This window comes from Pseudoliparis swirei, chromosome 18 (genome assembly GCF_029220125.1).
Source record: "Pseudoliparis swirei isolate HS2019 ecotype Mariana Trench chromosome 18, NWPU_hadal_v1, whole genome shotgun sequence".
Classification (NCBI taxonomy): Eukaryota; Metazoa; Chordata; class Actinopteri; order Perciformes; family Liparidae; genus Pseudoliparis; species Pseudoliparis swirei.
Window position 1 is genome coordinate 11819580 of NC_079405.1, and position 63154 is coordinate 11882733.

The window sequence follows — 63154 nt, forward strand, 5'->3', positions numbered from 1 at the left end:
CTTCACGGTCCACTGGTTTAAAATCCAAAAGAGGTTCCCAAATAATGCTGTATCTTACTGTATTGTATACAGTTTCCCTGTATATTAAGGTCTGATTGGATTTTAAGGCACCCGCTTGCATATATTTCCAGATACATACAAGTAATGTTTTTTTATGTTATTACTCCGAATAATGTCTATTTGTAATTTCCAGCGGCTCTGTAAATATAGACGTTTTATACTACTTCCGCTTAACAGACAAATCGGACTTTTATTTTGAAAGGTAACAAGGAAGCGCACTTTTTTTAGGTTAAAATGCGAACTTTATGGTATAGATTACGGACAGATGCGCATTTTATAACAAGTTTAATAGTTGATTTGACCCGTATGGGACTGACTCTGTTAAGGTGGTGATGAGGTGGTGATAGTTTACGAGTTTTAATTAATGTATTGTCACCTAAAAAAAGAAAATAAAGGAGAGTCACCAGCAGCAAGTCTTCACGCCAATTCATATGATCCGACAACGCTTATTGCTGTCAGAATACGCAGGCGAAACAACATATATAACATAATAATAAATAAGACTAGAGGACGCTTTTTCAATTCATAACAGCATTGTAGAAAAAAGAGATAACAAACGGCAAAGATACGTTGATCAGAGACTTATGTGTAATTATAATACGTCAGATACAAACGTAATCACAATATTCTAATTTTCTCTGATCCAGTATATATATTATATATATATATTTATATATTATATTTAATATAATATGAAAATAAATCTTGATCTTGAAAGGGGAAAGGATCTTGAGAGAACAATTTTTTTAAATAACTTTTGGCTTGATTTCAGAATTGTAATCTCATCTGAGATCTTGTTTGATGAAGGCGAGTGATGGCACATTTATTTATTTAAGTCATCCAAACGTTTCTTCTTTTTCAACGAACACACCACACACACACAAATAATATGATCTTAAATCAGAAAATGCACATGTATAAGATATGTTTCATACATAAGCTCATACTGCATATATTCATGTCTGTGTGTCAGAGCTGGGACTTATTAAATATTACAGCTCGCATAGCAGGGATTGTCACAGGTTCAGAGAAAATATGCTGTTAAAAAAACAACAGCTCTTAGACAGTCAAGATGAAGGGAAGTAATAAATAATAATCAATAAACTGAATTGAAAGTGCTTCTGGAAATCGATAGGTGAGCAGTATCATTGACCATGTGGGTCCTTCACGTTGAATGACGTTCTGGTGTGTTTAGGGAGCTGTGTGCACTGAATGTGCTAAAGATTTCTGTGAAAAAACAAAAGTCTCTAGGAGTGTAGAAGAAGAAGGGAGGGGGTGGCAGTTGGAAGGGGATTGAGTTATAATATCACATCATAAACAAGAACCTTTTGAAGTTAACACCAAAGCAGAGTTATTTTTCAGCCCACGCAATCTGTGAAGACGGAAACACAATAAAGAAACAGAGAGCCCTCTTGGGTTCATATGCAAGACACATAAACAGACTTAATAAACCGCCGCAAACCAAAAATATTAAACATCAATATATTGCGGGACAGATATACTCTTATAACCTCATATTGTTGAGGGCCTTTCCAGCAGCCTCAGCAGTCATATGACAGTTTGTCTAAAGGTCCTAAAGGATTTCGTGATTTTGGAGTGTATGTTTTAGAATATTAGATTTTGGGAATACTAGGACCTCAATAGTTATCATCTGAAGGGAGAATGGCCCATAAAGTATGTATTAGAGGTGTCATAGTTATTAAGTGATTATAAGCACAAATATACTTGATTTTTCCTCTTACATGTCTGCATGTGTGTTGAATTATTTAAGGACGTGTGAAACTATTTCAGTGTCGCTTTGAGCTTAAAGTTATTTGCAAAAAGTCAGAGTTGTAATTGTGCCTCTAAGCCCATTTCAGCTTTTTTAACATGTGAGTGTGAAAGTATAGTGGTTCGTGAATTTGAAGATAATGTTATTTTTGCAGAAGCGTGGGTATAGTTCATGGTGGTTTTATTGTTCTTTTTTTCATTAAGGCTCTGCGTGTCTGGGTTAAATTCTGTAGACGGGCCAGACCGTGTAGGCTGATAGGACTGAGTTATCTTTCATTATGGTCCATTCTTTATTACATAGCTAACATCCCAGATGGCAATAAAGACTGTTTAAAAAAAAAAAAATTAGACAGTCAGAAGACCTCAGGGACGACAATATACAGCAGAATGAGAAAGAAGATGATGAAAGCCTCCAAATATTGCTAGGCTAATTGTAAAAGAATCCTTTTGAGGCTGAGGAGAAACTGGCTCGTCTCCCACCATCTTTCCCACATCTCGTCCTTGGCCCCAGTCACAGCTAGCGTCAGCCTCCTCTCCTCACGCAGGTGGACACGTCCTCGCCAGCCAATGGAAATGCACCCCACAGATGGGAAAAGCAGCTCCTCACAAAGTCACATCCCTGGCACTTGTCTTCTTCAGTTTTAAAACACTCCTCATCCCCACAAAGTGCTTCTCTGGGATAAATAGGGACTGTGTAAATCAGTGAACTCTCAAAAAAAGTCCCACCACGGGATCCTGGACGCTCTCACGGCTCGGCTCATTAAAGCGCCCAGGAAGTGGAGGGCGCTAACAAAGAGGCTGTTGAGCAAAGTGACAGTAGAGGTATGTATTCAAATTCATACAAAAACACTCAAAAGCAGTGACTGTGTGGGGCTCATTCAGAGTGAGACACACACACACACACACACACACACACACACACACAGTCCTTTTCATGGCTCTTAAAAACATACTGTTCTTTTATCAAAGTCTTGAAACTACCGTTACAGGAGGAGATCTATATGATCCACTTCTTTCTAAGTGAAGAAGCCCTTGTTGTCTCTGAATGTGATCTCCATTCAGCGTCAGCACGCTGACAGGAAGCACTCATTACTGTCACATCGCTGGCAAACTTCTCAAAGGTTGGATCATATTCTGGCATTAACAAGGGAACCACTGTCAAAGAGGCTGCATCATGTACCTTATTAAACAATCATATAACTTACGGTGTGGTATTAGAAATTAAATTCAAATATCATTGTCATGATGCCATTGTTGTGTTGTGACAGTTCTAAAAAAACCAGTATCCCTGAAAAGAGTTAGCTTTTCCAAAGGGTTAGTTGGGGAGAATATACTATTATATCTGTTCGTTAATGTCTATTAACTTAGATACATAGCTAGCTGTGCTAGTTCAGTGCATGACACCCTATAACGACAATAATAAGTAGTGTTTCCCTGAGGCTTTTCTATGAATTAAACAAACTTAAACATGTATGATTATTGTTATTTAGTGTTGTTCTTTTTACTTCAGGACAGAGCTGGTTGTTTCCCAATTATAGCTTGTTATTGCTCTGTTATCATATGTTATTTTTTAACTAAAATACATTAATTCGTCAACCAGAACTCAACCCTCCTCCTTGTGATTAGTTAGTCAATACATACGTCATCTCCAGCTCTCGGTTGGGAAACACTGGAATCCATACATCAGCATCATTATATCTTTACAATCACCCCCGATAACCCCGAGTGATTTGATATCTATTCATTTCCTAAGCATCTCTAACATCTATTACAAGGCCATCTTCATGAAGTGGCATGTAAACTGAATAGGCTGCATAAACACGGCAACAAATTAGTAAGCAGTGACTTAGTCATCGGGAGTTCCAGGTTTAATATTAAATATTTATGTAATGCTTAATTGATGTCATGTGTGAACATGTCCAACATTAGTAATGCTGTGTGATTAATTGTTGCACGAAGCACATGTTTTAATCAGCTCTCACCTTTTCAATAGATGCATTTCAGGGAAGTGTTGCCCATCATGTATGCCAAAAACAACATGATATCCTCCGTGTTCTAAAAAGGGTTATTGTGGAAGAGAACGATTGGCTAGATCTGTTGTGTATTTTAACGTTTGGATATTATTTAAGTGCGGCTTAAACATGCAGCTGTAAGCTTTACTCTTTCACGAAGCTTTTAATGTGACAAAATGATAGCAATTGAACAAGCCACTCTGAATTGTCCCTCAGTGTGATAGCAGTCAACCCCAGGAGTATACAAATCTTTGGTGGAAAAGATGTCACCATTGTTCAATATAACAATTAAAACCAAATCATAGTGGTCATGAACTTTGAGAAGTGACCCAAAAAACTGAGATCGCAATGAGCTTCCCCCATGAGGTGTCTGTGCTCAGCTTGGAGATGGGGGAAGGATCCTAGACATTCGGGGGGAGCTCACATTAGAGGGGCCAGTTGAGGTAGTTGGGGCATCTGATCAGCATTAGCCTCACATCTTTTCAGACAAGACTTAATAATGTGTTGTATACAGCGAATTCCAATTTGCTATAATAAGAAACAACTTGTCAACCAATTACTACATGCATGGAAATCCTGGTAGGTCCCCAGAGTCATGTGAAGTGCCACTATGTGAAAGCAAATGAAGTCAGATTGACGAAAGCATGAAGTACACTAGGCCACATACACTGCTCATACAAATTATCTCTACATGTGCATAGGTTATTGTTCCATAGTTTTGTTCCAAATTAAAAGATAGAGCTCAATCTGTGTGTGTCTGTTTATAATGAATACGTTAATGAAACTGAATAATATCTACACACTATGTCTCACCAACAGTCAGTGCATCAAGTTAATTATGGCATGTGGGGCAATCAGAATAAATTAATTATGCTCAGATGCATCGCCTTTGGCAACCTTTTATACGTGTGTGTGTGTGTGTGTGTGTGTGTGTGTGTGTGTGTGTGTGTGTGTGTGTGTGTGTGTGTGCGTGTGTGTGTGTGTTAAAGGTCAGTTTCCTTTGCCAGGCGTAAATGAAGTCGCTGACAAAGTGATGGGACGTCTCATGTGAATGTTGATGCTTCAAACAGAATCCTCTCAGGTAGATGCACGGCAATAAGGCCGTCGTCTATATTAGTGGAAGAGTGAGGTATGAGGAAGTGAGATTGCAATTCAAGTATGCACATTTGTATATTCATCCCCAAGTGTCAGAATGAAACGAGATGAATTAAGAGTGGGAATAAGTTCAAGCTGCAAAATATTAGTAAAATACCTCAAATTGAAAATGTATTGAAATATGTGCGTGATTACACATTACATTACAGTCCCGAAAAAGTAATTTAAGAGTAGAAGTAAATATTCAGATGAACCATTGTGACATATAAAACAGCAATGTGACGCTTAGCTATGAAGCTCAAATCAAAACAAAGAAAGTCCAGCTTTATTGACCAGCCTGGTCCCACCAAATGGTGTAATTACAGAACATGTGTAAGTCATTTAGCATGCTCAATGGATTCTGCAAATGTCCAATGACAAGGTTATTCAAAGTCTTTCTTTACGCATAATCTCTGCATTTGCAACTATGGTTAAGGTGAGTGAAATGTTGTGGATATTTCTTGAGAGATGAATTAATTTGATAATTTACCTGAATGGAAACGTCACTGTATGATCCTCCAATGACCCCAGAGATGACAAGTGGAACCTCATTTTGAACGGGTCTGGAGCCATCAGGGCAGATGAAGCCTGGATCGTGTACCTTGGTGAGGGAGGCCCTGACAAATTCTAGGGACTGCTCCAGTGCATATGTGTCCTTCGAGCAAGTGTCCAGAATGTGGGCCCCCAGCTGGAGGCCGGGAAGGATGCGGTCGCTCGCGTTAATCTCATCAAGTGCCAGCAGCATGGCTTCCAGTCTCTGGATCCCTCTCTCCTTGTTGATCTTACCACAGTCCTCCATCCCCTCACCTTTATGGTGTACCGGGAACAAGCCTCCAATCACCAAGTCCCCGTCCATGATGATCTCACGTTTGGTCGCCGGTGGTAATCTGGAGATGTTGGGCAGGACTCCCGGTATCAGCAGCTGCAGCAGGAGCATGAGTAAAGGCCAATAATGGGCATAGTTAGCCGAGAACCTGGGGCAGAGCACTCCACCCAGCATGGCAGGATCAGGTATCAGGCTTCAGCTGGCGGACGCCGAGACGAGCAGAGGTTCACAGAGTCTGGAGGTTGATTGCTGTCAAGTCTTCTCGAAGCGGGTGCAGCATGTTTGATATTTCCTGAGTGAATGAAAGGAAAACACTAATTACCCAGTTAATCAAGCATGAAGTGCATTTGAACAATATATCCATCCATGTCTCTAACTATCTCTTTTCAGGTTTAACAGGTTTTACATGGGCAAAAAAATAAATACATTAAATGAATGAAGAATGAAACAGAGCTAGAAAACACATTAATAACACGACTGTATGTCTCCAAATGCCCATTACTGACACCAACTTTTACAAATATTTTTGTCTCAAATTCTAATTAGTGCCATTGCCCTTTCAGAGTTTCGCCCGCAGGTTTATTCACACACATGAAACAGTCACCCGTAAGGGATAAAGAAGTTTAAAAGCAGACGGTTTATATTGAAACTTTCTTTTCAAGTTGATCATTGCTGTTTTCTTATAGATGTTGGCCTTTTTTTTCCCAGTCTAATGTGATTTATAGAAATGTTACAGGCGGATAATGCTATTACAGTATAGGACAGTATAAACCTGGGACTCCCACTGTGTTGTCGGGAGGCTGAAATTGGGCTTATGAGTTTCTTTTTTAAAGTGAAACCGTTCTATTGAGACAGTCCAGTGTGAAATATAATCACATCAGTTTTATCTGAAGGACAACGTCTGCCTAGTGACCACATCAAACATTTATAAATATGTGAGGCACTTCTCAAGTGAAGCGTAATTTCCAAGCTCACAACCGAGATATCACATAGATGGCGGTTCTCCTCAATGGCTGGGGTTGCCATGGAAACAGGGTGGGTAAAAAATAAGGGTTGGACTGGAGGGAAGTGGGCAGCGAGACATGTATGCTAATAAAGATCCTATCATGTGGAGGTTACAGGTGTAGGTCTCACCAGGAGCTGTTATGATGTCTGATTAGGGAGGTGGGCAGCTTCAATCACAGCGCTCACAGAGAGAGAAAAGCAATCCTGTTTCCTTCAAACACAATCATTCATCACATTCATCAAACTCACAAGTTCAGCAAACAGATTGATTTAAACTGTCTCTTGAGAGAATAGACTTTTAATAGCTCTTCACTTTAAGCATGTTCAGGACTATCATTAACGTCGCTTCCTCGTAGAATATATATACCGTACACTATTTGAAAGTCATAAGATGCAAAAATGACACAAAAATTCAGCAGAAATTGTCTTTTCAACTTTTTTATATCTAAGTTCAGATTTTAGAGAAGTCACGCTGGTAACAGAGCGTGGCTGAAGTTGGGACTTTGTGATCCCCGATTAATCAACAAACAGTGGGTAGTTTATTAGTGACTTCTTACATTGTGTGTCTATTAAGTGTTGCCACTGACATTGCAGCACAACATAAAAATGTGTCACTTTTAGACCCCCCCAACCCTTCCTTATAAATATTACATCAGGTTGTGGGTGGGAAACCTTATGGCGCAATGATGAATCCACTACACTCCATCCAGCAGAGAGGATTACATTTCGTAATGTGTGAACTCATAATGTAAAGTGTGTCTTAGACCCGATGTGCGTCGGACAGTCGGTGCAGGTGTTTAATAGTGCTACCCTACTTAATTGCCCTATTATTAGAAGCAAGGTGAGAAAGTAACTTGAAGAGTTTAAAATTAAGAGCCTAATTGTTCCTCTGTGCTGTTTGCTGGAGCCGATGGGAGCTTTCTTGTCGCAAAGACTAGGTCACAGTTTGAATTAATGGTGCAATAAGGAACAGCCAATGAGGGAAGGCTGTGCAGAGTGAAGCTGCAGCTCCAGGAGAATCTCTCAAGACCTTTAAGCATTTATCTTATTTCCTACCAATATTTGAAACAATTATTAAACGAGAGCAGTGATATCAACTCTGCTTAGTTGCGAAGTAGCTCCTATAAGAGCACATCATTAAAAGCATCTCCATGTAGAAACGGCTGTCACGCTCACACTCTGCAACTGAGAGAGCCACTCGCTCCCCAGATGTCTGAGCACGATATTCCCACTGAAAAGCAAGTTAAAAAAGAAAAAGCAGTCCGCTTTGAACCATCAGCTAACGGGACGGAGAGGGTTTCGCCAGCAAGATGCTTTGAGAATACCACTCCTTATTGTCTTATTCAAATATAACTAATGTGTAATGTATGACTCACTGCGGAGTGTCTTACAATGACGGTGATTGCCACATACAACTATCTTATGTTTACAATGAGTTGAAGAGATAATTCTAATAATTGTGTAGGATGGGACCCTAATCGCCCGTTTGTTATCGTTCACAAAATCCACTGTGATAATGCAGAAATCAATCTATTTGGTGTATTATGTATATGATGTACGATAACATGATTAATTATCCTGTCAGTAACATCACCTCAAGCATTTAGGCTTTTCCCTTTTGTTTGTTTGTCACACAGCCTTTCGTTGAATACTTGATTGTACACGGCATTTAATTTAGTGTCCAATCCACTGCACATGAATCACGAAGCCTGGTGAGTAGTAACAGCTTAAACACAGCACGTGTCCCATGAGATGCATCTAATAATGTTGCTTTCCAATGTTTACGAGACTAACACTGATAGGATGATACTTTATGGCTGTAGGATTTTTTGTGCTCATTAAGGCGAACTCCACTCGATGGATTATAGACAAAGTCTGATCCTTCTCCCCATGATTTTCTTCTTGTGTAATACGACACTACATATTTTCACATTATCCATTATGCAGTGAGAAGACCCTGGATAAATCACCTGTGCCATTTAATATTGTGACCATGAATGATCCTCTGAAGGAGTGGAACAAGAAGTTTAAAGGAAAAGACCTATATCACTGCTGATTAAATACAAACAGAAGAAACAGCAGTCACCATAATCGCACTAATTATTTTCAGCACTTTATCCTCTTCAGTGGGGACACAGTTTATCCCTCCACCTGGACTTGTCAGCTGAAGGAATTAGGATGCCTCTGTGGTGGCCAGCAGACGGTTAGATTGTAAATTTGAACAGAGATCAAGAGCATCATTTAATCACAATAGCACAGGGAAAATCAGTCAGCCTGTTTAGCTCTCTGAAATTACAGGATTTTATTGTGATAATATCTCACCTGGATGTTTATGAGGACTCAAACTGAGACAAAGTGCAGATGTGAGAGTGACACTGGCCACAACAGGTTGCTTCAGTCTATTGGCTGTTGGTGGCACCATCTAATATAACATGATAATCATATTCATGTGGACATGGTGGTGTTAGAGTAACCTATAATCAATCTATCACTGTTCTCCTGCATTTGAGTGAAATCCAGCGGAGCATCACCTCCCGTCTGATTCATTGGCAACTATTTGATTCCTGAGACCAAATGTGTCAAATGCCTAATCAGTCTTTACGAAATACTTTTTTATGGCTCTTGCAATATGAAATCAAAACATTTATTTGGACAGCAAGGAACAAATTACATTGTTTAGGAAGCCGTCTAAAAACAAAAATCTCTGATTAGTTTGAGAACATCAAGTGCGATATTAGACTATAAATGACATTTTTAGTGGAAACAAATTGTGACTGTGCTGAACAGTCTCTCGTGTGGAGAGCGAGACAACTTTACATATGTATCCCAACATTTACAGACACACTCAGGTGTTAGATGGTCTAATCATAAAGTGTTAGGCTCCACACTGAGGACAAGTTATAGCAAGTGATATAAAGTCATGGAGAAAATGTCATAAACTGATCTGAATGTAATGGCAGTTAAGATGGACTTGTGTTTAAATCAAATACTCAGGACAAAAACAGCACATCGGAGAATAAAATGAGTTATTATGACAGATTATAGGAGAGGTGGGAAAAACACACAACTGTGTTCAAATCAAAGATATCAGGGGCTCATTCCTTACCTGGTTGTAGCACTGGATGTCTCTCGGCAGATATATCTGCGGCTCTCTTCTCCACAAGCCGCGTGACAACTACCAGCCAGCGAGCAGAGCTTCATGTGACGAGCGCAGTCCAGATGTGGCTCACTTTGAGCATGTTGGCCAGGCGGCGGGTTGGACCTGTCGTTGGTTCTGAAGTCTTGTCACCGCTGGCAAGTCGGACAAACTCCGCTCGGTGCTCTCCAACTTGTGTCTGCCGGTCACCGCGCGTCCAGCAAGCCTACCGACCGCCGCAGCACAGCCCACCGCCCATGTGCTCGTGCGTCCACTCGCGTTATGATGCGCGGCGAGTTCCTCTGTGAGAGTCGAGCGAATCTAAACGACTCTGTGATTTACCCGTACGATAGATATCTATGCTCGTTTCTCTTCGGGAAGTGAATTCAATCAACTTCCAAACAATAAGTGTTGAGGAATCCTCGCGCTCGTGCGCCGCCTCTCTGCAGCGCCGCGGCTGTTATGACGTCTCTGTGCGCTTCGGCGCGTTTGTTTGCAGGGCAGCGAGCTCCAGTAGTGACAGTGGCACAACTCAATAAATAAACACATGCATGCGTGCTGTTGGGTATAGGACTATGCAGGGAAGAAGAATATCACAACAATGATGAAAGGGAAATGATAAGTCACAAATCCTGTTTCCAGCTTCTCACGTGGTCTTCTTCTTAATGTATTGTGGGACAAAGTGTATCTAACTTTTAATGATACATCTCCAGCTAAATTTGAAAAAGTTGAGAAAAGATAAATAAGCAACTTTTGGCCAGCTCCTCGTTCACCTCAATCTCATTAAAAAAGAATGTCATGCACTCCAGATGAGTGGCACAGCACTTAAAAAACTAAAGGCCTTGCAGTTTGTTTTCCAAAAGACTCCAGCGTCTCACACAAACATATAAACCTCCCAAAAGCAAATGAGTTCACATGTTTTATGCTGTTCAGTTCATATGATGAAGGCATACTTGAGCTCAAGGTCGAATCAAATACAGACAAGACATCCGTAAAAACATGTTGTTGTAAACAACCCTGAGCTAATCCAAACACACATGATGTTTTTCACCTTGCAAAAGAAATGACTCACTGAATTGATTTAGCCATTAACTATTTAAAAGCAGTGCCAGCAGCAGAAAACTTCAATGTCTCACAGGCAATTAAGATTGATGATGATACATGATGCTCTGTCGCTAAGCATTCTGCAAAAACAGCCTTTCATGCAGCAAAGTGTGCATCCCTACATTCCTGTGGCATAATTAGTGCAGAAAAGGTCTGTGGCACCAGTTTGGGTTGTTGAGTCCAACTCGGCACACTGTGCTCAACCAGAAACAATTCAATCTGGAAATATTCAGGAAGAAACGTGGTAATTAATTTAGTATGTATTCAGCTGCGTTGCTCACCCGTTTGTCATCTTCACAGCCTCTCCCCACCTCACCACCACCCTTCTCTCACCTACACACACATAACACATCTCCTCATTGTCAAATGTTTTATTTCTGCACTAACAGTAGACACACTCAGAGAAATGACTCATTGGATGAACTCAATTAAATTGTTGGCAGGTTTTCCATCCAATAATTATATGCAACTCCAACTCAAATTTAGCACATCAGTGCAATAAAATGTAATTAAGTTAGTCCAACTCATTTGTATCAAATACATCTAAAATAAAATAACGATATTCATTAAATTAATGTATGTTTGTCCAACTCAAAATATAAACTAACTAACAAAATATGCAAACTCCACACAGAAGGAATGCCCCGATTGGGAATTGAGCCCACGGCCCTCTGGCTTTGAGGCGACGGTGATAGCCACTACACCACCGTACAGCCCTGAAAGAGTTTTCACCTCATGTAAACAACTGATTTTCAGAAAGCGCATGCGCAAAGGGTAGTCCTCAATGAAACACATTTATTTTTAGTTGATATGCACACCATCTAACCTAAATAAATCTAAAAAATGAAAGTATTCATACATTTTGTGTTACACCCATTAAATATAAACATCTATTTTTGTAATTGATTTATTTAAATGTATCAAACAATATTTAAATGTGTCACCTCTAAGAAGGGCTTGAATTGTTTTTTTGAGTGCACTTTGCAGTTAGGGGTGGGGGAAAGAAAAACTGTTTCTGTGTACAGTGGCAATTAAAATGACGAGTGGGTCCTGCTTGTTGCATAATTCCTTCAGCACAAAGGGAGCAATTTCCTCCTAAAATAGAATTGCAGTTTACATTACAATAGTTGAGAGCATGTGGGTGGAATGTAGAGTTTAGATAGCAACATGCCAATTAATGTTGAGTGAAATGATAGAGGACAGAAGCAGAGCGTGTTCAGTGGTCAGTGCACATCAGTCTGACTGCATGCTCTTTGTGGGTTCGTAAAGATGTAATGTTAATAAACGGTGTTACTCAAATCAGTTTAAAATCATCAAATCAGTTTCTCTTTGAGTTGTTTCTGTTTTTCATTGATATTTACAAGAATGGAAACATACAGAAAACTAACCTTTTCATATAAAAAATACTGCTTTCTACCAAATAAATAGTCTAGCGTCAACGTCCCACCCCAACGGGTCATCCTTTAAGGATAAATTGTTTTTTTAAACATACATTGGTCCTTATTTTCATACATTGTTGTGAAAACACTGTACTCATTAAAGTTGTTGCTGGGAACACGTCCAAGTGATACACAGTGGCAAGAAAGTCGAGCAGTCAGAGTACCAGATACAAGCCACACATTTGGTCAGATCACTGAAACTCCTCTATCTGTGGCTGCACTTTCAATATCAGAAATGATATTTTATTTATTTATTACAGCAGAATAACTGTCCACAAAAAAACATGTACAGTTAGTCAAAGTTAAACCCTTCAATGTCACTGCAGCTCCAGAGTTCAGCTCCAGAGGACAGAGTGTATATTGTCAACAGCTACAGTGATCCTAAACTATGACAAGTTGCAGAAAAGTGGAATTACTAATATAAAAGTCAAGCCAACCAATAATAATAATAATAATCAACATGGCTGCAGCAAGTTATGTGTATGCATAAAGATAAGAGTCCACCCACTGCTCAGAAAGGTGCTTTAATTATACAAACAGGCAGCATCTCAGAGCCTCACTCTACGACGTAAGCACATTCATCCTGTTTAACTTTATTCTCTGGTGATTCAACCCTCTTTAGAGCTATCAGCATTTAGATTACAAATGTAAACACCCACTATAGATCATCTTTGAAGAACATTAGTCAGGTAACAGCTCAGCATTCAGACAATTAAGTATCTGCTGCAAGTCCAATCAGAGTAAAGTAATGAATGAATGATGCAATAACAGGCTTTTTTCACATTTCCATGTGGAATAAGAATATGCAACAGTAGTTTACCAAGGGATTGTCAAGAAATACACAAATAAGCAGTCATGGAGCAAAATATCTCCATTATTGGAATATCATTTTCCTCAGAGACTTAATCTGACTATTATATATTTAATGTCAATCATTACTTAAAACTGAATAGCACCGCTTTACAAGAGCTTTAGTTGAGATAAAAACCCTCTTCTGCAGGGTTTCTCTCGGCTTAAACAGTCCGATTGTGAAGCCGTTTTAGGATGATATTAATGTTCTGATTTATTTATAAATTTTACAAATTTATTATAAATGTTCAGATTTATTTGATTATAATAATTTAGGATAGGAATGTATAAGCATTTTTTGCTTCTACCTATACCTTTTCAGTCTTTCTGTTTTGTATATTATATAGAATTGTATTGCAATAATTGACTGAATAAAATACTCAAAGTAAAGGAAAGCCTTGTGTGGTGAGTTATATCAAGCACACAACAGTAAGGTGGCAGAAGCCTTTGTCACCATGTAACCGTCATCTCTGTCCAAGTGAAAATCTGTAGAATCTTAAATGGAAACAGTTTAGTAGAGAATATGCAACAGCTATTTACCTCACATTTGATCACATGCACATCCCTTTGAGCTGCCTGCTCCCTCCAAGTGAGCGCTGCTCTCTGCGACAAGCTCGGTGCGACCTTTTGCTCGTAGGAAAATATAGGATATATGTGTGTGGGTCATTAGGTGGTCTTTCAGGCTGCAGCTGCCATATTTGTTTCATAGAGAAAGAGAGAAAATAATGAAGAGAAAAACAAACAGAAACTAGAGGCCGTCCTGCAATGGAATCACACACGAACCAAAATGCCAAATCGGGCCAGCGGCATGACGTGAAAGGCCTTTTCCCCGCTTCCTGCCGCCTTTCTTGGATCATACCCATCTTTATATTCGGCCTCAACACATTTGAATCTACTACATAAACACCTGGCAAAGGCCTCTGTGGCAGTTCCTCTGCAGTTGGCGTCTCCAGGACCACATTGTGTCATGATGACACACACACACAAACACAAGGTAAAAACTATACCAGCGTCGCCGTTGCAGCCGGTAATTAGTCTGTGCAACGAGACAGCAGATGAGAGAAAGGCTGAGAAAGTCAAATAACAATATGACGGCTGCACCGAAAATAAAGACGCTGGGAATGGATGTGTGAAGACAATTTGACACAAAGGAGGTTATTATGCATTCATTCATATGTTCCTCTTTGGAAATTAAATGCATTTTATATCAAAATATGCGCATTAGCAACAGAGCTGTGTCAACTCACCGCCTTGTGAAAATACCCAAAACACTTCTTACAAAGCACACAAATATTCAGTCAAACACACGATTTAAACAAAAAAACAGGACAGCTCATTTTGTGAAGTCTATGTGCTTATAGTAATTACAATGCCTTGATGAATGAAACTAAGGCAATTAGTAATGTAACAAGTAAAAAACTAAAAACAGAATTTCATCTATGTTTGTCGAACAATCCTTGAACAAAAGTTGTTAGTAATACGCGTAATACTGAGTATGTTTTTAAAAAAAGAAGCATTTTACTTGAAATGCTTCTTTTTTTTAAAACATACTCAGTTCAGTCATCTTGTTTTCATCTTTTTGACAATCATTACTTCTGTAAAAATGTTTCAAGGAACTCAGGTTACCTGAATAAGTTCTGCAGATTTAGAGCAGTTTGTTTTCTTTCAGCAAAATCTCGCATTTTAATACTTTCACTTTAAAAAGGCAATTAAAAGAGTGTGGAATAAATCTGGTGATATTATTCAATTCATTCCTGTTCCTTCTTTACAATGCACCAGTTTATTTGGGGTTGGTCCTGCATACACCGTCATGCTGCATACTAAAACACTAAATGCGGATTAATCCACTATTTACTCTAAAAACTATAGTGATCAGCTGTTTTGAGGAAACTTTTTAAAAACAGTTTAATAATGACAGCTTATTCATGAGCGATTTTTAAAACATTCTTCTATACGGTAGAATGTGCTCTTTTGGCAGGGAAATCTGAAAGTATTGCGAAACACAGCGCTAGTTTTGGTCTTTTCATTGACATTGTTCACAATACCATGGAATATAGAATACGTCACCTTCATTTCATTTAGCCGACGCTTTTCTACAAAGCGACCTACAATCATACGCCGTAGACGCAGCTACAGGGACACATTCAGGGTAAAGTGTCTTTTGCTCAAGGCCACATCGACCAGGGCCGTGATCGGGGATCGAACCGCCGACCTGCTAACCAGTGACCCACAGTCGCCTTTAATTCTTCCCCATTTGGACATGAATCCATCCTGAAACTAACTTTTATAATTTGAATTTCTCAATATTCTCAATTCCAATCCTTTAATCTCTTTTTTTTTCTTCCAACCAATGGGTCTCACTGAACTTTTACTCCTCTCCTCCAACAGCACCCCACCACTGCTGAGCCGGCGGGCTCTTCTTGTTGGAGTCTCTAGGAAGCCGCTCGCCTCTCTCGGCCCGCCGTCCACCAGTCGGCTCTCGGTCCAGCTCTTCAAACGAGGCTCCCCTGGAGCTTCTCCCTCTGTGCTTTCTTCTATCCCCTTGATCCTGGAGAACCACTGAGCGGACAGAGGACCCCGCCAAGGACGTCTCTCTGCTGTCCGACAGGAGAACCCCACTCCCTGAGCTGCAGTCACTGTTTGAGTCTGCACCTGGAGCAGCGATGAAACAAAAAGGAGGGATGGACAGATGGTGAGAGGAGTTCTATCAACAAACACCGCATGAGAAACTCCAAGCTGCTCAAAAATCCAGTTGAATCGACTGCTGGGATTCAACTAAACTCTGCCGGGAGTTGAGCTGCACTATGAATTCAGCTCATAACTAGTATATCTTCCACAATTAGTGCTTAATTTTATAACAGACTCATCAATTATCATCATAGGCTTGGGTGGAAATGTATTCATAGATGTATGAATATATCTTTAAAATAATTGTCAGTATATCAAATTATTTCAAATATGCTTGAGAGATTGTTCAAATAATTTGAGACCACACAAAGTGTGACAAGCGACGCTTGTGACTAACATGCTACCAACGCCAATGTTAATATACTTACTGCATGTTCATGTTTCGTGAAGCATTTCAACTTACACACATTTGCTGATTAGCATTAAACACGACAGCTGGAGGCAGGAATGTCGTTATGTATGCACACATTGTGTGAAGAGCTGAATACATTAAAGCTTTGACCTGGTGATGGCACTGGATGAAACGACAGGGGCTCCACAAAGTTATTACAATTCACCCAAAAAGAGACAGTGTCCTAACTCTTATTTGATATAATCAATTTAGCAAACAGTTGATGCTACATTTCACTATAACACAATCTGTCGTGACGCGGCTCTGAAGCCATGACCAAAGAGAGCACTGGGTTACATGTCATTTGGCTGACGCTTTTATCCAAAGCGACTTACAATACTGTTACATTCATTCACCGTAGACACAGCTACAGGGAGCAACTCATGGTTAAGTGTCTTGCTCAAGGACACATCGACTAGGGCGGGGATTGAACCTCCAACCCCCTGATTGAAAGACGGACATGCTACCCACTGACCCATAGTCGCTGTTGTTAATTAGAACCTCCTGTAGGCTAAAGCTAAAGGTCTGCTGCTCTCTAATTGGAGGGGTTCACAGAGGCAGCTCGGCCACTTGACTCCTCGCTTTTTTACATTGTTCATACCTACTTTTTTGTCTTTGTGTGGCTATGAGTGTTCCCACATAACACTTGTCTCAAATCCTCTCAAATCAATATCTCCTGACACGAAGCCAGCCTGTCATGAAGAGCAGACCTGATGATGATACACATAAGACCTAATCCGTCATATGAAAGCGGTCAGAAGCCAGAAGGTGGTTAATCGGCATGTCCGGTGATATAATATATATAATTTCTGGTACAGGTAGCGGAGATCTGTGCAGTGAACGGACAGATTGACAAATTAAATCTTCTAATCGCTGAGCATATCAGTTGAGGGACAATTTATAAAACGCACAAAGCTTTAATCAAAGACTGCATTATACAATAACAAGTCATCACCGTTCAAAATCACCACCTGTCAACAAATGCATTTCCTCTGAAATCTCTTTAACATTCAATTATGGGCATTCAGGTGAACAGATTATTTAAAACCATTAGATTAGATTGAACGAGGTGATGGAAAAAAGAACAAATACAGTGAAAGCTGCTGACTTGGTCAGTAAGTCCGAGAAAAATTCTTGAGACAAAGAAATTAATTGTAATCCTCATTAAACGTCAAAGGTGGTAACCAGAACTAGAAGCATCAGAGACATGTGGAATGTCACACTTCTGATCTCACGTTCCAACAAGCAAAATACCAAAAGGGGGAATTGTGTTACAGAGCATCATGCAGATAACACAGAACATTAGTCTGCCATTTGAATCAGGAGCGTCTCTGATAGTTTATGAAGAAATACTTTTCGTGTATGTGTGCCAAGCCTGCTGCTGTGTGGGCTGTAATGCACTGAGTCGAAACAGAGAAGACCTAGAGGCTCATGTTGTCATGTCACGCATCAAAAAGATGAGAGCGATATTGCAGTGAAACTCAGTTCATGTTGACCGGAGATGAGACTGATGCCAGGTCGGAGCAAACAGGCGCTTAAACAAGAACTCATTTCATCTAATTGCATGTTAACTGCAAAGCATATTGAGATACATTATTTATTGCAGATTAAAACATTACAGCGGACTATGACAATGCCCACCTTTTGGAAGGGAAGTTGCATTCATGAGAAAAAATGCAAACCGTACAAGTCAGCGCTTACCAAATTGTTGAATTAATTCCTAAATATCTTTATATAATGCATTTCTAATTAAAATTAAATCATTGACTGAAGCCACAAGCTCTCACTGGTAATTATTCACCCATTCATTGTGCTTTTAATTAATGGAACCAAGAGATAAATTAAATAAAACATTAGAAATATGCATACTGAGCAATAAGTTTGGTCTTGTGTTGGAGGTACTCTGCTGGTTGAATGCCTAATGCAAGACTTAATCAGTCAGTGGGGAAGACAAATACCATTTGGATAGGAAGACACACTTTAGGAATAACGTCTTCATTTTGAAAAGGCAAAAACTGTCGCTGCATTCGATTGGAGGGGTTGAGTGGTGCCTTCAGGCACCGGCCTCTACATGCATCCGAGTGACGGTTCATCCTTTGCTGGAATGACAGAAAGATGCTGCAGAATTAAAGCAGGTTAAGGTTAAATGTGCAAAATAAAACTTATTTTAAAGAAGGATAATTAGCATATTAAGGCTTAAATCCACGAACTAAGATCACTTTTGAGAAATAGTTTGACATTTTGTCGGAAGCTTAGAGTATAAAGATCGCGAGTGGAAAAGTTGAAAAATCTGCCTACCAGCACTTTCAAAGCGCACTAATTGCAATGTTATCATCAATTGGTCAGTCTCTGCCTGTTGCCTGGCAACCTCGGCAAGTACAACACGAGTCACTGCACCAGGCAAAGACATATTAACAGCATGTTCTCTCCGCAAAACCACAAGTGGCCATTTCTATATTTCTGTTTGTGTGCAAATTAAATAAACTAAATATAACATGTCAATTAGTGAGCTGCAGAGGAACAGGCGGGTCAATGAGTCTGACAAGTCGTTATGCTCAGATGAGTTTATAGCTATTGGCTCTAGCTTGATACGCAGTAATGATAATCTCATCTAACTCAAAAAAAAACCGAACAAGTGCATTTCTCAATATATCAAACTATTCCACGATGGGAAAATGCTTGAATACTGCGTCCTACATTTTTTTTTTTTACAAAAAAGTAAATATTGCACTTCATCCACTCAAAGACCTGAGACTTCCCGAGAGTAAACAATGTGAGCGAATGACTGCTGTCTGACAGAGTGAAGAGGGTGCGGGTTGATCCGGTCACTGAGACGAGGTCGGTCGTGGAGCGGATGGGTGGGCTGAGGGAAACTGGACGCCTCCGATGTCCTAAATGCTCCACGGATGTGGTTGAGGTGATCCCAGTGTGACAGGAGCATGCCTTTCCCATTATCATTCACAGGCATGGACCCAAATGTCGTTCCTACTCTGCACTGCACCAATGACACGTGAAAAGCAGCGGAATTGTCAACAACTCTCAGTTTCAATCTGTTTTGGAGCCAAGAGAGCGGGTCCAAACGGAGATTTAGGGTGTGGTTTCCTGCGGAGATGTGACGCTAGGTGTGAAAGACATGGGGTCAGACATGTATATTACAATTAAGTCATTATTGTAACACCTCTTGAGGTAACTGAGTGGCTTTTTCGTACTTTGTCAATGAAAAATCATTTACTTTCAATTTAAAAAGCAGATTATTGAACTACTTTTGAAAGGGCAAATTAGAAGCAAAATAATCAGATGCAACCTTTTAAGACCCATTAATAATTGAGTTCATCAAACGAAATAAATTAACCTGCAAAGCCCAATGTGACATCTTACAGGATGCCAAACATTTGCAATACCAGTGAATATGTGGCATGTTTACTTGATAAATTAGCTATTAAATCTATTGATTTATTAAAATGGTCGCCAATTAATTTTCTTTTTATTAGTTGCAGAAAAATGAAGCAATTTTGTGCTATGAGGCTGTTATCGTTAATGAAGCTTACTTTCACACTCATTAGCCTCACTTCATCTTGCATCAACCAGGATTGTCTCTTGAAAAACGTTGCTCACAAGCTTTAATGTCTCGCCCTCCTCCTCTTGTGTGAGGATAAATCCGTGCATGTGGAATGTGCATCTTTAACATTGAACGTAAGTTTCCCATGTGGTGTCCGTCTCGCTGTGGACGGCCCCTTGGTGACTGTGTGTGGCAGCACACTTCCACTCAAAGCTGTTGTGTCGATGCTTTTCATTAACACCCAGGAAGGTGGCAATCACAGTTTGCTTCTGCAGAGCTGCTCGTAAACAAAACACCACGGAAACGAGGCTCAACTCCCCCGGGTCCCACCCGAGCGGCAACTCCCAAAGTCAAATGCAGAGTCGGAACACAGGTGCCGTAACACAGTCATCAAAAATAATAATATGTCAAAAGCTTCTTCTTTTTTTGTCTTTTTCAATAACAGATTTCACTTATCTGAATTGCGTATTGTGGCGATTAGAAGGCTTAAAGCAGCACTCATCATTAATGGGCATTTGCAATTGCTATCGGCACCATCTACGATTCACAAGATAATGGGCAAATGATATTACAGCGCGAACACACCTAACACATTTTGCAGCTTTCTTTTGCGTCTGGTTGCAATTATCCACGCCGCAAAGTATACAAGCACTTGTCGGTTGTGACGGGTAAGAGTCAGCCTGAGCTGAAGGTGTTTTCAAAAGTATCTCACGGCAATTAGGAGAGAGGAAAGGAGAAAATATAAGAGGGAAGAAATGATGTGTTTATCCCTATAAATAAAACCCGTATTTTGTATTGATCTTTTTCTTGTTTTTCTGTCTCTTGTATTTTCCAAAATAACATTTAAGGGAGCTTTATTCATTTGTTGTTCATGTCACGACTGTCATTGCGTCCTGTCACTGCTCCCAAAATAAATGAGTTTGAGCAGACGCCTCCTATGAATGTGCTTCAGTTACCACCAACTCTCTAAAGATGCCAATAGTTTCAGTGTGACAATGTGTGGCTAATAGCCCAGATCTTTGTGAATCAGACGGTTTTTGCACAGAAACAGGGACATTTTGTGGCGATTGGAGGCACATATTCTAATCCAAATACGTGCCAATAGCACAGTAGCGTCAAGACGTTATTTGCTTGGCAGCACATATAGGGGGGGTACCTTACAGACATTACATGGTCTCCTTGTGTGGTATTTGTGCCGGTTTAGTTGCCACAAAAGCCACGCATCCCTTTATGAATTTGCCCTGAAGTGTAATGTAACAGGGGTCACGCATTGTGACAAACCCACAGAAAATAATCACCTGACTAGTATATATATATATATATATATATATATATATATTTGTTTTTAATTCTATTTTTTGTATATATTGTGCATTATTTTAATATTTTATTGCGTAATCTGTATGTACAAATGCAACTGTAGCGAAGATCATCATCAGATTACCCATCAGTACGCAAACCTCTGGTCCTGTGTGGCTTAACAAGGTTCAGGTACCAACAACATGCCACTGCTTACCTGAGACTTCGGAGTCACTGTTTAGTTCCTCTTGTTCCAACAGCCTCCTTTCTGCCGGTCGGACTTCAGGCACGTAGAAATCTCCCTGGCGGGCCAAGGGGACCATGAACTGGATCAGCCCCTCTCTGTAGATCTCGAGGAATGGGTGAGCACACAGCCTCCTTTCCTTCAAGAGATCATTTAAGTTGGCGAGAATAAAAAGCATGTTCAGGACTCACAACAAATGTAGTACACAACATCATCAATGGTTGGGTGTTTAGTAACATGACCAGCCTGATGGTTTGTTACACAGACCCATCTGGGACTGCCGGTCAGGAGGAGGGCAAAAACACAGTTTCCATCAAGAAAAAAAAGCCTTCAGTGTCATTCTTCGCTCCGCTTTCAATCAAGAAATGCTCTCCAGTTCTGATCAAACGGATCCTTTTGCTGCAGCTGCTCTAACCTCTGTAGGAGTCACCATCGTTGCTGAAAACAACATAGCCGGTAGTTGCCAGCGGGTCCTCACAGGACCGGACACTGGTGGTCTGGAGACAATCGCACAAGTTGAATCCTGACTAGATCGATTTTTGTGTGATCTCCTAATCCTGTATTTCTCGTGTGATCTCGGGACAACTCGCTGAAGTAATTTAACAGCACAATTCAGTCAAATTAAAACACGTCCGTTCTAATCTGACTCCGAAGGCGCAAAGTACACTGGGAAATGTGCAAATCCACACATACATGTACATTCAGTGGAAAGACCATGGCAGGATACAAGCACAGACTCGCAAATCATCCCACAAGTGTGCTTCCTTTCAATGATGAGTGAAAATGACTTCATATGTGGGAACCTCGCCGCTCCACCCCCTGAACTACCATCCATCTCCCTTTCCTGTCTTCACATCAGACATGTGATGCAACACCTCTGTCTTCATGGATGTTCAGCCTCCATGCAAAATGCTGCCTCGGTTTAAAATGCTGCTCTTCCTGTTATTTGCCTCACTCTTCTAGAAGTGGGAAGTCTCACATGGCAGACCCCACTCCACTTCTCCGACTCGTTAACCTTTTATACGCCATGTGTTGTTATCCCAGTCACACACATCCGATGTCTGTTACTTTCACCCTTTCGGCATATGTTAAATGTCGAGCAACACAAGAAACACATTGCAGCATTTCAATGGGATCAATTAGGTTATTTGTTTATATTTGCAAAAATTGGTTATTATCCAATGTGATATTACATCAGACAAACAATATGATTTTCTGATAGTGAAGGAGTCATGACACGGCATTCGGTCTGGTTTAAGCTAACGCTACTGCTTTAAGGCTACAGATGGGCACTATTTTGACCAATAAAACAAACGCATATTATGTCCATTACTCTCACCCAGATCCGCTTTAGACTTGTATGTCTGGATTCATTCAGAGTATGCTAGTCATTCTATATTCATTTTCTGAACGATTTTCTGATCAATTACTTGAAATGTAGGCGATAAATTCTGTCAAGTTGAGTCCAAAAGCTTTTGGGATAAAATCACCCTCTTTAAAGTCATACAAGTGATATCAATATTCTATAACATCACAAACTTTCCCCGCTTAGCAACAAATAAAGAATAATCTCATCTTAAATTATTAAAACTGAAATGTGTTTGTTTATCACTATGAAACAGTCAGGTCTGAAGTATTTAAATTAAAACATTTTAGACAATTAGATTTAATGGCGTCTAATAGTTGAAATGCTTGGAGCATATGTTTAAGCGGTGGAACAATTGAGGAGGTTCTCCCCTGTAAGGGGTCCCTAGCCCCAAAAGGTCTGAGAACCCTTTGTTTCTTTTTTTAGACGGTAAGCTGTAGGAAAATTAAATTGCGCATAGTGGCTTGGTATTATGATTATGAAGACCTCTGTATTCACACATTGCAGTATGCCTTCATCTCCGAACCCTGTGTTTCATCACCGGCTTGAACTCGTCCTACGTGCACCATAAATCATTTCTTACACAATGGTAAATTCATGTCGTCTCTCCTGAGTTGAAACCGCTCAGATTATGTTCGTTTCTAGTCAGACCCCGGGAGTACGGAGTCCCTGTGCCCCTCGCTGGCGTTCCAGTTTCAGGCAAAGTGGAAGTGGTGACAGGTAGGTTACAGTTTAGAGGAACAACAGGAACGCTGCACACGGTGGATCTCCTAATCAGGCCTGCAGACGGAACCGACACACACACAAGACTCATTCTTTATCGGAGAGATCTGACTTCTCTTGAAACTCCAGCCTATCATTTCGTCTGTTTCTTCACCCAATCATGACAGCACTGACGTTCCTCTCGCTGTCGTTTGCAGGAACAAAGTTGTCAGTTTCTGGGATTTGAGCAGCTTCAATTCTTGGTGAACTTTTCCCACAGGAACATCCGTGTACCCTCATCGGGTTGCTTCATCAGCTGCTGCTACATATCGCTTGTTGATGCGCACGCATGCCGACATACACACACGTTTACATTCTGCAGTTCAGACCATAAATTAATGCTCAAATGTGAAAATGAAGCCCGCCGCTGACACACCGTCAGCACAACAATGACATAAAAGGGTTCCGCATTAACATTTAAATGGGAAATTTTGATTTGTCCGAATGTTTTTGCTTTTAATTTACTTAGTAAAATAGATGCAAAATAAGTTGTATTTTATTAGTTGGTTCTTAACGTTGCACAACAAAGGATTAAGTAATACGGTGGGCCTACTACAGAATAAGATGTGACAAATGGGAGTAGACTCAGTCTCATGACACACTTTAAAGTCAAATGCATTATGCAAAGGGTCGGCTTTTAACGCACTGCATTTACACTTAAAGACCAATAATAGCAATACCGTAGTCAAAATTCATAAGTACGGTACTTAAATTAACCCGTATATACAAATTCTGGACTCTTTGAAGGGGTGAACATCTGTTTGCTTGACAACAATCTTTGGATTAAACGTTTCACGAAGCCACATTTTTAAATGACATTCATAACAAGAATTGCGGATTTGCCTTGCAGTGTTTTTGAGATCCTGACTCGAGGTCTAATGTCATCAGGACATCATTGTTTACATTGTGGCAAATGGAAACATTGCGACACAATTGTGTTCATAAGGGAAATGAGCTTCGGGTCCTTCAAAAGGTCACCATGACCCTCAGCCATTATGTGACGGTGCAGATCAATGATGGGACTCAATGAAAATTGCAAGACACCAGCAAACTGATTCTGGCTTTCTCCAAATGTAAACAAAGCCTGGCTGTCGTGGGACAAAACAACTCATCAGACCTACTGCTCAGCCACCCTCGTCTTCTTCAATTACATTTATTTATCATTTACTTTTAGTTTCATTGACGTCTTATATTACTTTTTAGAAAGACAGATACAGTCTTATAGAAAACCTTTCAGGCTTCTGCTCGAAGCTGAATGAATCATCATCCTTGGATTTGGTTTTGTAACTGAACATTTCAAGGTTTTAATGTGTTTTTCCTGACAAATGAACACATTGAATGAATCCCACCTCAAATCATTAAGTCCTTGTAAAGACAGAAATGTAAGTTTTTAATATAATTTTCATGACAGGTAGTCATGACTACACTAATGTGCACGAGGAAAATAGTTGTTTGCTGCTATATTAATATTCACAATGTTAAATACAGCACCCTTAATGAAAAGGCAGAAATGCTCTTTTGTATTTTTTAGAACTCAAAGTGATTTCCAGATAAGTGGGCGAAGAATAAAGGATTGCTAAATAGAATAGAATAGAATAGAAATTGCTTATGAATGGATTCATATTCAGTGAAAGGGTTCACCTCCCAGAGGATGGATGCTCTTAGCATTAATTGTTTTAGAGCTTTAAGGAAGTTCTCCAGGAAGTTAATAAAAATGCAACTGTTTTATAAGAAGCTGCTTTTATTTAGCTTTAACTATGAATCAAGACATAACCAAGAAATATTTATTCTGTATTTAACAACCACAACATGACTGCTGCAGATATCCGATACCTATAATCATTGTTGTAAACATTATGTTGCTGAACTCAAAGTGTACAGGACACGATACGCATGTAGCCAACATGGTGACCACAGGATGAGCCCAGTATCATATCTCAGCTTCAAACATAGGCAGAAGAAATTAATGAGTCAAGTTCAAATAAGAGCGAGACGCAACATCCCAATTGGGTCATCATCAAGCACCCAATGTGCATTTTTGTTTTGAAATTATTATTCGGTTTCTCGATGTTCGAGTTAATTGGTCAGAGTTCAAACGTTTAGAAGTTGTCTTGTTAGAGTTCAGGAAAGTGGTATGGTAAAAACATTTTATATTTGTCTGACATTTTATACACCAAATATTCAATAGATTAATTCAGATTACAGATATACATCTACAAATTAATTAGTTATTTCTAGGGCTGTGAAACGATTACAATTTTTAATCGGATTAATCACAGGTTTTTGTGGATTAATCATGATTAATCACATATTACCGATATTCTCGGTATATTTTGTGAGAACATAGAGATTTATGACAAAAGACGGATATATACATTTATACATTCTTCTATACAATGGTGCTGCAACTCAGCAGTTATTTAGCAGTTTTCTTCCATATGGAACATTAATACATCTTCATCCTAAACAGAATGTTTAACCCTCCTGTTACCTTTCGGGTCAATTTGACCCCATTCAATGTTTAATGTCGGTGTTCTTTGGGGTCAATTTGACCCCAGGCTGTTTTCACTGTGTCAAACATATCAGAAATATCAACTTTTTATTTATTTAAAGGGCTATTTAGGTAGTCAACAAACAAACATAAAGTACCTCACACTTAAACTTGGGAAGCAATATTAATTCTAATAATTTTCTGGAGGTTTTAATTGCTGGGGTCAAATTGACCCCGAGGGTAAAATATGTTCGTAAATGTAAAGGTAACAGGAGGGTTAAACAGAGCATTTTCTCTTGTTTGTCAACCATTAACTCCACCATGATACAATCTAAAGGTGGACAGATTGACAAGTGACTTTTTTTGCTCGGTCCCGATGCGCGCACACGGAGCTCTGTGGCGCCAGACGGAGATCGATAAGTGTTAACGCAACGCGAAGAGACAGAAATGACATGCTGCTGTGGAGATACGATCAACAACAGACGTTTAGTTTAATAAAAGAACAAAGACGTGCTATAGAGAACATGTCAGGGGCAGGCCAATCTTTGTAATGTCATGCGATCTACCGACACTACGCCGCGATCGACTGGCAGGTCGCGATCGACGTGTTGAGACCCTGATCTACAGGAAGTAAAAGTCGTAACAAGGTTTCCATAGGTGAACCTGCGGAAGGATCATTACCGATGAACAGACCGTCTGCATGAGAGCGGACAGAGTTCAGATTGAAGTGGTGTATTGGAAGCTCATTTTGCAAGTGACTTTTTTTTCGTCCCGACGACCAACAACAGATTGGAAGCTCATTCTGCGCATCCGTTAAATGCGTTAAAAAAAAAAAAACTAGTTTAACCTGTAATTGAATTAACTGAGTTAACGCGTTATTTGTCACAGCACTAGTTATTTCCCTTAGTGTTTTTTATTTAGAGAACATCTTTTTGTTTTGTGCACCCACACATGGAGTCATGCCACTATATGCGTGATGTCCTATCACTTACGATCACTGCGGGGGGAACTACTCAACAACCTGACCCAGTGAGCCGAGCGAAACGCTGCGGTCCTTTTCTCTGTGTCTTATGAACAGAAATACTCAGACCGAGGGCAGACAAATAATTAGACCCACATTGGAATCACTGAGACAAACGGTGCACAGTAGACTTTTGTAATTATGGGGGTTGTGGACAGTGTTGTTATAGATTTTTGTTTGATTTTCTCCGTATTTTCCTCCTGTAGTATCAGGCCAGGGGAGCACTTTAGGCACTCCAGAGTAACAGGGTCATCGTAAGGTCATTTCTGTCTTCATATCTTCCACGGCATAGAAATGCCAATATATTTGGAAAGAAAAATATCATTACTTTTTCTCAGGGATAAAAACATTATTACATTGTAGGATTATTAAGGGAATAGACATGGAAAATTACAAGGGCCAACAGAACATGATTTCACCTTCATTTAATTGTTCAAAATGTAAAAAAAAAAAAAGAAACCCAGAATGAATTCTTTGAATAAGACTCTAACCATCACCATAGATGTGTTTCAAAGTATGGAGAAGAACAACAGACCGATCTCTAACCTCCCCTTCCTCTCCAAGATCCTTGAGAAAGTGGTCGCAAATCAGTTGTGCGACTTTCTACATCATAATAGTTTATTTGAGAAATTTCAATCAGGATTTAGAAAACACCACAGCACCAAGACGGCACTGGTGAAAATTACAAATGACCTCTTAATGGCAGCAGATAAAGGACTCCTCTCTGTCCTGGTCTTGTTAGACCTTAGTGCTGCATTCGACACCATTGACCATGACATCCTGTTACAGAGACTGGAGCAGTCGATTGGCATTTCAGGCACGGCACTAATTTGGTTTAAATCCTATTTATCAGATCGATCTCAATTTGTATTTGTAAACAATGACGCCTCGATAACCACCAACGTTAATCACGGAGTTCCACAAGGTTCTGTGCTTGGACCAATTTTATTTACCTTATACATGCTTCCTTTGGGCAATATTATCAGGAAACACTCCATAAACTTTCATTGTTATGCAGATGATACTCAACTATATTTATCGATAAAACCAGAGGAGAGCAACCAACTCGGTAAAATTCAAGCATGTCTTAAAGACATAAAAACATGGATGACCTGCAACTTCTTGATGTTAAACTCAGACAAAACCGAAGTAATTTTACTCGGCCCTGAGCACCTCAGAGATCAATTATCTGGTGATGTGGATTCTGTAGACGGCATTGCCCTGGCATCCAACACCACTGTAAAGAATCTTGGCGTTATCTTTGATCAGGACTTGTCCTTTAACTCCCACGTAAAGCAAATCTCAAGGACTGCATTCTTTCATCTACGTAATATTTCAAAAATCAGGCACATCTTGTCTCAAAAGATGCAGAAAAATTGGTTCACGCGTTCGTTACTTCGAGACTGGATTACTGCAACTCCTGATTATCAGGCTGCTCTAATAAGTCTCTTAGGTCCCTCCAGTTGATCCAGAATGCTGCAGCTCGTGTTCTCACTAAAACTAAGAAAAGAGATCACATCACTCCTGCACTAGCTGCTCTGCACTGGCTCCCAGTAAAATCAAGAATCACTTTTAAAATTCTTCTCTTAATGTACAAAGCCTTGATTGGTGATGCACCATCATATCTTAAGGAGCTTGTAGTACCATATTGCCCCACTAGAGAGCTACGCTCACTAAATGCGAGACTACTTGTAGTTCCTAGAGTCTTAAAAAGTAGAATGGGAGCCAGAGCCTTCAGTTATCAAGCTCCTCTTTTATGGAACCAGCTTCCAATTTCAGTCCGGGAGGCAGACACAGTCACCTCGTTTAAGAGTAGACTTAAGACCTTCCTCTTTGACAGAGCTTATAGTTAGGGCTGAATCAGGTTCACCTGGTCCAGCCCCTTGATATGCTGCTATAGGCTTATAGCTGCCGGGGGACGTTTAGGATGCACTGAGTACCTATCTCCTCTTTTCTCTCTCCTTAAGGATGAATTTTCATCTCTCAATCACACCTTACTAACTCTGCTTTCTCCCGAGTCCTTAGACTTCACGTCTCATGGGGTCATCGGACCCTATGAGACGGCATAGATCCTATCTGCTGATGGATCATCGAGGTCTGGGTCGTGGAATTCCTGCTCCTGACTACGCCACTGTCCTGTTGAGACTCCGCCCACTGTTGAGACTCCGCCCACTCCTCCTCCCCACCACCATCTGCCTGATGGATCGTGGAGGTCTCCATCGTGGAATATGCCTACTATGAACTATTCATACACTCTGTCATATTCATTGAATGTACTTTAACTCTAAATCTGTCCTTCTGTACACATTACATCTATTGCATCTGTCCATCCTGGAGAGGGATCCTTCTCTGTTGCTCTCCTGCAGGTTTCTTCCCTTTTTTCCCCCCTGAAGGGTTATTTGGGAGTTTTTCCTGGTCCGATGTGAGGTTTTGGGGCAGGGATGTCTATGTGTACAGATTGTAAAGCACTCCGAGACAAATTTGTAATTTGTGAAATTGGGCTATACAAATAAACTGAATTGAATTGAATTGAACAACAGTAACCCATCCTCACCAGTCTCCAGTAGGACCTTCAGGGGAAGATAGTTCCCTTTTCAAGCTTTTCAAACACACATCCGTCTGTGCCAAAGACTTTTCATTGGGAAATATTCAAAGGTACCATGGAAGCTCAGTTAAGTGGTTATTGAAAGATTAGCTATTGAGCTAATTCACATGTTACAATTTAATACACGTTGTTATTATGGTGCTTTCTTTGTGAAGGAAAATCTAACTCCACAAAGGCTTCAAAATGAATGACATTTGTAGAGTGGAGGGGATTACCAAAAACATCACGCAAATAGGTGCATGACCCCCCCCCCCCCCCTTCAATCACCTCTCAAGCATTTTCTCATGCTAGCCGTGTATTTGCAGAAGGTCCTGAGGGGAACTGGTGAAGGACAGTCTACATGAAGAAGAGGATGGGTTAGTGGCCTCTCTTTCCAGGTTTCTAGCCCGGGGAAAACATCTGCAAGGGACCCATGTGCCAATGCATCACATGTGCCCTTGGATATTTTAGAGCTCTAAAACAATATTTCTTTGTTGCTCTGAAATGTTGTGCTTGTAATTCTAATCAAATTAATCAAATCAAGTTAGGCAATCAGACTAAATAGTGTTATGGCCACAATGATTTGAAAGATTGACAAGTAGTATAGGTCTGATTACTGTGGTTTTGATTTTAATTACAGCCAAATAATATGTGTTAAAATGTGCAATCATGAGCATTGTTGCATTATTAGAGTGCATTTAAACAGCTAAATGCAAATATAAAAAGAATATATTTAGATCCCACTAGATAAGACACTTACACAACCAGATCCCAGCTTACAGCACAAGTGAATATATATATATATATATATATATATATATATATATATATATATATATATGAGCTAGAGTAATCTCAATTACATGTTTTCTTGTTCAAATAATTCATAGTTGTTTTAATATATTTGAGGTGTATCTTGTGTTCTTAAAATATGTTGCAAGATTGTACTCAAACCCATCATTTTAGCCATAAGTATAATCAACAATAATCCTAATTAATTATCAGGTGCTTCAGCGATACAGAGGCAGAGTTATCTGCTGTAGCATATTGTGGAAATATGTGACAGATTACTTCAAATTTCAAAACTATTAACACTTTTCAGAATTTGACTATGTCTAAAAGAGTCTAAAAACAGTTGCCATTGCACCTTCTGTATCTGAGAGAAAAAGTCAGACGGGATGAGATGAGATAAAGACGGTGAAAAATTGATCGAGAAAAGTGAAGATCTGGTGCCCGCAGGGAGATAAATGGGAAAAACAGAGATGTTTTTCATTTCAAAGGAAAAAAAGCTGACAAATGATCCTTTTGAATCCAGAGCGGATACAAACAACCACCTCAGCCTCAACAAAAGGCCCTCGTCTCCTGAGGAGAAAGGCAAAAGGAACAGAACACCATGCTGTCAGCAGTGAAGAGGACAGCTGAAGGGATAAAGTGGCACATAAGTGCTCCCAACCATCCCACTGCATTCAGATCATTTGGAAACAGGGCTGTTTGTAGGTACACTACATACTACAATTTACCATTTCCTTGTGAGCAAGAAAAATAGAAACTATACACTCACCACTCAAGCAATTTATGTTCGACCATCAGCGTGACAAAACACAACATAAATAGGCAAAATACATCAGACATAACACGCCTCCAACTTACGCAAACGAGAGAGAAGAAGCAAAGCAATCAAAGATGAACAAATATTGATAAAAAAGGCATACAAGACAATACAGTCATGCTGCACCAATTTGTCCTTTTCACAGCAACCATGTTGACATGTCCTTGCGGGGTAAACAGGCGTAATTAATAACGTTCATTGTGGCCCTGTTCCATTTAGGGGAACAAGGGTCCTGGCATGGCGCATGCTGTCTGACTGGAATTATTATGACACTAAATAGAATGGGACCATAACTCATGTTATGACTTCCACCTGTGTTTACCCTGCTATGACATATCAGAATAGCTGCTGGGAAAAGGGCCTATTGATTCTAAAATTGATCAGATAGAAATTACATTTAAAAAGTCATGTAAATCACAATGATTATTGATGATAAGAATATGGAAAAAAACCTGTCCTAAAATAAAAGTAGATGACAAGTTTAATTTGCCTTTTGCTTTTTTTTGTCCTGATCCGAAGAGAGTGTATGTATGGCTACACTACGACCACATGTCCCATGTGAGTATTAACATACATTAGTTCAGTGTGTATTTATGCATGTGCAAACAAGACTAGAGAGTCTGCCTTCTGAGTTGCAGTATAATGTCGTGTGACACACGTTTCATTTGTCAGGGGCACATTTATGACTGGGAGACAACGTGTGTCATCATTTAGGGTTGTAGAGTTTTTGACCTCGAGTAGCATTATGGAGTGGTGCCCAATTTAATTTGTTTCTAAATCGGATACGTTTACAAGGACACACATTAGACGCAATACACATTCCTTCAAATGGTTTAGACTATTCCACAGCTGAAGCCTGCTGGCAGGTAAACGGGGATGCACACAATAGGGGATTCAAAACACTGATTTGTAAATGTTTTATGAAATAAAGAAACATTCAAACATCTGTTAGACCTCAAGAGACACAAAATGTGTTTTGGTAAACACTGAATGTAAATAAAAATTCAAATTTTTTATAAAAAAAGTCCACAGGGGACCTTTAAGTATTATGCATTTGTTTAAGTCTAATCATGTGTTTCCTCTTTTAGCTAAATTTCCACAAAATGGACGAAATGAATCCTGCGGAAACCACGGAATGTGTTGTGTAAAAGGCAACTAATTCCCCCTTTAATTGTTGCAATGCAGATTGTACTGCATCGTGTGATGTTTTGCATCTGGAAAGTGGTCAGGAAATGTAGAATATCTTGAGTGGTTTTGTCTTCACAAAATCATATTGCCGCTGGAAGTTGATAAAGTTTGTTTTACTGAAAATGCAACACATCTTGACATCTTTACAAGACTAAGTAAAGAAGCCAGAGACAAAAGTACTGCATACAAGACTCAGCAGGCTCCCAGTATTAAATGCACAATAGTTATGCCTTTGGATAACTGTGTCCACTCTCACACAGCTGCATTCCAGGCGTTTGATTGATTGATGATTGATATATTTATTTGTCATTTGCCAGAGTACAGGTACAAAAGCATCACATTTTAGACATGACTTGCCCCCAGGCCACAACAGACAGCCATCCCAGTGTAGGTGAGGTTTGAGGTTGATGTGTGGTGTCATAGATTACTGCACCATGTTCAAAAGGCTTGAGGCGTTCACTGCACGCACATTGCAAAGGACACACTGTAACAGTTTAGCTCCACGCCTTCCTTTTTGTCAGAGTTGTTTTCATCATGTCACTAACTATCATGTCATTCCAGATCCTGCTTCCCATCTCGTCAATCCAACTCCCTTCACCTGCCTCTGATCACTCCCTCGTTAGTCCCTCATTCCCTTCACCTGGTCCTCACACCCTTCTCACCTGCAGCCCATCCCCTCATTAGTCCCTCACTATTTAGCTCCCTCACTTCCACTTGTCCTCTGCCAGATTGTCTTGTGTTTTTCCAACCGAGCCCTTGAGTGTTCCATAGTTTGATTATTCTGTCTGTTCCGATCTTGATGACGCTTTCAGTAAAGAATCTTTATTTGAATTATCTGTCTCCTGAGTCGTGCATTTGGGTCCACCCTAATCCCGTCGTGACACACACAATGTCTTAAACACTTACAACTGTGCGAATAACAAAACCAAACAAGGCCAATGTCTGGTTAGCCGTTCAGTAAATTGTTTATTATTATCCATAAATAATAATAGAAATACAAGAGTTTAGAGGAGCGTCTCTGTCTCATTCTGGTCATATTTGCTAAAGCGTGTTTGAGTTATAACTGCAGTCTGCATGATTAAATAAATATGAAGAAGACTTATGCAGCAAATGTATCCTGTATATTGCTTGCAGCAGAGGAAAAAAAAGTAGCAACAGAAAAAGAAAAAACATCCATCAAAGCTTGAGAACAAGACATATGTTGGTGCTAAATGCTGCAGGGACACTACCAACTACCTAATGCAGAATGTTAACATGACTTCAAAGGTAATAGTCACCTGGTGGTTGATAATAACAGCAGGCTTTCCGTGGCTGCGGGGAACAGAGCGGTCTCTCTTACAGATAACATGACCAGAAGACCATGCGTTCCATCTCATCCCACAGGGCATTGCAGTTTTTCTCAACACAGAGAAAAACAGAAACTGGAAAATTGAATTGACCCGTCGTCAAAACTTGAACTCCCACTGGTACTAACGCAGCTTTTATAACGTTGGACTAAAAATGTACAGTTGGGAGTAAGGATCAACATCGACGAGTAATCGAGATATTGCCTCGTTGCCTGCCCTATAGTACCCACAATACAACTGGAGCGCCTCCAGCTTGGTGACAGACTCTGGTGTGTTGTGCTCGTAACGGCTCATTGAGCCTCGAGTCGCTCACCTCGAGCAGAGATGAGGAGCACGCCAGGTCTCGTATGAAGAAGGTCACTCTTCTTTGGAAGCGTTTTAATTTTCAAAGACGTCTTCAGCTCAGACCAACGATTAAGAGAGGACATTTATCCTATTTTGTGCAGCTTCCCTTTTTAAAATATGCAGTAGTACTCCTCTAGAGAAGTAAATACAATTTGATGTGTACAATTGATGGAGCACAACAGTGACCTTTGGATCAAAATTACCATTTGCTGACACTATTAGGGCTTTTCTTGGCTACTTAAATATTGGAATCGAGCAGTGCTGCAAAGGCAACGCTAGCAGTCAGTGGCAACAAAGAACATGTAATTTAGGCTGACATTTGACCGCTTCCTGCAACCAGGATGTTAATGACAGTAATTTGTGAGATTATGGACGATACCACTCCATTAGCAGTATATCTTCTCTGTCGCAATTTACTGTCCCGTCACTTCTCTCAGCGTCTCCAATCAAACCCTCAAGTTCATGTTGTATTTCTTCTCGTTTCTGTTTTGTTTCATCACACGATTATTTAGTAGCACTATAGTGTTTCCTTAACGTTGCTACACTCTTTGCTGACATTTTCTAAGAGTCCTATTGTTTCACATGGAGGAGGGGATAATGGAACAGAGTATATCTACAGCCCCTTATACTCTACATTTCATGTCAAAGCCCTGATGGGGAAACAAGCGGTTCAAAGGGGCTGAAAGCACAATGAAAGACAGTAGTTGCTGCCAGTATGAATAATCCAGGTGTCACTCAAGCAACAACACTCTTTACACAGACTTATTCAGCCCTGACAAATGAACAAGGACTGTTTGAAAGTCACTGAGCTGAATCAAGCAGTTAAGTCTTAAGCCTCTTTCTTTTCTTAGCTCAGTGAGGTCCCAAACCTCTGCACCTTGGTTAGGTGCCCCGCCCTGCTGTTGGACTCATACATGAATGGTTCAAAATTGCCTCTGAGATTGCTTTTCCGAAAATCCCTCAAGAGGACACTGTAGCAAATTCATTTAATTTGCATGACTGTCTCAACAAAATACACAACTACATTCTTTGAATATTTTACAATTTGTGAAAGACTTTGACTTTACTTCGGTAAATCATCCAATCACAAAAAATGTCAGCAGCAGCTTTAAACTCTTTGGGGGGATTTTAAAGTATGTCCAGTTTGTTTGTGAATGCAATAAAATACATTTCTATTTTTAACCCACCCAGTTTTTTAATGTTTCACAAATATTCTGACATTTGAGATTACTAAGGGATTTGGATATTGTCGTCCTACTGCAGCGAGCATCTAATATAAGCCTCTAAGTATTCTGCATATCATTTTGAAGGAGTTAAGTCTACAAAAGTTGTTATTTACGGGTCTACAATGGTCACTTTTTTTCAACATATGTTCACTGTATTCACAGGCAGAACATTTAACAACACAATCACAGACTGATAGCATCAAAGTAGCCAGCGTGCACCTCCTACGCATTTGCTCGTTCTTCACATCCTAAATGATTGATAAAATGGCCGCGAGCACAAAACAATTTGTTCCATATCTAAAAATAAATACCCTTCCTAAAATGTAATCCCATCCTGCCCGATCTTGATTCAGAGCGACAGTACAACAGAGGATAAAGTTTGGATCAGATCAATCATATGTAGATGTGACATTTAACACCAACAGTAGATTCCCAGCTGCTGGAGGATGTTTGATGGGCAAACTCCACAGAGCGCCCCGTGGGAAGAGTCGGCTCGCAGCATCGTGTTGCATACTTGATGAAAGGGCCCAATGGTTGTGTACATTAATAGAATTATTCAGATAAAAATAAAACAGCGTACCAGAGGTATACATTCTATTTGAGCTATTGCTTTCTGATTGTCAGAAGAAATAACACCTGCTAGTCGAATGTCTGAGGTCTTCATTTAGCATAAAAGGTAATTACGCATTTATTTTCATTATAGTAAACCTGAATAATTCACATAGTTTTAACTATAAACGATGCCTGCTGTTTGTGATTACAAGACAATAGGAGGGAATTAGACATTTAAAAAAGGCATTGGCAGATAATTGGGATATTTAACACAAAACGTTTATAGAAATTCTAGATAGACTGAGGGGCTAGAACAAGAAAACAAATGTGTTTTAACGTGTTGGAGATGGCTACTTCAGCAATAACACAAAAATAGGCACTAGTAACAGTACTTACTCTTGCAAGATGAATCTTAATGATCTTTATGATATTTTGGATGTGGCAAATTCAACTGACCACGAGCTAAAAAGATACGGAGTGCGGCATTTAAAAACTATAAAAGAGGTTCAAAATTCATTACCAGATTTCAATAGAAGTAATTAATTTTGTAAATGGAAAGTGATAAAAGAAAACAAGTTGATAGTTTTCTAATAAATCACGCGAACTCCATGGCTTGATCCCTGCACCTCATTAGTGAAATGAGTTACAGCTGAAACAGGCACAATAAATACGTACAACATCTGAATACACAGATACAAAAGTTCTGCATGGAAGACATCCTAATTTTACTTCAGTTTCTATATGCGCTGTTTTTTACTCATGACAATAACGTTTTAAGTCCCATATTCATGATATGAATATTTTTAAGACACTTCCAGAATTACAATTAGATATATTATAAACCAGACCTTAAATCGTCTGACCCCATTTTACTTTGTCCAGCACATAACCTTTTCTGACCTTTCTGAATATACGTCACCTTTTGCTAAAAGTTGGCATGTTTACGAGGCCCTGCGGACTAGCATCTGTGCACTGCTTTGCATCACTCTCGCTCCATGTGGACAACACTCATAAGAATTGTGAGAGGCAGCCCGGTATGTCCCAAAAGTGAGGCTTTAATCTATATTGTGCTGAGGAAGACTTGGTGATCACCGTCACACAATGTGTGTGAAGAAAAAGACCATTTCTAAGGAACAAAGACAAGCTTACTTTATATTCAGCCCATAACCTCTGTTCTGGCAAGAAACTTATGTGCCCTGAAGCGAACAAATGTTCCATCGTCTGTCTCTCACAAACCTTTAGATCTCAGTGAATGTCAGCATTATAATTCTCCCACTCCAGTCCCCAATCCAGTCTGAAGGCCTGGCCACCATGCTTAAATCAAATCTCAAGATGCCAAGGCGTCTGTGATGTAGACCACCACTAACGAGCCAAGGCACAGAAGAAAAACTCTGGGGCCAATCGATGGTCCGACTTGGCAAATATCAGGGCCAACTGTGGGTCAGCAACTCAAAGTGTCTGACAGACAGAAATCATTGTACCATGACACGCCCGGCATGCCAAATGCTGATGAGCTCGTTTGAAAAGGTCTCACCACTTGGGATATTCAAAGTGTCAACAGCATCAACAGCATGCTTTATTCACAAAAATAAATCCATTTAGAGGCGTTTCTGCTGCTTCTGTTAAAGGTGAGCCATGTTTTAGTTTCAATACTGTTGTTGAATTTGAGACAGAAATAAACTACTTGTAATGAAGTTAAATGTCATTGTGTTCCATAATGTGTTTAGCATGTTTACAGGGCATTTGCTTCAGATATATATTTCAAATATGGTTAAGATTGTTCTCGTTCTTCATCATTAAGCAACACTTAAACCACAGTGTTTCAACTCACTTCAGCAAGTGTCCTTGTGGATGTAAAAGATATAAAGGAGCATGACACTACAGGTAATACATGTAGCTCCTTTAAATGCTCTAACAATATCAAAATAGAATAGTTGGTATAGTCAGTTTGATTACAGAGAAATGGCTGGATTTGAACACATATTTGGTTTTCCCTCTCTGAATGTTGTTGCGAGTGTGTTCAGTAACATAAGGATTACAGACTCAGACATCATAAGACAATGCTGCTCTCACAGAAGACCAGGTTACCCGTGTTCAGGTGCACTCCGGGTGCAACCTGTGACTTACAGCAAAAGATGTCATGTTATATACATTTTAAGGGAAACCGATTTCCTGAGCCTCTCAACATAACCACAGGTTTTAAAATCAAATCTTTCTTTCGGATTGCCTGACTGTGGATGAAATGTGCCGTCGAATAAATTCAAATAATATCCAGGTATCCAGACAGGCTGATGTATTGTATATAATCATATATATATATATATATATATATATATATTCTGCCCCATTATCCTGTCTTCTTCCCTAACAGGTCAATATGAGAGTTGCATATCAATAATAGCTGGAGGGGCGATAAATAATAACAGCAGCCCACAAGAGACATTATAGGCAGAACATATATTGGTTACTGCAATTGACACTGTACGCTTAATTCATAGTTAGTTTACAACATCAAGCGAAAACTTAGGATAGGAAGTCTAACAAACAGCCTGCTGGTGCATATTTTTTACACCAACAGCATCCAAAATGACCATGAAGTTGAATCAACCCTTCTCTAAAACATGTTTAACAATACACAACCACAGGGATTTTTTTTTTTTTAAGTACGATGTAAATATTTTATATTTATATTGGACGGCATTATTTTAGCTGTACCAAATAAACTGGCAACTGAATACACTTGGAGAAATCCTATATACTTTCAGGTAAGTTGAGAAGTAGTAAAAACCATCAAATTGTCGAAGCTGTTATTCTTATTTCTGATTCAATATATATATATATATATATATATATATATATCTATGTCACAGATTTCATGGCTCATTAATTATAAAATGCAATAGTGCCTCCAATGATGTGAAGCTAAAGAACTACAATGACTACAGCAAGTTAGTGTTGATAAAACAGTCAATGATATGTATCACTATTCTATTGCTGATTAGGAAGACTAATGTCACTTTAATGGCTGTGTAAACTGACCTGTCTGACAGGCTAAGAGTCACTGGAGCAGATCCAGATTTAAACAGCGTCCAAGCAGATGGTCGAGGCAGTCAGGACGCACAGACACATTCCACCAGCAGCAGAGTGATTGAGACAACCTGTGGTGTTGCCACCTGCTTCTGCACACTGCATAATTAAACCACATCCACATAACTTCAGGCTCAACACAATGACTCACTTTCCCAGCATCCCTCAAGCAGCACTCAGTGAGACATTCATCAAAAAGTGGTAAAAGGAGCTCAAATTGTTCTCTTTCCCCCTCTTGCTTTGTCTTAAAGTTCAAACATGCATCTCTTCCTGCAGCAATACCTAACACCTTCCAACCCTTCAGGTGATGTGAGGTAAAACATGCAACAACACACACCTGCCTGAAAACACACACAATGTGACTCAGGTGAACAAGTGCCGATCACTGGGTTAGATATTGATCATTCCTTTGACGTAAACCCAAAAGTCTAACAAACAGCCTGCTGTTGCATATTTTTTACACCAACAGCATCCAAAATGATCATGAAGTTGAATCAACCTTTCTCTCTGCGCGCCAGCATCAGAGCTCTGCCGTGATGCGTGATGTGTTGTATATTTTGCTGATCGAAATAAACTAAACTAAGGGGTTAAATAGGGCCCCATTTGTGAATCCCACAGAACCAAACCCACCCCGGGATGGGGTGTAGGAGTAATCACACAAGGTGATTCTCGCCAAACCGTCCCACCCCGTTGGGGAGGTAGGCGATTCATAATCAGACTCGCCTATGAATCGCTCCTCCCGTGTAGGCGATTCTGAACCGCCTATCGCCCACCTCTCCTGTGAGATTCACAAATCCCTGCTGCTTTGCTGGAAATCACTTCTACTTATAGACTCTGGTTCGGTGCTCCGTGTCGTCACTAGCGACGTCACAGAACCAAAGCGCTTTCATGTCATGTGACAATGTTTCCATGGTGACGGACAAGGCCACGGTGTTACTCTTTTAGTAACACTACAAAAGCCAACAACAACACCGGAGGGTGGTGCGCGAGCAGCTGCGGGAACCGAACATCCCCCCCTTCAGGTTAACGGTCCAGTCTGCGCTCGAGCAGAGACTCGCGGTCTATCCGCGCTCCGGGCTCGTTGAGCGCTCTGTGCAGTCAGTCTCCCCGCTGATACGTACTGTGACGTCATCACGTCAAACAGCGCGCTGTTGTTATATTTTGCTGATCGAAATAAACTAAACTAAACTAAGGGGTTAAATAGGGCCCCATTTGTGAATCCCACAGAACCAAACCCACCCCGGGATGGGGTGTAAGGAGTAATCACACAAGGTGATTCTCGCCAAACCGTCCCACCCCGTTGGGGAGGTCGGCGATTCATAATCAGACTCGCCTATGAATCGCTCCTCCCGTGTAGGCGATTCTGAACCGCCTATCGCCCACCTCTCCTGTGAGATTCACAAATCCCTGCTGCTTTGCTGGAAATCACTTCTACTTATAGACTCTGGTTCGGTGCTCCGTGACGTCACTAGCGACGAAAGCGCCTTAATGTCATGTGACAGTTTCCATGGTGACGGACAAGGCCACGGAGATCGAAGGCACGTGACTTCCACCAGGAAACCTGTTTATATGTATGTATGTACATGTTGTGTATGACATAAGTACTTATGTGTGTACATACTACTGTTTATATCTGTCAGGGGACACAACATGTAACTATCTAGTCTTTCATGGAACAATGTAATTCTCAGGCAGGTTACTGATGCCACAATGGTGCTAAAACGCTAGCTCGCGATTAGCATCCGCTAGCTAAACGGCGCTATCCTTAATCAACTGTCTTCTCCTTAACTACTACACACTTAATAACTATCAAAATATAGCACCGCCGAAGCGAGCGAACATAACATTAATATATATATGGCACTTGTGTATGTTTCTCACCTGTAAACACCAAGGCTTACATTAATAGCTGGTCACAGTCTGTGATATGCTGGTCTAACTTGTTTGTTTAAGACAAGAATGACGGCGCCAGTCATGGAAAACCCGCTACTGCCCCTACTGGCGAACACGAGTATCGCCCTGCAGCCACTTCAGGTGAAAGCAGGATAAGGAGGTGAAATAAGGATGATGGGGGCAAGGTACTAACACACTGCAATACAATAACAATTCTGATAACAATATTTGCCCTTAAAATATCCAGGGTGCCACTTATGTATATATGTACTTATGTGTGTGCATATGTATGTATGAATGTATATATATTTATGAATGTATATATAAATATATACTTATATGTGTGTGTATATATGTACATCTATGTATATATGTTTACCATTTTAATTCCCTTTTACACCGAGTCAGGCCTGTACACCAAGTCCATTGTTCCTGCAAAGACTCGCAGCAGAAGACGCTACGCCAGGTTCACGAATTCTGTACCGGACTCTGGCAACAGGAATTCAGCCAGGAAACCACATGGGGACCCCACTGGACCACTGCCAAGGGGGACCTGGGACCACTAAGGACCAGTGGAGGGCTGAACAGGAGCAGGAGCGAGCTGCTTAAAATTCATAATACAATACAGCAAAAAAAGTAATAAGAAAGTCGTAACAAAGCCATCGAATAGTTGGGAGAAAAAGTGATAAAAAAGTATATATGTAAAAAAAAAAAAAGAACAAATATAGTACATCCTAAAAAGTCATAGAAAAGCTTTCGTAAAGTTCACCATAATAAAGGCATCAACAAGACATCATAAATGAATGAATTAATAGAAAAGTAATAGTTTAGTAAATCAAAGAAGTCAGAAAAAAGAGTATCTCATTTAAAGTCAGAAAATAAATTATAGTTTAAGTTTGAATTTAAAATGTTTGCTTTCAATATTCAACGACATCAAACACACCACAGAGATGTTGTCTCAGTTTGTATAACATTCATTTTGCCGCATATCTAGAGAAGAGGAAGAGGGAGAATAACACCACCTTTATTAACAAGCTACACAACAGAGAGTTACGTGGAGAAACTACACCAGCGCAGGGTGGAAGGTCCTGATGGCATCAGCCCCAGGGTCCTAAAGACCTGCGCCACCCAGCTGTCTGGTGTCCTGCAGCGCCTCTTCAACCTCAGCCTGAAGCTGGGGGAAGTCCCGGTGCTGTGGAAGACGTCGTGCCTGGTCCCTGTCCCAAAGAAGTCAACACCATCTGGCCTCAACGACTACCGACCGGTCGCCCTCACCTCCCATGTGATGAAGGTGCTGGAGAGGCTGGTCTTGGCCCACCTCCGGCCGCAGGTGAAATCATCGCTGGACCCTCTGCAATTTGCTTACCAGCCTCATGTGGGAGTGGACGACGCCATCATCTACCTGCTGCAACGAGCTCAGTCGCACCTGGATGGAACCGGTGTCTCTGTGAGAGTCACTTTCTTTGACTTCTCCAGTGCATTTAACACCATCCAGCCACTGCTGCTGAGTGAGAAGCTGCGGGTGGCCGGTGTCGACGCGTCCACCATCTCCTGGATCACTGACTACCTCACAGGCAGGCCACAGTTTGTCAGAATGGGCCGTGTGCTGTCTGGAACGGTGGTCAGTGATGTTGAGCCCCACAGGGAACTGTTCTGTCTCCCTTCCTCTTCACCCTGTACACCACTGACTTCCAGTACAACACGGAGTCATGCCATCTGCAGAAGTACTCTGATGACTCTGCAGTGGTCGGGTGTATTAGGGATGGACGGGAGGAGGAGTACAGGGCAGTGGTGAGTGACTTTGTAAAGTGGGCCGATGAGAACCACCTGCGGCTGAACGTGGCCAAGACCAGAGAGATGGTGGTGGACTTCAGGAGGAAGGCGACAGCTCCTCCACCTCTGAGTGTCCTGGGAGTGGACGTGGACATGGTGGAGGAGTGCAAGTACCTGGGCGTCTCCATCGACAGCCGACTGAACTGGAAGGCCAACATCAACGCTGTGTACAAGAAGGAGATGAGTCGACTCGTTTTCCTGAGGAAGCTTCGATCCTTCAACGTGTGCAGCAAGATGCTGGAGTTATTCTACCAGTCGGTTGTCGCCAGTGTGCTGCACTTTGCCATTGTCTGCTGGGGGAGCAGCATCGGAGCCGGTGACACCAGCCGTCTCAACAAACTGGTTGGGAAGGCTGGCTCCATCATCGGCTGCCAGCTGGAGCACCTGGAACAGGTGGTGGAGAGGAGGACGTTGAAGAAACTTGTGTCCATATTGGACAACCCGGACCACCCTCTCCACCACCTCCTACAGGGACAGAGGAGGACTTTCTCCAGACGTCTCCTCACGCTCCGCTGCCACAAGGACAGATACAGGAGAACATTCCTGCCGACGGCTCTGAGGCTCTACAACAGATCACCTCTTGCCAGATCATAGTGCAATAACTGCAATAATAACTTCATATCCACACTGTGTTGATCTGCACTTCACACATTTCATTTGTTTGCACGACACACATACACACACATTTCATTTGCACTGCACACATATACACACTCTGCATTTTGCACACTGTCTATATTTAATATTTTTGAATTTGATTTGATTTGTCATTGATGTGTGTTGTGTATGCATGTGTGTTGTATATGTACATATATATTTTGTTTTGTTTACTTTGTATACTTCTATATCTTTCATCCCTGTTTTTTTTATTTTTATATTTGTGTTTTGTTTTTATTCCTGTGTGTTTGGTTTATTGGTGCTGCTACTTGTAACGACAAATTTCCCCTTGGGGATTAATAAAGTATATATCTATCTATCTATCTATCTATAATACACAACAATATCCTTGTTTTTCCATTGCTTCATCATTTCCATTGATGTAGATGTTGAATGAATAGAGAGGAGTGAAACAAAGAGAGAGTGCATGAATTTTCCCAGCTGCTCCTGAACGCATCATCTCACTCTTCCGGTAAGCTCTGGTTGCCAGCTCAACAGCGAGCATGACTTCTTCTTCTCTCCCTCCCGCTCCCTCTTGCTCAGTGTGTCTCATGTATAGTTATCCCCCTGCCTCCCTTAATGATAACGATACATGCAACAAGTGTAGTTTATTTGCTAGGTTGGAGGCAGGTCTAAGTGGGTTAGATGCACGGCTCCGCGCTATCGAAGCTCAGACAGCTATGCTAGTTAGCCCGCCCTCTCCCGTAGCGGCGCGAGCTACAGTCAGCTGTTAGCTGTTCTCCGGTGGTGCCCGATCAGCCGGGATCGTGGGTAACTGTTCGCAGGAGTAGTAAGTCTAAACAGAAGCCCGCTGTGCACCAACCACTTCACGTTTGAACCAGTTTTCCTGCTCAGCGACACACCCGCTGAGGAACACACCCTGGTTATCGGGAGCTCTATAGTCAGGAACGTGAAAATAGCGAAGCGCGGACCACAGTCGTGTGCCTCCGGGGCCAGAGCGGGCGGCGTGGAGTCTTGTTTGAAACTGCTGGCTAAGGATAGCGGAGATACAGTCAGATTGTAATACACGCCGGTGGTAATGGCGCCCGAGCCGCGCTGGAACTCACTAAAATTAATGTGGAATCGGTGTGTGCTTATGCCAAGACGTTGTCGGACACCGTAATTTTCTCTGGCCCTCTCCCAAATTTGCAGACAGACGAATTGTATAGCCGAATGTCGTCTTTCAACCGCTGGCTGTCGAGGTGGTGCCCAGCGAATAATGTGGGCTACGTAGACAACTGGAAGACTTTCTGGGGAAAACCTGATCTGATGAGGAGAGCGGCATCCATCCCACGTTGGACGGGCGCGTCTCATTACTGCGAATATGACCAAGTTGATCATCGGACTTAATCTATGACAACCCAGGGTTCAGATCAGGAACCGGGAGCAGAGTTGTAGTTTAACACCCTTCTCTGCTCTTCCATTCGAGCAGTTACCCACCCATGACTTTAGAGTAGAGACTGTGTCTGTCCCACGGCCACTTCAATTAAATAAATCAAAAGTAAGCAGAAGAGGAGTCGTACACAATAACCTTATACAAGTTAACACCATTATTTCAGCAGTGCAACAAAACAGGACTATTAAATGTGGTCTCCTAAATATTCGATCTCTGTCATCTAAAGCTGTGTTACTAAATGATTTAATATCAGATAATCACATTGATTTATGTTGCCTAACTGAAACCTGGCTGAGCCATGAAGAATATGTCTGCCTGAATGAATCGACTCCTCCAAGTCATATTAATACTCACATTCCTCGAGGCACCGGTCGAGGAGGTGGAGTAGCAGCCATCTTTGAATCGAGCCTATTAATTAATCCTCAACCAAAATTACACTACACCTCATTTGAAAGCCTTGTTCTTAGTCTTTCACATCCAACCTGGAAAACACTACAGCCAATTCGATTTGTGATTCTGTACCGCCACCAGGTCCATATTCAGAGTTTATATCTGAATTCTCAGAATTTATATCAAGTTTGGTTCTTAAAACCGATAAAGTTATTATTGTTGGAGATTTTAATATCCATGTGGATGTTGATAATGATTGCCTTAGTGCTGCATTCATCTCCTTGTTGGACTCGATTGGCTTCTGTCAGAGAGTACAGAAACCCACTCACAGCTTTGGCCACACGCTTGATCTTGTTCTTACTTATGGTGTTGACATTGAGCATTTGAACGTCTTCCCACAGAATCCTCTTCTGTCAGACCACAACCTCATAACTTTTGAATTTATACTACCGATGTGTACTCCGTTAGTCAAAAGTTTCTACACCAGGTGTCTAACTGACAGTGCTGTAGCTAAATTTAAAGCGATTCCTTCTGTTTTGATTCGATACCACGTCTCAATATAACAGAGGACTCCTGGTCTAACTTTAGTCCGTCCCAGATTGATCATCTTGTTGACAGTGCCATAGGCTCTCTGAGAATGACACTGGACTCGATAGCCCTCTGAAGAAGAAGACAGTGAGGAAGAGGAGGTTTGCTCCTGGTATAACCCTCAGACGCGCAAACTGAAGCAAGCGTCACGAAAGCTTGAGCATATGGCGTTCAACTAATCTCGAAGAATCCCGCTTAGTTTGGCGAGATAGTCTTAAAACATATAAGAAGGCCCTCCGTAATGCCAGAGCAGCCTATTACTCATCAGTAATAGAAAAAAATAAAAACAACCCCAGGTTTCTCTTCAGCACTGTAGCCAGGCTGACAGAGAGTCACAGCTCTGTGGGCCGAGCATTCCTATAAACCTCAGTGGTAATGACTTTATGAACTTCTTTAATGAAAAGATTTTAACTATTAGGGACAAGATTAATATTCTCTTGCCCATAACCTGTGCCAATCTGTCCTCAAGTGGAATGGCCTTGGAAACCGCTGTATGCCCTGGTGTATATTTGGAGGCTTTTCTCCCATCAACCGTGACCAATTATCTTCAACGGTTTCTACTTGAACACGCCTACCTGTCTCTTGGACCCCATCCCGACGAGGCTGCTTAAAGACGTTTTGCCTTTAATTGGCGGCTCTCTATTAGATATTATCAATGTGTCTCTGCTAACAGGCCACGTACCACACTCCTTCAAAGTGGCTGTTATTAAACCTCTCCTGAAGAAGCCCACTCTGGATCCAGAGGTGTTGGCTAACTACAGACCGATCTCTAACCTCCCTTCCTCTCCAAGATCCTTGAGAAAGTGGTCGCAAATCAGTTGTGCGACTTTCTACATCATAATAGTTTATTTGAGAAATTTCAATCAGGATTTAGAAAACACCACAGCACCGAGACGGCACTGGTGAAAATTACAAATGACCTCTTAATGGCAGCAGATAAAGGACTCCTCTCTGTCCTGGTCTTGTTAGACCTTAGTGCTGCATTCGACACCATTGACCATGACATCCTGTTACAGAGACTGGAGCAGTCGATTGGCATTTCAGGCACGGCACTAATTTGGTTTAAATCCTATTTATCAGATCGATCTCAGTTTGTATTTGTAAACGATGACGGCTCGATAACCACTAACGTTAATCACGGAGTTCCACAAGGTTCTGTGCTTGGACCAATTTTATTTACCTTATACATGCTTCCTTTGGGCAATATTATCAGGAAACACTCCATAAACTTTCATTGTTATGCAGATGATACTCAACTATATTTATCGATAAAACCAGAGGAGAGCAACCAACTCTGTAAAATTCAAGCATGTCTTAAAGACATAAAAACATGGATGACCTGCAATTTCTTGATGTTAAACTCAGACAAAACCGAAGTAATTTTAATCGGCCCTGAGCACCTCAGAGATCAATTATCTGGTGATGTGGATTCTGTAGACGGCATTGCCCTGGCATCCAACACCACTGTAAAGAATCTTGGCGTTATCTTTGATCGGGACTTGTCCTTTAACTCCCACGTAAAGCAAATCTCAAGGACTGCATTCTTTCATCTACGTAATATTTCAAAATCAGGCACATCTTGCCTCAAAAGATGCAGAAAAATTGGTTCACGCGTTCGTTACTTGAGACTGGATTACTGCAACTCCTTATTATCAGGCTGCTCTAATAAATCTCTTAGGTCCCTCCAGTTGATCCAGAATGCTGCAGCTCGTGTTCTCACTAAAACTAAGAAAAGAGATCACATCACTCCTGCACTAGCTGCTCTGCACTGGCTCCCAGTAAAATCAAGAATCACTTTTAAAATTCTTCTCTTAACCTACAAAGCCTTGATTGGTGATGCACCATCATATCTTAAGGAGCTTGTAGTACCATATTGCCCACTAGAGAGCTCGCTCACTAAATGCGGACTACTTGTAGTTCCTAGAGTCTTAAAAAGTAGAATGGGAGCCAGAGCCTTTGGTTATCAAGCTCCTCTTTTATGGAACCAGCTTCCAATTTCAGTCCGGGAGGCAGACACAGTCACCTCGTTTAAGAGTAGACTTAAGACCTTCCTCTTTGACAGAGCTTATAGTTAGGGCTGAATCAGGTTTGCCCTGGTCCAGCCCCTTGATATGCTGCTATAGGCTTATAGCTGCCGGGGACGTTTAGGATGCACTGAGTACCTATCTCCTCTTTTTCTCTCCTTAAGGATGAATTTTCATCTCTCAATCACACGTTACTAACTCTGCTTTCTCCCGGAGTCCTTTTGACTTCACGTCTCATGGGGTCATCGGACCCTATGAGACGACATAAATCCTATCTGCCTGATGGATCATTGAGGTCTGGGTCGTGGAATTCCTGCTCCTGACTACGCCACTGTCCTGTTGAGACTCCGCCCACTGTTGAGACTCCGCCCTCCTCCTCCCCACCGCCATCTGCCTGATGGATCGTGGAGGTCTCCATCGTGGAATATGCCTACTATGAACTATTCATACACTCTGTCATATTCATTGAATGTATTTTAACTCTAAATCTGTCCTTCTGTACACATTACATCTATTGCATCTGTCCATCCTGGAGAGGGATCCTCCTCTGTTGCTCTCCTCCAGGTTTCTTCCCTTTTTTCCCCCTGAAGGGTTATTTGGGAGTTTTTCCTGGTCCGATGTGAGGTTTTGGGGCAGGGATGTCTATGTGTACAGATTGTAAAGCACTCCGAGACAAATTTGTAATTTGTGAAATTGGGCTATACAAATAAACTGAATTGAATTGAATTAAAACCAATGTAAAGATTGAGAACCTGTGACCCACTAGAAGAGGAGGCGGCGCCTCTATTTCTGTATTTCCCCTTTTCTTTTGGGACAAAGCTGAAGCCTCTTCACTCGTCGTGCACCTGCAACCGTCGACACCAGGGGTCCCCAAACTTTTTCCTGTGAGGGGCACATCACTTTTCCCTTCTCTGATTGGGGCCGGGGTCAGTTTGTAACAGAAAAAGTGTGACGATCGCAGGGGTGCCTAAATGTAAACATTTATTGTTTTCCAGAAAGCCACACATAACCAAATATTAATAACCCTTTCCGGGATCTTCACACGTTCTATTTGACAGCGGCTAGTCTAGGATTTGCGTGGCCAGACTGAAAATAAATAATAATGCGTCTCTGGTATTGTTCAGGGGGCCGGACCAAATGTGCAGGCGGGCCGTATCCGGCCCGCGGGCCTTAGTTTGGGGACCACTGGTCTACACAATGAACACAAACCTTGGTTTATGGAAGGAAATTAAATTGTTGCAGTTTGCACTTATGAATGGTTTTTTAAATTTCAATTAATTTTGTAATTACTTAATAAAGTAATACTTTTAATACAATTACGTTTGTATGACTGTTTTTAGGAAACACTAAGGTACCTACTTCTGTGACAATGGAATTGGGCATCTGCCATATATAAATATATGAATATTCATAGTTTTCCCACAGTTGAGGATTGACACTGCTCTGCGTGAATTTGATTGAAGAAATTAAATTTGCTGTTAATTGCACTAATTGGCCATTCAACCCAAGATTCTTGCAAAAACAGATGATTACATGCACAGGCAGACAGACACGTCTGAACCAATGACAGAGGAAGCTGTGAGTGCCAGAGGCAACACCACTACTTGGTTATGTTAAATACATAAAACATCATAGTTTGGCTTAAAATCACAACAAAATTCAAACAAAGCAAAAGTACTTGTGTTAGGTTGGAGCTATAAAATGACAGCGTACCCAGACACATCACCCAGTCAACAAGGACTTCCTCTGTGATGTGTCAAAACTAAAGTAAAAGTTATGCCGTTTGATTTTCCCGTGTGGGACCTCGACACAAGTGCAGTGTTTCCCCCACCATTCTACCAGGGTGGCGGCCCGCCCCCCTGAAATCTCCGCCCGCCATCCTGTAATTGTGAGCACACTCCCACTAGCCAGCAGAGAGCGTTGAATATGTCGCGTGAAAAACAAACCGCTATATCTGCATTTTTTAAACGCTCCCACAGTGGAGAAGATGGAACACGTCGCTGACCCTAACCCAACAAGGAGCCTGCTGGCTGCCATTGCCCTCACAGTCCCAGTCAGCAGTGTAAACTGTGAGAGGGACTTCTCCACCATGAACAGAGTAATATAGACTTTTCACAATGGGATTTGCTGTGTAAGCTATCACTATTCTAAGATATCAGCTTTCACTTTTAAAGCCTAACAGTTTATGTATTTGCAGGTCAAGACAAACATCCGCAACAGGCTGCAAGGAGACCATCTTGCTGCCAGCCTGCGGATTTCAATTAATGGGCCAGATGTTTCTGACTTTCCTTATCAAGAGGCTCTGGAACTCTTCTTTCAAAAGCACTGAAAAATCCACTGCAGTGACAAAACGTGCACCCTTTGTGGTGGTCATGAAAATAAATGAACACCAACATGTAAATGCTGTAAACCTAGGGGAAACACTGGAGTTAGCAATGATTCGTCCTCTCATAAACACACACATTTCACATCTCACGCTTCCTTTCGCGTTGCCCGATCACTAACATTAACATACAGGCAGTAGCTTATAATGTTTATCTGTGCTTTTTTTTACGATTATCATCGTATTCTCCTGAATGGAGCATTTTACTTTTCTTTGAATCAACACATTGTGATGGGAGTAGAAAGTCCAAAAGGCACAATACCTTGATGTAGTGCTGGAGCTGCGGGTAAACTCTTCTTATTCCCAGAAGCACAGAGAAAAACGTCCTGTGGGGGAACGAGGTAGTGACCACGTGTGTGACTTCTGGAAAGGAAAAGACTTTAAAGCCGGACGTCTCATAGCTCTTTAAAAGTTCCTCGTCTGCCTTGTTTTCTCCCTCGTTCAGAATACTGCCGACAGCACAGCGACACTGTGGACCCGGCACCTAGAAACAAGAAGAAAATGAAAACATATATAAAAAGGTTGATTAAAAAAGAAAAGAAAAACAAAATAAGACTGAAAGATTGAGACTGATCAGATAGAAAATAGATAAACAGAAAAGGAAAGGCTGCTGACATTTGACCTTTCCCTTTTTTCCTCAATATTGCGATTCTTCCTTCAATAATTACACAACGCCTCCAATATGACAAGAGCAGCACTCACAGAATGCTATTTCAGAACAATGCTTAATGTTTGCTAATGTTTTTGTGCATAAACTGATTGAAAAAAACCACAACATCATCTCCTCGTGCCAGTCAATCTCCCTGAGAAAAGGAGGGAAACCTTGAAAGGTCATCTTACCTGCAGTTATGTCAACATTTCCAAAGTCTCTGATGACTGGCGAGTTGTGATGTAAGATCATTTGGTGAGCAGTGCATAGCCCATGTAAAAATACAATGGGATGTAGATATCTTCTCTGATGTCAGTCAGGTGCTGAATTTAAGGAGAACTTATTCTCATTAATCTCAGCGCTAATTGGACCACTTGGCAGCGCAGCAATTACTGCTCATTCCTCCATTCGTAGAACCCTGGTGCCCATTAGAAAAACGAAGAAGAAAAGGGAGACACTCTCTTTACAAATGAATACTCCTGGGACATCCGAGACTTTCTCCCCACTGTGCGGAGCTGAGCTCTGCTGAAGGCTCATGTAATAGATATAAGCTGGAATGGTACAATTTGTCCGGAGACCCATCAATGCTACGCTTCTAGCACAGCCTGGAGATGAGAGGATGTCTATTTTCTCCTCTTTTTCTCCAGGCCAGTCCGGGGTAGAAGTCTGGGGTTCCTTGTACACTGCAGACTAGGCTAATCATGCACACTACAGCACATTAAAAGTGTAACACACACGCACACGAACATACTGCAAGATGTGAGAGATATGCATACACCGGACCCAAGAGGTGGCTGGCATCCGCAGATTCAATTCAATTCAATTCAGTTTATTTGTATAGCCCAATTTCACAAATTACAAATTTGTCTCGGAGTGCTTTACAATCTGTACACATAGACATCCCTCCCCAAAACCTCGCATCGGACCAGGAAAAACTCCCAAATAACCCTTCAGGGGGGAAAAAAATGGAAGAAACCTTCAAGAGAGCAACAGAGGAGGATCCCTCTCCAGGATGGACAGATGCAATAGATGTAATGTGTACAGGACAGATTTAGAGTTTAAATACATTCAATGAATGTGACAGAGTGTATGAATAGTTCATAGTCGGCATATTCCACGATGGAGACCTCCACGATCCATCAGGCAACAGATGATTTTATCGTGAGTATTGTTAATAATATAGTGTAGTAGCCAAATTGAATATTGGCAACTAGACTGATTTTGTGAATTAAAAAAATTCTGTGATGATTTTGGATAAACAGAATCTGTTTTGAAACTATAGTGCAATCGATAGCTTTACTCAGGATTGAGCTGCAACAATAATCAATTAGCCAAGTTATTCTACTAAAACTCTTCTTAATGCACAAATTAAGAGAACTGGATTGATTACATGTCACTGATATTGTATGTTGATTGATTGAATGAATTGAGGTATTTTTAATTAACAAACACCCAAACACTTGATTTGATGTTTTATATCATTGTAAACTGACTTCATCTGTGTTATGGACTGCTGGTAGGACAAAACAAGACATTTGATGATGTCAACAATGACTCAGGAAATGTGATGGGCATTTTATTATATAAATAGTCTGCAGATTAATCAATAATAAAATAACCGTTGGTTGCAGCCCTGTTTCGGGGTTATAGGAAAAGTTATAGATTTTTTACTTCCATGAGTTGGTATTGTTGTCACGCACGAAGGAACAAACACACATACAACTCAAGGATGCACATGATATTTTAAGGATGACACCACTCCGTGTCCCATAAGCCCTGTGCCATATTGTGTTCTTGATGTTCAGTGAAGATATGAAGGACAGATAAACACACAGAAAAAGATATGATCCATCAAAGGTCCACAATCCCTAAGTCCCTAAAAAAAACATCTAGTCCCCACTCCAAATCAATAGTTACTCAAGTCAAAAGAAGAGTCAGCTTCTCAGTAGAACAGGTCAAACACTTAAAATGTTAAATAAAAAAGACCGATTTTTTATATATATATATATATATATATATATTGGGGTCTAACAGTGGGGAATCTGAGCCTAGTGGATCTATTGATCATCACAGGGCTCGTCCAGATCAAAGAACCAGCGCCAAAAGCACAAGCCTGTGCCCACAATCTTTGTTTTGCTTCTCTGGACTCATCAAGACACGAGTGTGCTGTCTTTTGAGGTTTCTTCAATACACTGACAGCACATCTGAGGCAAAAACGTTCCAAAATTCAACGGAAGGAACAACGGCTGACAGAGGCTTACGTTTGACTTTCTCAACGGGCAATTATAAAAGAGATTTTCCACTTTTTCATCATTGATCGCAAAGTGGAACGTTGGGACAGATGCATATTTCCAGACCAGCCCGTGCTTCAGCAGCCAAGCCCACAGCTTCCATCATATTGTGACCCAAAACATGGCTCCCTGAGGGCGGGTAGACACACGTGTCATTTCACCACCATTCCACGTGTCACGCAGCTTTTTATTTAGACACCATATGTCTCAAGGACCACAGACCATGACCCTAATCGCTTACTTGGAATAACAAGTTTGACAGAAACCTCCGTGATCCACCCCCGTTACAGCCCTCTGATGCTTGTCACAGTTAAACGCAGAGGGGGACAGGAGATCTTCAGAGTAGAGGTGTCGAGTGAGCACTGGGTCAGAACCCCCCCCCCCCCCGGCTTTGAAACTGTGAAGAGGCTTGGTGGTGGAGAGGTGTTTAGTGAGTGGGGCCCAGAAAATCTGTTCACCGTTTGAAGGAACAGACAGAGCTGCTCCAACCCTGTATCCATGGCAACCATATAAAGACCAACTATAGCCCTTGTAGAGGCCTTTTGTTTCTCTAGAGAAAGTGATTAAAGGAGGTAAAACTGAGAACAGAGGATGAGACTAGCCTCGTTGACACATATGCTCTGTCAGCTGCACAAATATCAATGGACAGTGTCCTGTTGAACGCAAATACCAGTCCTATGATCTGGGAGCAGCACTCACTGGGGCAGGACTAGATGGCATCGATGGGGGCTCAGACGCTAATGAGCTGAGATCATTATGCCAATTACTTTAACTTAGATCAGGACTTGGCTGTGACTGTGCAGAGGAACTCGGACCCATTTCTAGCTTAATTGTCAGCTTGGGAAAAACAGGATGAGCAAAACAAAAGTGTTTTGAAGCAGAGCGGAGGACCAGAGTCCACCACTGAACGCTGGTTGCATTCCATCAGGTTGTTGTGCATGAGGCTACAGCAAGTAGCGCCACTTAAGTCAATACTGTTGAAAGATGAAAAATGCAGATATTAGCATATTTCAGAGACAGACAATACATGCACATTCGAGTAATACTGACAAAGGTGATATCAGAGCATAGTCGACAATGCTTTTTTCTGACTATTAGCGCTTCCTTCTACAATATAGGTATGTAATATGGAAAGAAAGAAGCACTAATAATGGCCAACCATGACGCTGATTGATCCTTCCATTAAGCTAGAGCTGCTAAATTGTGACTGTATATAGAAGTTACGTTGCCAGTTTTGTGAGTGGGATAACCTTTGGAAAAAGTTAGTCAAGTCAAACTTAACTATCCCACAAGGTAAATGTGGTTGCAGCCAGGTTCACAAACACAATCTTTATCAAAACATGGTCACATAATGCAACTGTCTGGACAAATCACAGGGACAAACGGTACAGAGCCGAGATCACACGTTTAAATACAGGCACCAAATTACTGTGCAAACAAAATATACGTTGCATCTTTTTGTACTCCGAGCAGGAACTCTGCGTCTACGGCCTGAAGGGAGTAACTCAAGCTCCCTCTGCAGAGGATGATCAGCACAGTCCAATATGGTCTGAGCCGTTCTTAGGACCTGCCGATGGTTGAGGTCAGAAAGCTACGGCTGACTCACCCCAATAACTGCAGGCCACTTTGACCGGCCTCAAAGTCTTTTCTTGTTGATCAGATTTAGCCTCACAAACAAAGGGCACAATACAAAACTCCATGAAACTTCTACAGAAAATGGTCCTAATTGTAGTGCACATTCAAAGAGTTACATTTTCTCCAGAAGTACACATGTTGTTGAACCTTTTGAGACATGTGTCTATTTAGTGGAAAGTTTGTCAAAAACAGTGAAATACTTTTTCCACCAGGTTGATTTAATTGATGGCCACATGTCTAATGCAACAGCCGGACAATAAATCCTCCCTTCCTGAAGGTTCTAAAGCTCAGTTTTTGTTGAAACTAATTTAGAGAGGAGTGGACTCAACTTTAAGGTCATATTGGAGGCCGCAGTCTATGGTATTGTACTGCACTGTACTTGTGTTTCTATTATTTTGTCCACCCCATTTACATCAATAAGAATACCGTAGGTTGAATCAAGAGACATCTTAAGAAAGGGGAAATTGAAACCAACTCGTGGACATCTCTTGCGTGACCGAGAGAGGCTGTAGAGTCGTACAACACATTGAAAGCAGTCGTTGTCGCTCTGCGACTGACAGCCATATGAGGTTGAATAGCAGACGCACCGCTCTATATAATTATCTATGAGAACTAGGGCTGCAACAACGAATCGATAAAATCGATAAAAATCGATTATTAAAATAGTTGTATGAATTTCATTATCGATTCGTTGTGTCGCGCGGTGTGCGGTAGCTCAATAAGTCGGAGTATAAGCAAAGTTGAGTTGGCGCCAGAAATGGCGCAGGAGAAACAAGGCGGGCGGAAGGAGAGGAGAGGCGGAACGCTGCGTTGTAGGCCAATCAGCTGAGCTGCTCCTCTGTTTGAATCTGGTGGCTGCTGCTGCTCACGTGGGCGCTCGGAAGTCCTTCACGTGATCCGGAGACATTCACGGAGCTAGGTGCGCCTCAGGGTGACGTTATGAACCCAGACACCAGGGCCGCTACATGTTCACGACGTGTGTGGCATTTCACAAAGTATAACCGGAGAAAGCGTGGTTATTTATTCCGTGGCGGATAGTGACCTTTTTCACGAGAAGAACGGAGATAAGCCGCGACGCTGTGGCCTTTGCGCTGCTTGATGCGGAACAACATTGCGGAGGCGGCGCAGCGCATGAGCTCTGATCGAGCGTCTTTACAATAGTATGATACTAAAAATAACAATACATCGTTTTTAACGTACGGTTCTTTGTTAGTATCGCTACACCGTGCAGCGTGACAGCATGAATGTAGCGGACTATTCAAAATAACCTAACTTCCCAAACACTGTGGACATCTGAACGCTGATTGGCGGGGAGCTCGACACGTCCCATCAAAGATGTTTTATTAGAAGAGCACCACTTCACATTTTCCGCGTCTGCAAATCTCAACCGCAGCGGGCCAGGTGAAAAAAATAATAAATCGGAACGTCTCTGATATTGTTCAGGGGGCCACATGGGGACCACTGCTCAGGAAGGAAAGCCGTCAGTCTGTTGTGACGGTTCCTCACCATGGTGACCAGTGAACAGATTCCATCCACATGCTGACCAGTGGATCTCAGGACCTTTCCATGACTTTAAACCAGAATTTCCATGATTAAACATTTTGTGAAAACTTTCTATACGTGATAAAGTGAAGATGTAGTATTTAAAATAACAATGAAATTCCAAAGCATACCGTATAAATTATTTGAATAAAACAAATTTGCATTACTTTTCAATTATTTTGGGATTTTATTTTTTTTTGGCGTACTTTTCACAGCTTGATTTGGCCCTTTTCCACTTTTTCCCATCGATTATTTCTCCCACAAAACGCCAATAGAATCGGCTAAAAATCAGTTTTATAGAATCTCAAGACTTGAAAAATGTAATTAAATAACCATGTGTTGATTGTATTAATACTGTTAATATTGTTTGTATTAAATTATATATGTATACATATTATATATACACATATTATATATATATATATAACATGTGGATAATATTATACGACATATGTGACATTTATGGATCCACAAAACACACTGTGTGATTATGATATATCAGATTGTGATACTACTCTCAAGAAAACACAAAAATCAGTCAGTGCCAAAAGTCTCTGTACATTTTCTGGGAAAAGGGTAAAGAAGACAGACAGGATGTCATGAATACATGAAATGACTAAACTGATTATTTATTGTAAAAAAAAAAACATTTCACTGGATTTTTGTAAGTTATTGAACAGTCACCTTGGCTCGCCTCACTGTTTTTAGGAGAATGGCGTGGTCGCCATCTAGCGGTCGACCCAACAACCTACTTCACAGCGTAAAATCCGCCTTTTAACACTGTGAAAAAACGGACTGTTTCAGTAAGTGGTGTGTAATGAATATTTACCTTTTTTTCATGTGCACTGCCAATAATGCAAGCGTTTGTACTTTGTGTGATTTGTTTATGTTAAAAACTATTCCTTAATCTCATCCAATTCTTCCCCAAAAAATCATGTGTGATGCCAGTCAAGGCCTGAACACATTCACACGAAGAAACAAGCACATTTCTTGGAGGAACACCTATTGATCACCTATTGAGAAGTAATATAACCAAATTTTCTGCCTCAAAATAATGTGAGCTCCTACATTGCTGCCTGTAAACCAGCTGGCTCATAGCTCACCAGACCCGACATCCCTGTTGTTGCGTATCTGAAGGAAAAGCTTCCATTCCCCTATGATGATGCCATGGCTCTCATGACTGATCCAAAGTTCATCTCCTGGAACTTTTAGAAGAAGAAGAGAGTCAAGTAAAGTGTGCCACAACACTCTGTGGGTGGCTGTAATGGATATCAGGTATGACCAGCTTGGCCAACAAGTTTCATCAGTGGCCTTACGGTTTGTTTTGGGATCACAAATCAATTGCAATACGGAGATTTTTCCAGTACAGTGCACTATGCATGTTCAGCCTATTACTCAATGAACACACTTCTTGAAACCTTTTTGCGTGGGGAGTTTCTCATGAGCATGTAAATGACTGACTGCCTGTATAACTCATGCATTGGGTCGACTTAAAGAGGAGAAATAAACATGTGATGTCATATAAAGTTCTGTCATTTCTGTACACTGCATACACATCATATATCATACATAGCCTACACACACAATTCCAGAATGTGTTGTGAAGTTATTCAACTTAACGTAGTCTTCTAAAAAAGTAGCGTTACTACTATCTGTCAATGCAATAGATTATTTATAATCCGTGGATAGTTTTAACAATTACGTTATTATTTAGCCGGTTGAATATTAGAAATGTAAACGTGACATGGCGAGAGTATAGCTGCAAAACACTTAAGTAGCTGCTGCAAGTCAGCCCATCCACCTTGGTTAAATAGTTACCTAACGCTGGCGTACTATCGTGTTGCGTGAGACGTCACCTTACAGTGCATGAATGTAATACAAATCAACAACAAAAATGTTTAAGTCTGTGATTAAAACTAATATATTTAACCAACCACACTCTGATAAGTGTTGGTCTGGACACCTGGAGATCGTGTTCGATTCCAAGACAAGGAAGCTTTTTCATCACTTTTTTTTACATTGAATTTACATGGCGTGATCTCTACTTCACGTAGGGACACACCAGCATGAATATGTTCACGTGGTTAAAGCGCCACCTAGTGGCTAAAAGGCAACTGGACTTCCTTCAGTCCGCCCCAAATTTGTTTGACTAGCCCGTTATTTAGAATGGAATAAGAACTCTCTCAATCTCTCTCTCTTTTTTTCTCTCTTTCCTCTCAAGCTGTCTCCTCTCTCTGTCTCCTCTCTCTCCTCTCTCTCCTCTCTCTACTGCTCTCCTCGCTGGTCTGATACCAGGATCCGTATTGCCCTCTTACGTCATTTTCAAAATGAGCTATATTGATAGACAGCCAAGAGCAGTGGTCCTCAAACTAAGGCCCGCCTCCACATTTGGCCCGGCCCTCTGAACAATACCAGAGAGGCATTATGATTTTTTTTTCAGTCTGGCCACGCAAATCCTAGACTAGCCCGTTATTTAGAATGGAATAAGAACTCTCTCTCTCTCTTTTTCTCTCCTCTCTCTCTTTTCTCTCTCTCTCTCTCTCCTCTCTCTCTCTCTCTACTCTAACATAACTAACGTCAGTAAACAGCTGGACGAGGCTTTTAAATCACGGATTTCGTGAGTTTTTGTTTATAGGACACATGATTCATGAATATGTTCACGTAGTTAAAGCGCCACCTAGTGGCTCAACTGGACTTTGTCGAATCCGCTCCAAACTTGTCGCGCTCGTTACAAGTAACGGCCCGAGTCGAGTCCGACCGGCGCGCCCGGGTCCTCGGCGCCGGCTCCCCCGACCGGCGCGGGTGAGCGAGGACCCGTTCGACGCTGCTTGCAGCTTTAATTTTCATTGCATTTTAAATACTTGTACTCGCCTGCTATTTATGCTTTTTATCTTAACCCTTCCGACTGCCTTTGTCTTTCCATGGTGTGGTTAGTGTGGCCTTGTGGCAGCCTACAGTGGAGACAGTGACCCCGAGGAAGGGGTAGCCGATTCTGATTGTGGTGATGGACTTCAGGACAAGCTGACCGACTGGTCTAAGTTGGCCTGCTTGCTGTGTAGGAGACAGTTTCCCAACAAAGAAAGTCTAATTCGACATCAGCAACTCTCTGACCTTCACAAGGTAAGATCACACATATTGTCTTTGGGCCTAAAATATTTGTTTCTGTCTACTGTGTCAGAAAGACCAATAATGAATTGAGATATTCATCTCGTCTTTCCAAGAAAAACTTGGAGGTTTTCCACAGATCCAAACTGACCGAAACAGAACTGGAAGAGTTGGAGAGAAAAGAAACTGAGGTTGGTCTTGATGCATAATTAACCAGCTTCTAGAGTCCAATTGTTTCACATTGTCAATGTGGTGATATCATGTTGTTATCCTGCTGGTGAATAGCTAAAATATAGAGACCGTGCGGCTGAGAGGAGAGAAAAATATGGCATCCCTGAACCGCCAGCACCCAAAAAGAAGAAGTTCAGCCAACCAACACCTGTCATGTAAGGAACCTTTTCTTAAAATCCCATTTTGAGTAAAATGGGGGTTGTCAGTCCCTGCCGAGCTCTAGTGTTTCATTTGGTCTGTTTTTTCTCTCTAGTATTTAAAGCATTACATTTTGCTTTTTGTGTGCAGCAACTACGAACAGCCCACTAAAGACGGCCTCAGCAGCGACAATATTGGGAACAAAATGCTGCAGGCTATGGGATGGAAGGAGGGTAAAGGTCTCGGTCGCAACCAGCAGGGAATCACTGCACCAATTGAGGTATTCACAACAACTACCTGGTGTTGTCGACCCATCGGCATCAATCACTGGATGATTCTCTGATGGGTACTTTTAGTTGATTTGTAAAGTGTGTGTGGTTTTCCTTTTCAGGCACAGTTGAGAACAAAAGGAGCTGGACTTGGTACTAAAGGCACCAACTACTCCCTCTCTGCGTCGGACACTTACAAAGACGCAGTACGCAAAGCCATGTTCGCTCGCTTCACTGAATTGGAATGAGTTGGCCGTCTCCGGCTCGAGTTCTTCATCATCATGGCCTGAAGATTTGCTTCTTGTTGAAGGGGAGCGCCACCATGTCTGCATCAACAACAAGGAGAAATGACATGAAGCTAAAGAGACCTTCTCCCTTCCTGATTTCCCTCTGAATTATTCTGTTTCTCAAAAATCAGACGGGAGACCAAATCTGTAATGGAGGCATAAGATGGACGATAATATATAATTTATAAATTGTACATAGACAAAGTAAATTTACTTCTTGTTTACATTTATCTTCTGTCTTAATGCCATTTTTTTTGGGTCTCAGCATGCTAAACTGAAATGTACAGTTTTTATGAAAATATTGTCTGTTTATACAGGAAATAAAGAAAAGAAAGTGGTTTAAGATGGTCTTTATCCTATCTTATCACCCGTGGCAGAAATTAACACATTATGAAAGTATTATTAAGGAAATGTAATCTTTATCATATACATAAACCAGAAAATGTAGACTAGTTGCAGTTTAGTTAGTAATTAATATAATACAAGAAGTGCAGAGATGTCAACACGTACATACTAAAGTGTAAATGACAATTTATGGTGGGCATCGTGCATAAGCAAAGCCCATCTTAATATTTATGTATCTTCTAACTCGAATCTCATTTCTCTGGAGAAATCCCTTTTAATTAAATTACTGATACTGCAGAATTTTGTGGCAGTTCAAATATAATGAAACCTGCAACTGGACAAAACGCCTGCTGGGATCTGTAGTTTGGTGTTTTGGATTCAAGACTGCCAAAGTCTATTCATTTAGGCACAAGAGATGGAGTAAATCAGTTTTCTAAAATTATAAACACTGAATATGACTTACTTTTACTTGCGATATTTAACTTTGAGCCCCACATAGACCTTTTTCTTTTAATCGATTTCATTATGATGGAAGAATGTTCAATTACATTTATTTTGTACAGCCTAAAATCACAAATGACAATTTTGCCTAGGGGCTTTTGAGCAATCTACACATACAACATCCTCCGTCCCGAGACCTCACATCAGTTCAGGAAAGACAGAAATGATTCATATAATGACGTGACCATTTGATATGGACGACAGTGGCATTAGAATTGTAACACAGTTATACAACAGAACTAGATGCAGTGTGTTAAGTGTTTGTAGTGAAACACGAATTTACAACAACTGTGCACAGTAGTTCGCATGAGTACTCGGCATGATGAACAAGTTACAACTACCAAAAATAATAGCAGAAGTGGATATAGTAGCAGTAATGCTATCGGCAATGCAACTCCTATTAATAATAATAGCAGGAGGCAGGACCAGGGTCCAGATAAATCCACCATCCATGTCAACCTGAATGGGGGGAAAGTACAAAGACCAAGTAGAGTTAGGAATGTGCATTGAAGGGACATACATGTAAACAGAAAGAGGAGCTCAGTGCATCCTCGGTAAAGCACACGTCCGGATCAGAGAGATTCTTTACGGCGGTGCTGGATGCCAGAGCATCGCCATCTAAAGAAACTATCATTAGATAATTGATTTTGGAGGTGTTCTGGGCCGAGTAGAGTCACTTCTGTTCTGCAGAGCTACCAACTCTCACGGTTTCGCCGTGTGACACACGCTTTTGCATGTTTTCACACGCTCTCACGCCACACAAACAATTTCTCACGGCAAAAGAAATTCTGATTTTGGGCGGAGGCGCGTTGGTTTCTTTTCAAACTCCGCGACGATAGATGGCGCTAAGGAGCGCATCTATAAACCTATTCGCTGCATAGACATCCTATTTACCCCAAAGAGTCCCGAAGTTAGCAACAGAAGAAGATTTTCAAACAGACACAACGAGCAGAGACTGCGGTGTGTTAATGCAGGGCTCTCAAGTGTCACGCGTTGAGCGTGACAGTCACGCATTTCGGTCTTACGTCACGCACTCCCGCCACACATCGTATTTCTCACGCTCAAACTATCAGCTATTTAATGTTTTAATGTGCCGCAGCACGCAAACATGAGCTGGCCGCGCTGCCCTCACCGTGGAGGAATCAAGCGCTCCCCTGGAGTTCTGCTGTGAGGTGCCACTTATCAGCCAATCAAAAAAAAGAAATGGGCTACACAATAGCCAATCAGAAAAAAACGTATCTGTTGTATCTGTAAGATTTAATCCAGCAACCAATGAAAATAAAGCATCCTGGATAGATATGTCACTCTTGCCTGTCTTCAAAACTTAAGAGCCCTGTTAATGACATGAGGTTCAAGTTCTCACTCTCTTAAACTTTAAATCTTGAAATAATGTGTTGTGTTTGTGCGTGTGATTTTGTGAGGTGATGTAAACTCAGCTGTCATAACAAGCAGCAGGAGAGCACCTTGTTAACCTCTTGGTATCCTGCATGCTCAACACATCAGAGCATTGTTTGTTAAGGCTGCCCACATAGCATTTATCACTTTATTTGCAGGCCTAGGAAAAGGACCCTCTCAACAATTTTCCAAACAGCACTTTGAGTTATTAAAAAACATTTTAATTCTTTAAGGTAGCAAAGATGCCTCGTAAAAGACCTTTGCCAGGCCAGAATGCAGGGTACAACATGGGTACAACGCCACATTAATTCAAATTTCCTGATATTTGAGCCACCAACGTGTGTGGCTGCGTGCGCGGCAACATTTTGGTCACCCCCGACAAAATCTCACTCCAAGGTTTTTTGAAAAGTTGGCAGCTCTGTGTTCTGTTTGAGTTTAACATCAGGAAGTTCCAGGTCCTCCATGTTTTTCTGTTTTGAAGACGTGCTTGAAGTTTAGCGAACTGGCTA

The 63154-nt window shown here is 41.1% G+C and overlaps 2 protein-coding genes and 2 long non-coding RNA genes across 4 annotated transcripts; 2 read left to right on the forward strand and 2 right to left on the reverse strand.

The window, feature by feature from the left end:
- Positions 1-5226: 5226 nt before the first annotated feature.
- Positions 5227-10110, reverse strand: LOC130208924 (metabotropic glutamate receptor 3-like). The gene is made up of 2 exons (XM_056438349.1): positions 9914-10110; positions 5227-6094 (listed from the first exon to the last, which is right to left on the reverse strand). Exon 2 carries the CDS (start codon positions 5974-5976, stop codon positions 5377-5379), a length of 600 nt encoding a protein of 199 aa, XP_056294324.1. The 5' UTR covers positions 5977-6094; positions 9914-10110; the 3' UTR covers positions 5227-5376.
- Positions 10111-12991: 2881 nt separating this feature from the next.
- Positions 12992-53697, reverse strand: LOC130207906 (testis-expressed protein 264-like). The gene is made up of 4 exons (XM_056436678.1): positions 53656-53697; positions 50520-50741; positions 21490-21655; positions 12992-15987 (listed from the first exon to the last, which is right to left on the reverse strand). Exons 1-4 carry the CDS (start codon positions 53695-53697, stop codon positions 15704-15706), a joined length of 714 nt encoding a protein of 237 aa, XP_056292653.1. The 3' UTR covers positions 12992-15703.
- LOC130208929 (uncharacterized) lies at positions 40633-41441 on the forward strand. Its single transcript, XR_008834503.1, has 3 exons — positions 40633-40664; positions 41047-41171; positions 41395-41441. It is a non-coding gene; the product is annotated as an uncharacterized LOC130208929 (long non-coding RNA).
- Positions 53698-59306: 5609 nt separating the features above from the next.
- On the forward strand, positions 59307-60747 carry LOC130208928 (uncharacterized). The gene is made up of 5 exons (XR_008834502.1): positions 59307-59494; positions 59596-59670; positions 59765-59865; positions 59999-60128; positions 60240-60747. It is a non-coding gene; the product is annotated as an uncharacterized LOC130208928 (long non-coding RNA).
- Positions 60748-63154: the final 2407 nt, after the last annotated feature.

Excerpts from the sequence above, each read along its gene's own strand:
- LOC130208924 (XM_056438349.1), bottom strand. The coding sequence starts at position 5,976 with ATGCTGGGTGGAGTGCTCTGCCCCAGGTTCTCGGCTAACTATGCCCAT.
- LOC130207906 (XM_056436678.1), bottom strand. The coding sequence starts at position 53,697 with ATGGATACAGGGTTGGAGCAGCTCTGTCTGTTCCTTCAAACG. Across the intron at positions 21,656-50,519 it reads AGCTCCAGCACTACATCAAG|GAAAGGAGGCTGTGTGCTCA; the intron begins GTATTGTGCCTT and ends GATCTCTTGAAG. Across the intron at positions 15,988-21,489 it reads CAGTGACTCCGAAGTCTCAG|GTGCAGACTCAAACAGTGAC; the intron begins GTAAGCAGTGGC and ends TCGCTGCTCCAG.